Source organism: Chlorocebus sabaeus, chromosome 24, assembly GCF_047675955.1.
Source record: "Chlorocebus sabaeus isolate Y175 chromosome 24, mChlSab1.0.hap1, whole genome shotgun sequence".
Lineage (NCBI taxonomy): Eukaryota > Metazoa > Chordata > Mammalia > Primates > Cercopithecidae > Chlorocebus > Chlorocebus sabaeus.
In genome coordinates, this window is record NC_132927.1 from 82,441,731 (window position 1) to 82,513,819 (window position 72,089).

The 72,089-nt window shown below is 40.4% G+C and overlaps 1 pseudogene and 3 gene segments (V, D, J or C); all 4 read right to left on the minus strand.

Annotated features, from left to right (window-relative positions):
- Positions 1 to 9,109: 9,109 nt before the first annotated feature.
- LOC119622920 (immunoglobulin heavy variable 5-10-1-like) lies at positions 9,110 to 9,827 on the minus strand. The segment is given in 2 exon segments: positions 9,110 to 9,577; positions 9,657 to 9,827. Coding segments are annotated over 2 exon segments (514 nt in total).
- A 6,913-nt stretch (positions 9,828 to 16,740) lies between these two features.
- Positions 16,741 to 17,400, minus strand: LOC140710011 (immunoglobulin heavy variable 3-7-like). The segment is given in 2 exon segments: positions 16,741 to 17,153; positions 17,252 to 17,400. Coding segments are annotated over 2 exon segments (459 nt in total).
- Positions 17,401 to 26,369: 8,969 nt separating this feature from the next.
- Positions 26,370 to 30,604, minus strand: LOC140710012 (immunoglobulin heavy variable 3-23-like; annotated as a pseudogene).
- Positions 30,605 to 59,782: 29,178 nt separating this feature from the next.
- On the minus strand, positions 59,783 to 60,930 carry LOC119622810 (immunoglobulin heavy variable 3-23-like). The segment is given in 3 exon segments: positions 59,783 to 59,882; positions 60,300 to 60,722; positions 60,826 to 60,930. Coding segments are annotated over 3 exon segments (569 nt in total).
- Positions 60,931 to 72,089: the final 11,159 nt, after the last annotated feature.

Here is a 72,089-nt window from a genome sequence, read left to right on the forward strand (position 1 = left end):
ATATAATGACTTTATTTCCTTTGGGTAGATATCCAGTAGTGAGATTACTGGATAAAACAGTAGATCTGGTCGGGCACAGGCACTTTGGGAGGCCGAGGCGGGAGGGTCAGCTGAGGTCAGGAGTTCAAGACCAGCCTGGCCAACATGGTGAAACCCCATTTCTACAAAAATTCAAAAAACATTAGCCTAGCATGATGGTGGGCGCCTGTAATCCCAGCTACTCCGGAGGCTGAGGCGGGAGAATCGCTTGAATATGGGAGGTGGAGGTTGCAGTGAGACAAGATTGTGCCACTGCACTCCAGCCTGGGCGACTGAGTGAGACTCCATCTCAAAAAAGAAAAAAAAATAGTAGATCTACTTTTTGGCTTTTCAAGAAATCTCAATAGTGTATTCCATAGTGGTTATAACAAATTACATTTTCACCAGTAGTGTATAAGCATTCCCTTTTGTTTTTTGACTTTTTGTGATAGCTATTCTTGCAGGATTAGGTGTTACTTGATTGTGGTTTTAGTTTGTATTTTCCTGATAATTAGTGATGTTACACAGTTTTTTGTATGCTTGTTGGCCATTTGTATATCTTCTTCTGAGACCTATCTATTTATGTCCCTTGTCCACTTTTAAATGGGATTATTTGTTTCTTTCTTAGTGACCTGTTTTAATATTTTGTAGATTCTAGATACTAATCTTTTTTCAGATGTGACGGTTGTACATAATTTCTCCCATTCTGTGAGTTGTCTTTTTACTCTGTTGACTATTATTTCTGCTGTGCAGAAACACTTTTGTTTGACTAGGCTCCATACATTTATTTTTGTTTTTGTTGCATTTGCTTTTGGGGTTTTAGTTATAAATTCTTTGCCTACCCTGACGTCTAAAAGTGTTTTTCCAATATTGTTTTCTAGAATTTTTGAATTTATTGTCTCATATTTAAGTATCTGATTCATCTTGAGTTGATCTTTTATATGGTGACAGATAGAAATCCAGTTTTATTCTTTTACATGTGGCTTGCTAGGTTTCCTTGTGTCATTTATTAAATTCGATGTCTGTTTTCCAATTTATATTTTGGTACATTTTGCAAAACATCAGTTGGCTTTACATATGTGGTTTTATTTCTGGGTTCTCTATTTTGTTGCAATGATCTATGAGCCTACATTATATCAGTACCATGTTGTTTTGGTAACTACAGCCTTATGGTATAATTTGAAGTTCAGTAATGTATGGCTCCAACTTTTATTATCTTACTAGTATTTATTTGGCTATTTGGGCTTTTTTTGGTTTCATATAAATTTTAGCTTTATTATTTTTTAATTCTGTAGAAAATAATGTGGGTATTTTCATAAGAATTGCATTGATTCTGTAGATTGCTTTGGGCAGTATGGTCATTTTCACAACACTGATTCTTCCAATCCATGATCAGGGGATACATTTCCATTTGTTTGTGTCATCTATGATTTCTTTCAGCAATGTTTTGTAGTTCTCCTTGTAGAGATCTTTTACCCTTTCTGTTAAGTATATTGGTAAATATACTATCTTTTTTGCAGCTTCTGTAAAAGGGATGGAGTTCTTGATTTAATTCTCAGCTTTGTTGTTGTTGATGTACAGTGGTGCTACTAACTTGTGTACATTTATTTTGTAACATTTACTAAACCTAATAGTATTTTGGAGGCGTCTAGGATTTTCTAGGTATATAATCACTTGATCTGTAAACAGTGATAGTTTGACGTTCTCTTTTTAAATTTGGATACCCTTATTTTTTTTTCTCCTGACTAACTGCTCTGGCTAGAACTTCCAGAACTATGTTGAATAGAATTGGTGAACATTGGCATTCTTGTATTGTTTGTGTTCTCAGGGGGGAATGCTTTTAACTTTTTCGCATTCAGCATGATGTTGGCTATGGGTTTTTCATATGTAAATTGTATTAGTTTGAGGCAGGTTTCTTCCATGTTTCATTTATTTACAGTTTTTATCATTAAAAAATGTTGAATTTTGTTGCTTTTTCTGCATCTATTGAGACAGTCATAAGGTTTTTGTTTGTAATGCTGTTTATGTGATGTATTACATTTATTAACTTGTGTATGTTCAAATAATCCCTGCAATTCTGAGATGAAACCTGCTCGATCATGAGGAATTATCTTTTTGATGTGCTGTTGAACTCAGTTAGCTATTACTTTGTGTATTTTTGCATCTATATTTATCAGGGAAATTCATCTGTAGAGTGTGTGTGTGTGTGTTTCCCTGGTTTTGGTATCTTGGTTATACTAGCTTCATAGAATAATTTAGGGAGGATTATTTTTTATCTAAATTAAAAAAATAGTTGCAGCAAAATTGGTAGCAATTCTTCTTTAAATTTTTGATAGAATTCAGCTGTGAATTCACCCGGCCCTATTTCATTGTTGTTGTTGTTGGCAATTCTTGAATTACTGATTCAATCTCACTGTTTGTTATTTGTCTATTCAAAGTAACTGTTTCTTTTTTATTTAATCTAGGAGAGTTGTATGTTTCTAGAAATTTTTCCATTTCCTCTAGGTCTTCTACATTGTGCACATGAAGGTATACTTGGTAGTCTCAAATTATTTTTTATATCAGTGGTGTAGATTGTAATGTCTCCGTTTATTTCTAATTGAGCTTATTTGGATCTTTGCTCTTCTTAACTTGGTTAATCTAGATAATGACCCATGAATTTGTTTATTTTTTCAAATAACCAGCTTTGTGTTTCATTGACTTTTTTCTGTATTTTTTTTTTTTTCGGTTTGAATTTCATTTAGTTCTGCTCTGATCTTTGTTATTTCTTTTCTTCTTCTGGGTCTTGGTTTAGTTCTTATTTCTCCAGTTTCTTGAGGTGTGACATTAGGTTGTCAATATGTGCTATTTCAGACTTTTTGATGTAGGCAGTTGGCACTATAAACTTCCCTCTTGTCACTGCTTTCGCCTTATTTTTGAGGTTTCAATAACTTGTCTCATTGTTATCATTTAAGATAATTTTAAATTTTCATCTTGATATCATTGTAAACCCAGATAGTATTCAGAAGCAGATGACTTTTTTTTTTTTTTTTTTTTTTTTTTTTGAGACAGCGTCTCACTCTGCACCCAGGCTGGAGTGCAGTGTCGCGATCTCGGCTCACCGCAAGCTCCGCCTCCTGGGTTCATGCCATTCTCCTGCCTCAGCCTCCAGAGTAGCAGGGACTACAGGTGCCCACCACCATGTCCGGCTAATATTTTTATATTTTTAGTAGAGACTCAGAAGCAGATTTCTTAATTTCTATGTATTTGTTCATACTCGACAGTTCTTTAGCGAGTTGATTTTTAGTTTTATTCTGCTGTGGTCTAAGAAGATACTTGATATGATTTCATTGTTTTAAAATTTTATTGAGACTTCTTTTGTGGCCTAGTACATTGCTCTACCTTAGAGAATGTTGCATGTGCTGATTAGAAGAATGTATGTTCCGCAGATCTTGGATAGAATGTTCTGTAAATATCTGCTGCATCCATTTGTTCCAGTGAGTCATTTAAGTGCATTATCAGTTGACTTTGTCTCAAAGATCTGTTTAGTGCTGTCATTATTGTATTAAAGTCTCCCACTATGATTGTTTTGCTAACTCTGTTTTTTAGATCTAGCAGTACTTGTTTTATGAATCTAGTTCCTCCAGTGTTTGCTGCATATAAATGTATAATTGTAATTTTTTGTTGAATTTATCCTTTTATCATTGTATAGTGATCATCTATGTCTTTTTAAATTGTTTTTGCTTTGAATTCCATTTTGTCTGATATCAGAATAGCCAGTCCTGCTCCCTCTTGGTTTCTATTTTTGTGAAATTCCTTTTTCCATGCTTTTGTCTTGAGTTTACATAAATCTTTGTGTGTTAGGTGAGTCTCTTAAAGACATCAGATTTTACATTGTGATTTTTTATCTATCATGCCATTGCTTTGTTTTACCATTTACATTCAACGTGAATATTTAGATATGAGTTACTATTCTCTTTGTCATGTTGTTACCTAGTTTTGTTTATTCTTTGATATTGTATTATTGTTTTATAGACCTTGTGAGTTTTTAATTTTTAAAAGGTTCCATTTTTGTCCATATTGGCCTTTTGTTTCAAGTTTTAGAACTTCTTTTAGCATTTCTCGTAGTGCTGGTTTGGTAGTGATGAATTCCCTCAGCATTTGTTTTTCTGAAAATGACTTTATTTATTTTATGTTTATGAAACAGTTTGTCGGGATAAAAAAATTCTTGGTTGAAAGTGGTTTTGTTTAAGGAGTTTATAGATGGAACCTTAATCTGTCTGGCTTGTGAAGTTTCTGCTTAGAAGTCTTCCATTAATCTGATGGGTTTCTTTGTTTTGTTTTGTTTTGTTTTACTGCTCTTAGAATTATTTCCTTCATGTAGACTTTAGGTAGCCTGATGACTGTATGCTTGGTGAAGGTATTTTTGCAATGAATTTCCCTGGAGTTCCTTGAACTTTTTGGATTTGGGTATCTAGGTCTTTAGTCAGGCCAGAGAAGTAGTTTTCAATTATTCCTTTATAGAAGTTTTCCAAACTTTTTTTTTTTTTTCTTCTTCGGGAACACCAATTATTCTTAAGTTTATTCATTTTACATAATCCCATATTTCCTGGACATTTTGTTCACTTCTTTTGACTCTTTTTAAATTTATTTTTGTCTGATTGGGTTATTTCAAAAATAGTCTAGTCTTCCTACTTTTGGATTCTTTTTTTCTTCTACTGTTTCCTTTTCTCCCCTGAATATTTTTACTTCTAGTTTTATTTTGTACTGTTTCTAGTCTATTGTTGTTTCTTCTACTTTTTGCTAGTCTATTTTCCAAATGTTCCATGGCAGTTTGTAATTCCCTTTCCAATTCCCTGCATTTTTTTTAATTTTCAAAAGTTCTGATTGGTTTCTCTTTAGGATAGATATCTCTCTATAAAAATGTGTATTTATATTCTGAACTATTTTATAAATTTATGATGATTTTCACCTTTTTTCTGTTATCTTCTTGAGTAGCTTATTAATCAATATTCAGATTTTCTTTTCTAGTATTTTAAAGACTACATTTTGGTTAAGGGTTATTGCTGGAGAGGTAGTGTGATCTTTTTGCACTGTCATAGCACCCTGTTTGCTCATATTTCCTGAGTTATTTTTCTCACTTTCTCTCATTTTGGTAGGTGTTCTAATTGTTATTGAATTTATGTTTGATTTGACTGTTTCTTGTGTTTGTTTTTAAATGTATTTTTTCCTGTAAGAATTAGACTTTAATGCTTATATTTAATTAAAATCTGATTTGGTTTCCAGTGCTCAGAGGGGTGAAGACTCTGTCCCATGGTTATACAGAGTCTTTGCATGATGGCTTTCCTGTGTGTTGGTTGTAGTAGAAATCTGCTTAGTGTGTGAGCAAGTTCACTATCTTCTATGGGGTTAGAATGGGAAAGGTCTCTTAATCCATGTCTCATTCCTCTGTGGCATGCACATATTTATTTTATTTTCCCCCAGTGATTTATTTACTTGTTTGGTGGTTCAGGCTTCAGATCAGTGGGGGACTTGTCCCTGGGTAGAAACCAGTTGTGGCTAAAGCATGTGGGAAAATTAAGTCCCAGCCTTTACAGAGTTGGCTGGAAGAGTTTTTAGTGAGTCACACTGAGGTCTTATCAGGGGGAAGATTTGGAGCCTCCTCAGCTCTCTTGTCAGGTCAGTAGGAAATTTGTCCACCTCTCAGACACACTGCTGTCCCAGTATTCCAGTGATTCAGATAAGACAGGCATGTTTTTTCATCTGTACAAATGTTGATGTGCCAGAGAGGAATTGTGACTCCGTGTCTCATGCAAGCCTGAACCTAGAAAGTGCTCTTTCTGGGGAATGCAGTCACCATGATGTGTTCCAGAAAGGCTGTCTATAGTTGCGCCCATGCTGAGGTCTTGTGGGAGAGGCCCCAAGTGTGCCTACAGTGGTGTACAAGGGGGAAAGACTTCCTCTTCTTCAAGATTCTTCATAAGCAATAGGACTGTCTGACTGTTGAGACAGAACTGAAGACTTTCCCAGCTGAGCCCAGCGCTGCAACTGTACTTCTGCTAGAAGAAGTTTCCCACCAGTGGAGGGATCTGGTGTTCAAGGCCTGCCATCCAGATTCTCGTGTCCCATGGGGTGTTCCCTCGATGTGGTGCACTCCCTTCCCCTAAGAGGAGGAGAACCTGGGAGCCATAGTACTGTGAGCGTTGTTTCTCCTCTAAGTCTAGCTGCCCAGCAAAGTTGACACAATTCAGGCTGGTGTTGGCAAATGTCTGTAAGTGATCCGGTGATGTGAACTGTCCTCACATTTTTCACCAGTGAGCAGCAGAACCAGGTCTGATGGGAGTGGCAGGCAGGACAGTGATGGAGACTCTGTGATATTCCTTGGATATTGATGGCCTTCTTGTGCTGGCTTTCTTGAATGCTGGTTATGGTAGTAATGAACTGGTCACATGGAGAGACTCATGACCTCCTGGTCATCAGAGTGGTGCAGGTCATGGTGATAACTGAGATCACACAGTCATTTTCTCCTTCCGGGATGCAGTGTTAGTCTACCAGGAGATACTGTAATGCACTGTTTGTTGGCCTCTAGCTAAGAGGTGGTGCTTGCAAAATAGCACCAGCTGCATTGTTAGCAGTGGGATTTTTGCACACCTTTTGTCGCCCAGGAACAGGGGCTACTACGGATTCTCAGGCAGTGGGTGTGGCTATATAGTTCCCAAAAGATGCTGTCCTTTGTGTTAACCTGCCAGGGCAGGTGGCTGCACAAAGCAATGTGAGGGCTTGGCCAGATGGGTTTCTGCTCTAAGCCCCTGTGGGTGTGGGGCACAGGGGTGATTCTCAGGTCACTGGGATGATGTTCCAGAGAAGAGCATGGCTGCCTCTGCTACATGGAAGTTTGGGCAGCGGGTGGGGAATGGCAGGTGGTGGTAGCCCCCACACAGTTTCCACATCCTTGATGAGGCGGAGCCACTCCCATGGTGTTCCACTGGCAGCAGTGAGATGAGTTCCAGTCAGCCTGTAATCAACACCTGCAAATGCCAGGAGTCATAACTGTCCCCGTGGAGACTGCAGCCATGAGTTTCACGTCATGCCCCTTCCTGTCTGCTGCAAAGCTGGGCACCAGCGCCTGCACCCATGGCTCCTGACCTTGCAGCCCACTTTTAATACTTCCCTGCCCAGGCCCTGGCCAAGGGAGTTCGTCCTTATCCTAGGTTATATTACACACCCCTGTTGAGAGCTACGTTGAGAGCTACTTTCAACCTGCGACCACTGCCTGAAATTTTTGGCTATTCTCCCTCAAACGCTGGAGACTCCCAGCCCTGCACCTGACTCACAGTGTACGCTGCAGCTTCCTGCTTTTCCAGAAAGTCTGCAGATCATTTCAGTCTTTCTGTTCAGTTCCTGCATTGCTTCTTGAAAATAAGTCCACCATGTTCACTCTCCACGTTAGTTTGTCCTTCCAGCTGGAAGAGGGATGCTCGCAGTGCCTCTAACCTGCCGTCTTGGAATATGAGTTTGATTTTGGATTCTGCAACTGTATTGAATTTCTTCATTAGTTTCAATCTGTTTTGGTGGAGTCTTTAAGGCTTTTATAAATAAGAGCATATAATATGTAAAAATATATTTCAAATGTATTCATTACTATGTGGATGACTTCTGTTTTTTTCTTCATGCCTATTTTGTCTAGATCGCCCAGTGTGTTGGTTGGTGTTTAATAATATTGGTGATAGGGAGCAGCTTGTCTAGTTTCTAGTCTTAGAGGAAAATAAAATTTTCATCACTGAGTATAATGTTAGATGTGGGCTTGTGATATGTGGTCTCTAAGATGTTGAGGTATATATCTTTTATGCATAATTTGTTCAGATCTTTTAAAATGAGAGTGTAGTGGATTCTGACAGAGACTTTTTCTGCATCTGTTGACATGGACATATGGTACATATGGTTTTAGTCCCTCAATATTTTCATTTATCACATTTATTTCTGCAGGTTGAAACTTCATTGCATCCTGGAGATAAACCGTACCTGACCATGGTGAATTCTATTGTTAATGTGCTGTTGAATTTTGCTTGTCATCACCCTTGAGAGTTTTTGAAGTTATGATAATCAGGGATATTAGCCTGTAGTTTTATTTATTGTAGTGTCTTTTCCTTGCTTTGGAAATAGGGACTTCCAAAATAAGCTTGGATATGTTTTTTCCTCTTTATTTGTTGGAAATTTGAATAGAGATTCTAGGTTTTGTTTTAATGTTTGATAAAATTCAGTAGTGAAGTCATGAAGTTCTTGACTTTGATTTGAGATGTTTGAAAAATCACTGACTCAATCTCTTTACTCATGGGTCTGTTCAGATTTTTTTTTTTCGAAATGGATTCTCACTCTATTGCCCAGTCTGGAGTGCAGTGACTTGATTTCAACTTACTGGAACATCTGCCTCCCAGTTCAATCCATTCTCTGGCCTCAGGCTCCTGAGTATTTGGAACTACAGGCAAGCATCACCATGTCCAGCTAATTTTTGTTTTTTTTAGTGGAGACGAGGTTTCACCATGTTTGCCAGACTGATGTCAAACCCTTCCTTGATCTCAGGTGATCCACCGGCCATGGCCTGTCAAAGTGCTGGGATTACAGGAATGAACAACCACGTCCAGCCCAGATTTTTTATTTCTAAATGGTTCAGTTTTGATAGATAAATTTTAAAAAACATACCACCTATTTTAATTTATCCAATTTTTATGAAAGTCTTTATTATACAAAAATACTTATGAATTGGCACAAAGATGAATTATTCAGTATATATTGAAAGGAAAACAACAACCAACCAAAGAGAATCTATTAATAGTTCAAAAAGGGATTAAATGATTTTGGAAAATTAAATAGAAAATAAAAGGAGGGAGTGAGAGTGGATCGGTGGGAGGAAAGCAAGCCAGGATGAACTGTGTAAAACTTTCACTAATTAAAAGACTGTCATATTGAAGAGGTGCCTGTTAGGCAGGCTTTTGATGTTAACCATGTAGTATTCACCATGAACAACCTTGTAGAACACACAAGAGCCCCGTCAGAGAATCCACCTCCCATGTTCAAGTCCCCTATCCAGTTGCATTAGGGACTGGGAACCCTCCTATGTTGTTCTCTGGCTCTGGCTGCTGAGGACACAGACAGCCAGTGTTTCCTCCCCGGATGAATAGAGAGGTCCCTGGGGAGGGAGTCTCTGGCAGCTCACTCTGCACCTGCACTGTGGAGGGTTTTTGGTGCTCTCAGTGCTGGTTTCTCTCACTGTGTCTTTCGCACAGTAATACGTGGCAGTGTCCGAGGCCTTCAGGCTGCTCCACTGCAGGTAGGCGGTGCTGATGGAGCTGTCGGCTGAGATGGTGACCTGGCCTTGGAAGGACGGGCTGTATCTGGTATAAGAATCACTAGGATCAATCACTCCCATCCACTCCAGGCCTTTCCCAGGCATCTGGCGCACCCAGCTGATCCAGTAGCTGGTAAAGCTGTATCCAGAAGTCTTACAGGAGATCTTCAGAGACTCCCCGGGCCTTTTTCACCTCTGCTCCAGACTGCACCAGCTGCACCTCGGCAGAGACTCCTGTGGGGGAGATACAAAATTTGAATTGGGGCTTTCTCCCCATTCTTTTCTGTGACCTCAACCCCTGGGCAGAACTGACCTTGGAGAACAGCCAGGAGGAGGGCGAGGATGGCAGTTGACCCCATCGTGGTGGAGGACAGAAAAGGAAGCACTGAGATCCCCAGCTGGATGGTGAGGGAGGCTGACTGTGGAGGGGAGCCCTGGGTTTAAGTGGGGAGGCCGCCAGTTGAATTTGCATAGTTGTCACCCTGCCCTGAAGGGAAGAGTCTACAGGATTTATAACCCAGAACCTCAAATGCAGAAAAAGGTTGGCCTGAGCCTCCTGGGAGGGACAGAATAAGGTCTCAATAATTCCTTACACCCTGCTGTTGTCCCTCTCCACAATTTTCCATGTTTCTTCGAGACCCATCCCAGGGCCTCCCTTCTTCCACCCTTCTGTGACCCTGTGAAGGTGACAAATCTAGATGAAACTAGGTATGTTAAAAAATGAGAAACAGAGCCAGGAAAGGCCATGAAGAGAAAATTCAAATGCATGTATATCTGATAACAATACCAAGATAACTACTCTCTATTCCCTGGCAATTTCGCATGAGTTGGACTATGGCCTGGGCACCAAGCAAGGGCAGGACCACCTCAGGCCTTCTCCAGTCCTCAAGTTGATTAACTTGCCAGACCTTCACCCATGCAAAATCACACATTTTTCCTGGCCATTTTGTCTTCTAGATTTCACACTCTGCCATTTCAACATGAATAGGGAATATTTGTTTAGGTCTCTGAATTGCTGATGGACCTGAAGGGATCCCCATTGCTGCACCCAACTCCTGGTAGTGCTGCTTTAAGTCCTTTGTGTCAACCCCAGCACTTTCTTGTTTCTTTCATTCTTTAACTTTTATTTTATGACATCCACATTGCTTGGAGGAGGCCCTTAACTATCCCCTTTGTCTGCCCCATTTTCTTGTGAACCACTCTCACTTCATTAGCACCTAAAAGATCCAAAGGAAAAGCAGAGGCGACACAAACTACACAGGTTCTAAAGCTATATGGGATCTGGGATCCAGTGCATCAGGAACATCCTACTTGAGGTTGGGATCAGAGACAGCCGTCTGTCATCTGTCTGTTGTGAGCTGTGGGTCCAGCATCCTCCCAAACATTCTCCTCTCATCTGCAGCACAGGAAGCCAGAGAGGCTGCTATGTCAGTCATTCTCAGTCCATTGGCTAACTTTGTTCACAATCCGATGATATTAATGATATCAATCATATCACCAAATGATGCCACTTTCCATACTGTCCTCCTTGTTCTAGTTGTCTAGTGGATTCCCCCCACCAGCCCAACCCCTGGGCTACCTTCTGTGTGGCTCTTGTGTGTTGTGTGTTGTTTCTGGACAACTGTCCCCTTTGGTGGTGAATGGGAGTCTAGCAGCCTCAGCTCACAGAGCACAGTGCAGGGCTGGATGTGCATCTTTTTACTTTTATTTTTAGCTATCACAGATATGAATTGCATATTTGGATTGTTCATTATTTTTACTTTTCCTTATTCAGGGAACAACTTTTAGGAAGCTGTGTCTGTCATTTCTAAATTCCATGGATCACTTTCACTTCCTGCTCCTTATTGGAGCACACATGCCATCTCATGCCATATGATTCTGTAGCCAGTCTGGCATTGAATGTCTTTTATCCCACACTTTCTCATCCTTTGATGTTATAAACTATCCTCTAGCCATGTTTCAGAAGTCAGGAACTTTCTAGCATTCTCCACCTCTGATGTAATTGTGTTGAGTGTCCCAGGGTCATCGTCAGGCCCCATAATCAATAGAAATAAAGGACTCAAGACAAGCTGTTATTCTCATGGGTGCAGCTTTATTATAGCAAATGAATATGAATTACAATGAGCAAAGGCACCAGGGAGAAGGTCCTGAGAATCCAGGCACAAACTCCCAGATGTTCTTTCCCTGAGGAGTCTCTTGTCCCCATTTTCCCCCGCAGTGATGAATTACACCACATGTGAAGTGTTGTCCACCAAGGAAGCTCACCTGAATGCTGGGGCCCATCACAGATGTGTGTGGCACCTGCACGACTGACCTCCAGTGCTCAGATGCCGGCCCCTTGAGCAATAACAGGCATTCACCATAAGTCATTATGGAATCAGCTAGTATAGTGTGCACCCAGGCTACACACACAGATACACAGACAGACACAAACAAAAATACATTTTAACTAATAAAATAATCATAATATTAAGAGAGATAAGAGGAATGTTTTAGAAGTGATTTCTATGGTTATGACCTTGATGGCGGGGACAACTTTGCAGACGTACACTGACTCCAAACTCAATGAGTTAAGTATGTTAATTCATGTGTAGTTTTACAGATGTGAACCTTACCTTAATCAAGTGCTTTAATAACACTACCAGGAGGAGTTTGCCAGAAAGTCAGATATCATCTCCCAGGAGCTGAATATGGGCCTGGCTTGATAAAGCACTTTTTCAGGAACGTTCAGGGTTTGCACAACCCAAACCTGCTTCATAAACCATTTCCTGTACACAAGTCCAGCTGAGATGGAAACAGGCTCTTGGAGTAAAAGGCAAGGCTCAGAAGAAAAGAGAGAAGTGGTGAACAAGGTATGACCCCATGTAGGGTCAGTGTGGATGGGAGGCGTGGCTGAGAGCCTGTGGGTGGAGAAGAATGTGGACCAGCGGTGCAAGGAAAAAAGGCAGGGGGGTTCTTCCTGAGCCAAAGCAGATATTTCATGGAGGGCATGGGCAGGGGCATGCACAGGCACAGGTGAGTGCCATGGAGTAGGGGAGCCATTAGGGTATAGACCCAGGACACAGCATAAGAAATACAGACACTCCCAAGGCAGCAGGCACAGAAACAATGACAAGCCTCTACCTTGGGCTTCCATCCATGTATCTAAGATAAAGTTAACTGGTTTTTCAACTTGATAGAAATGACTGAATCTCACAGTCATTTCTGAAACACACAGTTATTGGTACTCACAGGTTCTGGACAAAATATTGACATCCCAAAATACACTAGTATAGAAAAAAATAAGAATCTGCTTCTATCCAGTTTGCAAGGATTCAAGAGCAATTCAAGAGCTTCTGACATTTATGCAAATATATGGTAACAATTTGTCTCTTCAAACTTATACTCCAACAGTAATAAGAAACAACAGACAACAATTGGCCTTGTATTATTATTTCTATCTACAATGATGGTAATATTTGAGGCGTGATAACCTAAGTGTCCTAATTCTGAACCCACATTTAGAACTGAGCAGCAATCACTGGCAGCAGGGTCCCCCATATGGAGACACACCTGACTCAATAAATCTGCACTTGGGGGTCTCTGCAAGCTCCAAGGTGTGGAGAGGCAGCTCCCATCTCAGACACAGTTGGATCAATCTCTGCTCCTTCTCTGAGGAAGGTGAGGCTTAGTGTGTGGAAAGGACCAAATTTGCTTGACTCAAGATCTCTGCACCTGAACGAAACCAAAGAATGTGAACGAAACCAAACCATGTGGTTTCAGGCTGGAGTTGAAGACTTTCTTAGGAGAAAGGCAATGCTGTCAAATCCCCTCTCAGAATTAAGAAATAATGCATGTATTCAGGAGAAATGCGGACATTACAGTTGTTTACAGGCTTGTTTTCTTGATCCCCTAGGTCATCTGAGAGAAGAAAAAATCATGGTTTCTATATAAAAATGCATAAACAGTGTGTTTCCCCTGAGAACGCAGCTCCCATTTCTCCAACATCTGGGAACCCACAGACCAGGCACCCAGCTGCTGTTCTCTGACATCCATCATCCGGTTAATGCAAAGACACGTGTCCCGGGAGCTCCTCCCAGACAGTGATTATACACAGTGGAGATTGTAAGTCGTGTCTGCTGCTGGGACACAGGAGAGATCCCTGATGGGTGGGTTTGGCCCAGGGAGGCATCAATGGCTTTACTAGACTTAGAGTGGACCATGGCGTAATTAGGAGGTTTGACCAGAGTTCCCTGATTTCTCATGTCTTATCATCACATCTGCATCCACGTCCGACAGTTTCCACAGCCTCCCTGGCCTCCTGTGACATCTTTTCCCTCAATTAGTGATTCATTCCTTAGGGGCATATGAGAATCTTTTTTCTAGTAGTAACCTTTTCCAATCCAGAGGCCTCAGTGGTAGGCAGAGAACCATAAATACAGAGAGGCTCCCAGGAGAACGCATTTGGTGCAGAAGAAGCCACAGGGCCTGACAGGAAAGCAGCCCTTGAACTCCACCTGCCCCTGCCCTGGGCTGTTCCTGTCTCCTGTGGGTGCAGAGTGCCCCCTGCAGCCAAGCCACCCCCATATGTCCTGCAGGGCGGTCTGTCTCTGAGCCCATGTGGACTTCCCATCACAGTGTCTCCTGCACAGTTTTATGCTGCCGTGTTCTGGGTTCTCAGGCTGTTCATTTGCATGTACAGCATGTACTTGGTGTTGTCTCTGGAAATGGTGAGTCTACTCCTAACATAGTCTGCATCGTATTGATGAGTTTCACCACACCATGTAACTGCAGCCCATTCCAGCCCCTTCCCTGAGGCCGGCAAACCCAGTGAATCCCATAGCTACCGAACGTGAATCAAGAGGCTGCACAGGAGAGCCTCAGGGACCCCTCTAAGCTGTACCAAGTCTCCCCCAGACTCTGTGAGCTGCGCCTCACACTGGACACCTGCAAACACAGAGACATTCTGGTCAGAAACTGTCACATAGCCACTATTTCTTTCACAAGCATCCACTTGACCTCCCAAGATGTGCTGGAACTCAAGGTCCAACGTCACCTTTGAGGGCCTTGGTCTACTGTGAGGTGATTACACCTGCTCTGCCTTCAGGAATCTGCGGCTGCGGGGAAGGGTCAGGAGACTGACTTCTTACTTACTGCTCACCGGTCCTGAGTCACAGAAATTTAAGTGGAGAGTTTCACTTGTTCAATTCCATGAAGGCAGCAGATAACCTGAGAGAATACAATAGTACACATATGAGGATTGATGAAAACAAAAGTTAACAATTTAAATTTTAAAAATCACATAAAAATCACTGGCAGTTGGATTTAATTTACTTTGAAAAATTAAAGGCACATATTGTAAAACTGCTGTTTTTAAAGGATATGGGAATGTATTCTTAGTCTATATAATGCCAACCACTGTGTTTATATATTTGTGTGTGAGAGAGACATAGAAAGAGATAGAGAGAGAGGCAGAGAGAGAGAAAGAGAGAGAATACAGACAGAAGGAGAAACACAAAAAAGGAGATAAATGTTAAATAAAAGTATTATACTTTATAAGGTCATTGAATAAGGTGAGATATGTGGTCTTTAATGGTCACATAAGGCAGAAGCAACAAATTCTTACACTAGATATGATTATACACATATATAAATACCATTTTATAATTATATTATACACACACCTCAGCATAGGCATAGCGTAGAGTATCTAGTGGTGAAATGTGAGGGTTACGGGCAAACCATTCTCTAACTTGGGCCATGTTTTCATGGAGCCGGAGTGCCCTTTGTTGGTCTTGGGCCCCTCTCCAGGGAAGTTTGTGTCTGGGATCACACTGACGTCTTCTCTGTACCTTTCACAAGAATACAAGTTTGTGGCAGTTGGTCACAGAACTCAGCTGCAAAGAAAATTTGACACTTGGACATGGATCTGGAGATGGTGACTGAGCTCGTGAGGAGTGGGTTAGAATTTGTGCTCCCTCGTGACCTATGCCCCTGATCCACTCCCTTGACTGAGGGCTGGCGGATCCAGCTCCAGCAGGAAGTGCTGGCTCTGATGGAGAATCCAGAGACAGCACAGGTGAGGGAGGGGGTCAGTGAGGGCCTCACCAGGCCAATAAATGACCATGAAACACAGTGGTTTGTGTTCATGGGTTCTGGAAAACACACTGAAATTCCTACATACACACATTTTGGTAGGAATGAAGAATTCACTTTTGTTCAATTTGTGAGATTTCTAGACAATTCAGCAGATTCTGAGAATAAATTCAGGCACATATGTGGTAAACTTGCAACCAAATTAAAAAGAAACTCCTTTTAGGGGAATGGACATTGAATTGTTTTCTTTTACTATAAAGAGGATGATTTTCAGAAGAGAAGTGAGGCATGATAGCCTAATGGCATCCTAATTCTGCAATCAGTTATATCTCGCAGAAATCGGAGGCCGTGGATGTCACCCCTCCTGAATGAGAAAACACCCAAGTATATAACACTGCACGTGGCTTCTCCGCAGGCTCTGAGGTGTGCAGGGCCAGCCCCTACCCCACACGCAAGAATACTCAAAGTCTTTGCTCTTTCTGTGGGGGAGGCGAGGCTTAGTGTGTGGAAAGGTCCAAACTTACTCTACTCTACATCTCTGAACACGGACAGAAGCCAAAATATGAAATACATATGGACTCACTCTAGATTCAACCATTCCTCATGAGATAGGCGACTCTATGGTGGGACCCTACACAGAATTAAGGAATAACCCACTGGGGGTAATGTAGAGATTATAATTATTTGCAGACTGCATGCTTGATTCTCTGTGTCTCCTGAGAGAAGCAAGCAAAATTATGGTTTCTATATAAAAATCCATCAACAGTGCCTTGTCCCTGAGAACGCACCTCCCATTCCTCCAGCATTAGGGAGCCCATGGTCCGGGCACCAGCTGCTGCTCTCTGAGGTCCATCATCCGGTTGGTGCTAAACACACACGTCCTGGAAGCCCGTCCCAGACAGTGAGTGGGCGCAGCGGAGATGAAAAGACAGGGCAGCTGCCGGGCACATGGCAGACCCCTGATGGGCACCTAGAGCTCAGGGAGGCCTGATGGCCTTGCTGGACTTAGTTTGGACCACATGGTACTTAGGGAGCTCCATCAGAATCCCCATTTCTCCCCCACTGCTTGTGAAACTTGAATCCTGGGCAGACAGTGTCCACAGCCTCACCTGGCCTTCTGTGAACTTTTCTTTCTCCATCAGTGACAACTGCCATAGGGACGTTTTGTAATGGTCCTTCCTGTAGTAATAAACTACAAACTTAGAAACCTCAGTAGTAGGCACCTAACTGTAAATACACAGAGGCTCCCTGGGGAACTGTTAGATGAGAGGAAGCCAAAGACCCTGAAGGAGAGCAGCCCTTGACCTCCACCTGCACCTGCCCTAGGGCTGCACCTGCCCTCCGTGTATCCTGAGCACCCCCTGGTGGTTCCATACGCCCCTGCAGGGAGGTTTGTGTCTGGGCTCACACTGACCTCCCCTCACTGTGTCTCTCACACAGTAATACACGGCTGTGTCCTCAGCTCTCAGGCTGTTCATTTGCAGATAGAGGGAGTTCTTGGCGTTGTCTCTGGAGATGGTGAATTGGCCCTTCACAGAGTCTACATAGTATTTCTCACTTCCGTCATACTTTATGTCGGCCACCCACTCCAGCCTCTTCCCTGGAGACTGTCGGATCCAGTTCATCCTGGTGCTACTGAAGGTGAATCCAGAGGCTGCACAGGAGAGTCTCAGGGACGCCCCAGGCTGTACCAAGCCTCCCCCAGACTCCACCGGCTGCACCTCACACTGGACACCTGCAAACACAGAGACATCCTGGTCAGAAACTGCCACACATATTCCCAGTTTCTCTCACTCATATTCACGTACATTCAACTCATTCCCCATGAATCACCTTTGAAAATAGCAACAAGGAAAACCCAGCTCAGCCCAAACGCCATGGTGAGTCCTCTGTGTTCTGTGCTGATCACCGAATAGAAACACCTGGGAATTCTAGGGCTGGAGCTCCCAGAACTGCAGGGTCAGGGCTGGGCTGCTTTTCATCAGCAGAGGGAGGGACCTATTTGCATGTCTCCTACTGTATAGCAAGCTCTGGGGTGGGGCGCCTGAGGAGAGGGCAGGGCCCAGAGCAGATGAGTGTTCTGCAGGAGTTTAGAGATATCGATACGATTTTGGAAAATGTAGTTTTATTATAAATTTGTTTTGTGATAAACTCTTTAAACCTACAATTGTATTTGTAACTTATTTTAAAATAGTTTTACTGAAGTACAATGGACCTGTGAAAACTGCATATATTTAAACTTATCAGCAATCATCTTATTTAATTTTTACATATGTGGAGAAATCATGGTATGTAGTATCAATGTTATTTCCGTGTTACAGATGGAAAATTACCAGCAGAAGCACAGATGGGTGGTACAATGTTCCCAGAGCTCACATTTGGTCAGAGTGAGCCCAGATACCTGGGTCTGTGCTTCTCACCACTGGGCCTGGCTGCTCCCTGAACCAAGCCCAGCACAGTGTGGGTCACCCCAGTGACATTTTCAGAATTTCTTTCCTGTAATGAAAGCATGGTGTGATGTGTATGCACTATTGTGTTTACCTAATGAATATAAAGAGAACACATTTTTTGCAGTTGTATTTTCACGAATGTCAGACATTCATCATGTTAGTGTCTATTTTTCCATGAATCTGTACTGAACAAATTATCCATTCATTTGTAATACTCTTGAGACATAACTCTACATTAAATATTGCATAAAGTGTGTGGTTTAACAAGTGCTCAAGCTGATCCTGGTGGCACACAACGGTAGTTTCAGCTACTTAGATGGCAGATGCAGCAGGATTGTTGGAGACCAGAAGTTGGAGGCTACATTGAACTATGATCCCACCACTGCACTCCAGCCTGGGTCACAGAGTAGGACCACATCTCTTCAGAAACAAACAAAGCAAAATGTAATTCCACTCATGCTCACCTGTGCATCCACAAGAAACATTCAGATAATGAACAAATAAATGACACTTAAACATTTCCTTCTGTTCCTCTGCAATTCCTTCTTCCCTCGCCATATTCTGAGTCTGTCCTTCATATTGAATACTTTGGTTTTGAGTTTCAAGAATTTACTATACAGGAATTGTATAGTATGTGTTTTATTTGTGTGGCTTCTCACTCATCATAACTACTTGTGATGCAACCAAGTTGAGCATCAACAATGTATTGATTCTAAGGATGGATGTTATTACAGTAAATTAGCATGTCATTAGTGTTTATCTATATATCTTGATATTTGTATCATTTCTAGTTTCTGAGTATTACACACAGAGGTGCTACTCAGCTTGGAGATGTAGGCATCCCATAAAAAATGTGTTATTATTCTTACAACAACAACTAAACTTACTGATCTGCAAATTGGCACATTTTCTTAAATACATCAGATTTTCGATGTTATAGGACAAACAATATATCTGAAATCTGAAGAGAGATAAGGACTTGCAGGGAAATAAACAGGAGCAGAAGATAATCTTTTCTGGGGCAGAGGCTGCCAAATGTCATTTAAGCTAGCACAAGATTAAAGTAGACATATTCATTGGATGGTTTCAATTCTGTGTGATAGAGAAGTTGTTGTTTAAATTCTCAGAGTGTATACAGTTGAGGAATTCCTCCTGCTCTTGAACGTTTTTCTTCAGTCCTGGGGACACATCACAAAATGCTCCAGCCTCTAACCCCTTGGGACGGTGCAGTCTGGGAAAGCAAAACAGCAACTACAGCTGAAATGCATCCAGACACACCTCCCCATCACCACTACTGTGCAAGAGAAATTATCTGCAGAGGTAAAGCCACCAAAACTGCTCTTCTACAGACGCTGGAGAAACCAATAAGAACTGGGAGGGGGACAGAGGAATGCACCAAATCCCTGTCCAGGCCCCCATCTTCCCTCAGGAGTAACAACCTTATTCAAAAGGAAAAGGCAGTAAAGAGGAAAGCGAAGAAATCAGTGGGAAGACATAGTGGCTGCTGAATGAACATATGAATAAAAATGAAGAGGCCAGGTGCAGTGCCTCATGCCTATAATCTTGTCACTTTGGGAGGCCAAGGTGGACGGATCACCTGAGGTAGGGAGTTCAAGACCAGCCTGACCAACATGGAGAAACTCTGTCTCTACTAAAAATACAAAATTAGCTGGGCATGGTGGCACATGCCTGTGATCCCAGCTACTTGGGGGGCTGAGGTAGGAGAATCGCTTGAACCTGGGAGGCGGAGATTGCAGTGAGCTGAGATCACGCCACTGCACTCCAGCAAGAAGAGGGAAACTCCATCTCAAAAAAAAAAGAAGAAGAAGAAAAAAGAAAAAAGAAAAATGAAAAGACTTGGCTGAGTGTATATGAAGGCCCTGGAAATCTAGCTACTTGCTACTCAGGAGGCTGAGGTGGGAGGATTCTATGAGCCAGGAATTTAAAATCACAGTGAGCTATGGTCACACCACTGCAGTCCAACCTGCACAGCAGAGTGAGAACCCTTCTCAAAAAAAAAATTATTTTACACAATTGTAAAGCTACTCAAATAGAAGAAGTTAAACTGCACATCCTCACATATCTTCTGGCACTTCTGATATTGTGAAGAAGACAGGTGACCTAAGACATTGAGAATAAGCTGAGGATCTCAAATCGTGAAAAGCTTCCACCCAAGGCATTGGACCAGAGTCCTCCATATCCTCCTCATTATTCTTTGCTTATAAATAGTCTTCTCATTTTCTGCAGACCTGGTTTTTGTCCACCCATACTGGACTCTTGTCTCATTTCTTACTCATCAGTTGTATACTTGCTATATAGAGTAAGTCATCAGACTATCTATGTTTAGGCCTGACTGCTGACCACTTACGGCTCTTTCCTTCATCATCTTTTTTTCAAGCATACAAGGTAAAACTAGTTAGAAATCACAGAAGCTCCCTCATTTGATGCCAATTTGACCTTGAAACCCCACAAAACCCTTCCTGCAAGTAGGATGGTCTCCCCAGCCCCCCCCAAAACCATGATAAAAATACTGAGCCAGTCTCTTTCTCTGCTCTACCAAGACACTTTGGACCTTCATAAGAGGCCTGCCCTGCTCTCAGCAGACACCTCAAGGATGCAGGTAACTAACCTTTCCATACTCACTTGGTGTGAGTGTGTGGCATAATCATGCTCAACATCCACAGAAAATTTTAGTTGAGATCTCTTGGCATTTGCATGGTGTCAGCTACAATGGATGCTGGGAGGTTGGTGTCATGGCTCCTTCCAAAGGACATGCCTGTTAACTCCAAGATACATTTGGACATGCCTCCTGGGGTTTGAGAAGCTCCCTTCATGTACTGAAATCCTGTCATTATGTTTTTGTATTCTAGTGTTTCCCTAAAAGTATAGCGAGACCCAGGATTCATTCATGTGTATATTCAGGACTCTGATTTTTATGTATTTTATTCATCTCTACCACCTTTTCTACCAAATTATACATTTTAAAATTTGTATTTTAATGAGGTGAAATTAGCAAATAAGAATCTTTACATAAATTGTGCAATTTTACAAATATTGACATAATCCTTACTTTTAGTAACAGAGGAAAAATAAATTATCCTAGCAATTTCCTTTTGCTCTCCTATAGTCTATCCTTTCCACACCTTCTTTCCTTGTACCATGTCCACGGTCAACTACAGATCTTTTTGATGTAACTTTAAGTTCATTTTTACTTTATAGAAATTATAGAAGTGGAATTATATGTATGCACTTGTATTTGTTTGCCTTATTTTTCTTATTCAGGTACTTGTTACTTTAAGCATGGTGTTGAGTGTATCCGGCAGTACTTGATTGTAACAGTGGGTATTATTCCAGTAAATGAATTTTCCACAATTTGTTTACCAGTTAAGCTGCTAACACTTGGATTGCTTTTGGTCTCTGGGTATAATAAACAAAGATGCTACTTAGCTTAGAGAAGTACCAGCTAAGAAACACATGGTTCTTATTTTTACATAACATGAATAGCAGGCAAAGCAGAAAAGCTGCACACTAATCAGTTTGCTTCGATACATCAGATACTTAAAGTTGGGGAGCTCTGTGTGTGTGTCAGTTCATGTGTTTGTGTGTGACAGAGAGAAAGGAGGAGAGACCAAGAAAAAAGAGACCCCAACTGTTTGGACCATAATGTATGAGGTACTCAAGTAAATACAGGGACTTAGTGCCTGATGGACAAGGTCCACATAAGATGGAGAGGACAACTTGATGCACCTCCATATGGGTATATATTAGTGTTTACATAAACACAATTTTCTAATCATAGAAACACTCAGGCACATTAGAAAAGATGTAGTGGAGGGGTCTGGTGGTGAAATATGATGGTGAAAACAATTCACATCTACAGCCCCTTTTCTGCCCTGATGCTGAGCGTTGATCCTGCTCATCCTGACCCCTGACAATCATCCTAAGCCCCCGTACTGCCCCGAGTGCCCCCTGCTGGTCCTATGTACCCCTGCAGGGAGGTTTGTGTCTAGGCTCACAATGAAGTCCCCGCATTGTGTCTTTTGCTTAAAAATGCATAGTTGTGTGTTCACTGGACACCGCCCAGCCGTAAGAACTGTTTCTTGGATGTGGATATGGACTCTTGAGAAGTGGGTTGTAATCTGTGCTCCCTTCACAACCCATGAACCTGATCCACTCCTGTCCATTTTCTAGGGGCAGATACTATTCTAGCAGGAAGCACTGGTTGTGATGGGGAATCCAGAGACAGTGCAGGTGAGGGAGAGGGTCTGTGAGGATGTTGCAAGCCGCAGATGCACTGAGAAACCCAGTTGTTGAAGTTAACGGGTTCTGGACAACACGGTGAAATTCCCAAATACACACATTTTTATGAGACTAAAGAGCTCACTTTTGTCCAATTTGTGAGTCTCCTAGAAAAATTCAGTAGATTTTGAGGTTAGATTAAAAAATACTATCACATGTTTCTTCTCAAACTTGCAATCAAACAAGAAAGAGAAACTGCTGATAGAAAAACGAACATTGAATTATTACCACTGTATGTGACGATGATTGTTAGAATAGGATTGACCTGTGATAACTGAAGAGTGTCCTAATTCTGAGCCCACAATTAGACCTGAACAGTAATCACAGGGAGTGAAACACCTGACTCAGTGATGCTGTACCTGGGGGTCTCTGCAGGCCCTGAGTGGTACAGGAACAGTTCTCCTCCCTCAAACTCAGATTAAGGACAATTTCTGCTCTTTATCTGGGGAGGTGAAGGTGAGTATGTGGAAAAGTACCAAACTTCCTCTAATCAAGATCTCTGCACATGGAAAGAAACAAAAGAATAGGAGAAACAACTGGTTTTGGTTTAGATCAGACAATTTCTCATGAGAAGGGCAATACCATCTCTGGATCCTGCACAGAATTAAGAAACAATGAATTTGGCCTAAAGTAGAAAATTACAAATGAATTTGGGGTAAAGTAGAAAATTACAAATGTTTGCAGATTGTGTTATTAATTATCTATGTGAGAAAATGAAGTAAAATCATGGTTTTTATATAAAAATCCACAAACAGTCTGCTGGCCCTGAGAATGCACCTCCAATCCCTGCAACATCAGGGAACCCACTAGACCAGGCCGCCAGCTACTGGACTGCACTCTAACACCCGTCACCTGGTGTGCGCCAAAGACACCCGTCCTGGGAGCCCCTCCCAGACAATGATGGTGCTCAGTGGAGACACTAAGGCATGGCTGCTGCTGGGACACGTGGGAGATCCCTGATGGAAAACTGTCTTCAGCGAGGTACCAATGGCCTTCGTGGTCTTAGCTTGGACCACAGGGTCATTATTCAAGCTCCATCAAACTCCCACCCCTCTCCAGCACTACTTGTGAGTCTTGCATTGTGGGGTGACAGTGTCTACAGACTCAACCGACTGCCTGTGCATTTTTCTGCCTCCAATACTTACACCTGTTTTTGGGACATATGAGAATGTTTCCTCTTTTAAATTAGTTTTCTAATCCAGGGACCTCACAGTGGGCACAAAACAGAAATGTACAGAGGCTCAGATGGGAAATGTCAAAGCAGAGGAAACCACAGACCCTGAAGGAAAGCAGCCCTTGCCCTCCTTCCATCTGCACCTGCCCTGGGGCTGCACCTGTTTTGTGAGTGCTGAGTGTCCCCTTCAGCCCAGACTCCTTTTTGCAGGAAATTTTGTGTCTGGACTCACATGGATGTTTCCTCACTTGGGACCTTATGTACAGCCTTACATGGCCATGTCCTCAGCTATCTGACTGTTCATTTGCAGATACAGCGAGTTCTTAGCGTTGTCTTTGGAGATGGAGAATCTGCCCTTCACAGAGTCTGCATCGTATATCTGACTTCCATCATATTTTATACCTATTACTCACTCCAGCCCCTTCCCTGGAGAATGGTGAACTCGGCTAATTCAGAAGCTACTGCAGGCGAATCTGGAGGCTACACAGGAGAGTCTCAGGAACTTCCCAGGTTGTCTCAGGTCCTCTATGGACTCAATCAGCTGCACCTCACACTGAACCCCTGAAAATACATACACATCCTGGTCAGAAACTGCCAAACATATCCACTGTTTCTCTCACTCATATCCACTCACTGTAGTTCTCTATGAGTATCCTTTTAAAATACCATCAAGAAAAAATCAGCTTGGTTCAAACCCCATAGGGAGTCCTCTGTGTTCAGTGCTGGTTACCAAATGGAAACCCCTGGGAATCCCAGGGCTGTGGCTCTTCTCCCAGAGCTACAGGACCAGGTCTGGGCTTGTTTTCACCAGGAGAGGGAGGGCCTAGTTTTTATGCCTCCTCCTCCAATTGCAAGATCTGATGTGGGATGCCTGAGGAGAAGGCAGTGCCCAGAGCAGACGTGAGGCTCCTGGAGGAGTTTAGTGACAACGGGAGCATTTGGGAAAATAGGATGACTTATAATGTGACTGTGCCATGAAACTCACTTAGCAATTATTATTTTTTATACCTGTGAATAAAAATATGACTAAGCAAACTTTAAGAGACATAAAGGGAGAAATAGAAAAATGATACAAAAATGAGAGAGGACCTTAATACCTCATCACAATCATGTGTAGCAAATACAGAAAGAAAATTCTTAAGCCTCTGAACTTGAACAACACTATTGAACAAATTTACCTGAAAGGCATTTATAGAACCTTCCAACCAAAACCATGTAATACACACATACTTCTCAAGCACACATTGAACATTCTCTGTGATAGGTTATATGTTACATAATAAAATGAACCTTAACATTCAAAGAAGTAATGCCAACCCTTCTCTCTTTCAAGAATTGGTGAGGAGTCACCCTTCCAAACTTTTTTTGAGGCTACCATTACAGTATTACCAGTAATAGTCAAAGGCACCAGAAAAAAAAGAAAACTATTAGATCCATATCATCAGTAAACATAAATTAACCAACCCCAAAATAGTAAACAAATTCTAAAGTTTTTTTAGAAGACCATACACCATGACCAACTCAAATTTATTCTAAGATGCACAGATGATTCAACATCTTCAAATCAATTTGGTACACCACATTAAAACACAAAAAAAAAATCTCACTAACATTTCATCAGATATAGAAAAACATTTTGAAAAAATTCAGGGTTTCATTATAAAAACTCTGGACAAATTAGACAAGAAAACAACTTGAACATAAGAAAAGTCATTAAGAAAAGTCACAGCTATTATACTCAATAGTAAAAGGTTAGAATATTTGGGTCTATTATCTGTAACAAGGTAATAATAAAGCTTTAGGCATTTCACTTCCAGGCCTCATCATTTATTACAAACAGAGTAATAAATCAGAATGGCAGTGGCATAAATGCATACAGAAAGCTTAGATATAAACCACATGTTGATGGCCACCTGATATTCAGTGTGAGAACCATCGATATACAATGGCTAAATTATATTTTCTTCCAAAGAGCGAGCTATGAAAACTGGATTTTCATAGAAAGAGCTAAGAATTTTAGGTTAGAATAAACACAAAAATTAATTCTAAATGCTTTAAATGTTTAAATGCAAAACCTGTAATTGTTAGATTCTGACAATATTCAAAAGCTCTTCTGGTTTGCACAACACAGAATCAATTCCGCATCCACATCTCATTCTGACCAAACAAGCTTATGCCCTTCAGTCCCCCTGGGCCACCTAAACTTCCAGATGACTCTTCCAGCAACACAGTGGAGGGTCCCAAGCACTAGGGAAAGAAGAAAGTCCCATCATCCTCTCCTGTGCGGCTGCAGGAGCCACAGCCTGAGTCCACCTGAGCTCCAGCAAAAAAACTTGAGCCCTGGAATATAGACCATATTGACCACATCTTTTTCATGAAGCAGAAAAAAACTGAAAAAGTGAGAACTAAAAAGAAAGAAAATGGATTGATAGCAAAAGGTGCAAGAGATGAGTGTTGATACAGCTTTGCATACTTTAATATCAGGAGAAGAGTCAGACGTGAAACCTGGAAGGATCTATATAACACTAACTCTGGCCCAGCCTCTCTCTTGGCTGGAATCAGAATCTCCAAAGCCTTTTCTAATCAGGGAATTAAACTTAGTTTCCTGTCCTGAGTCTGACTGGAGAAGACCCACCAGGCACCACTGAGCTTCCTCATGTCTCTGATCCTGGCGACTATGGTTGAAGACGTCTCATGCCTGGAAGTGGTGATTTGCATTTTGTGCCTGTGAGACGAGGCCTTTATATTACAACTTTTTACAAGGTGTATATTTGGAGATTTGTTTTTACAAGGTGTATATTTGGAGATTTGTTAGGTAGGCACAGGACTCTAAATTAGTGAGGTTCTCTGGGAAACCGTCAGATGGAGAAAGAAGTTCCAAACACTATAAGTAAACCAGCTCCTACTCTCTATCTGCATCTGCCTCTGGGGTTGAATCTGATCAGTGGGACCTGAGCGCCCCCTGTAGCCGATTTCCTCCATGTGTTTCAGCACAGAGGTTTGTGTCTGGGCTCACCCTGACTTCCCCTCACTGTCTGGCACAGTAATACATGGTCGTGTCCTCAGCTCTCAGACTGTTCATTTCCAGATAGAGGGTGTTCTTGGCATTGTTTCTGGGGATGGTGAATCAGAACTTCACAGAATGTGTGTAGCGTGTGCTACTCCAATCACTACTAACACATGAGACCCACTCAAGTCCTTTCCCTGGAGCCTGGCAGACCGAGTACATCCAGTTGCTACCGAAAGTGAATCCAGATACTGCACAGGAGAGTCTCAGGGACCCCCCAGGCTGTTCCAAGTCTCCCGCAGACTCCAGCAACTGCACCTCACACTAGACAACTGAAAACACAGAGGCATCCTGGTCCTAAACTGGCACATATTTTCACTTTAACTTTTATCCAGTCACACTCAAAATCTCTAGTTCACCCTGAATTCACTTTTAAAATAGTAACAAGTAACTCCCAGCTCAGCTCCAACCCCATGGTGAGTCCTCTGTGTTCAGTGCTAATCACCAAGTGGAAAAACCTTAGAATTCCAGTGCTGAGGCTCCTCTCTCAGAACTGCAGGGTGAGGCCTGCACTGGTTTTCACTTGAGAAGGAGGGTCCTTTGCATACCTCCTACTAAATAAAACAGTCTGGGGTGGGACACCAGAGAAGGCATTGCCCAGAGAAGCTGATGGTGTCCTGCAGGAGTTTGGTGACTGATGGTATTTGGAAAATATGCTCTCGTATTAGGAAATTGTGCAGTGATAAACACTTAGCACTAAATGTGTGTGTAAATTATGTCTGTGACACTCAAGGTTTTTTCCGTTCACAGATGTGAAAGTAAACCAGCTCACAGAGTGCCTATGTCTGTGTCTAAGTGCTCATGTCTGAGATGAGTGAGTTCCGGTATCTGAGCCTGTGCTCATCACTGTGCTCCCTGAACCAGGACAGAGCTGGACATGTCTAGTGTGGTTTGCAAAACTCACTGACTGTAATGAGAACATTGTGATTCGGTTACACTCTAGCATTCACCTTAAATTATGGAGAGAACTAAGGTTCATGCAGATAAATTTTCAGGTATCACTGGCATTTAACATACTGTTATGCATTTTCTATGAGTTCTTCTTTGTCTAATTTTTTAATTTGTTTACTTTTAATAAATTTTATCAGATTTGAGAGATATTAACTTCACATATTTAAATTATCCAATTGATGAATATCACATAACTTTCACCACTATTAATAAGGTAGACAAGTGAGTCCCCTCAATTTTTTGTCCTGTTTGACATTTCCTCCTCCTTTCCCTTTCCCTTCTTCTACCACTTCCTCAGGCAACAACTGACCTTCATTAGATTATTGTAGATGAGTTTTTATTTTCCAGAATTTATAGAAATGGAAGAATTTTGTAAATAGTTATTTGCCTTATTTTACTCAGCATAAGTGCTTATTTACCTTGTTGTTATGTATATGAGATATTTATTGTTAAAAATGAAGTGTAGTATTCCAGTGAATGAATTCAATGTAATCATTTTTCCTATTAAGCAGCTAATTAATATGTGGAATCTTCTATTACTCTGGGTTTTATCAAAAATATCTGCTACTCAGCTTGGAGTTGTACATAGATAAGAATTTTTTTTTTTGTATTTTACAACAACATCAACAATAACAGATAAAAATATAAAATTTGGAAAATTGTCTTTAACACTTCAGATAATAGAAGTTTTAACACAAACAACAAATCTGAAATTTAGGGAGAGACAAGTTCTTGCAGAGAGTAACAAAGTCAGGGTATGAGATTACCTGAGGCAGAGCCTGCCATATGAAATATAGTCTACTACAACATAAGGCTTCAAATTTATTTTGGATTGCTTGAAGTCAAGAGTGGTGAATGTGCTCCAGAGTAAAATTCTCAGGGACCAAATACTGAAGAGCCTTCCTATTCTCTTGAATATCTGTCCCCTAGAAAATGGACAGTCACATAAATCGTCCTGCACCCACGTGTCTATCTGGGAGAGAATGAGAGCCCCCACTTCTAAACACATCGAGACCGACCTCCCTTATCATCACTACAGAAGTAAGCAATTAAACTTCAGGGGCAAGCCTCTAAAACCAATATCCAAATGGCTGAAATAGATCCTCTAGAGGATGGAACAAGGCAACAATACAAAGCCAAGCAGAAATGAAAACCCCATTGTTGCTATTAAGGCTGTAATCAGTTGGCTCTAGCTTAGGTAGCTTGGCATTGATATTCTGGTTGGGTCTGATTCCAATCAGCGCAGAATAGGAGAAGGTAAAATGCCATGGTGTTTCAGCAGGTTCAGCTGAGTCTTCCAGCCTGCATTTGCTTACAGTCGGTCTTATGAATAATGAACATCCCTAGACACCTCTCATAATTATTATCCCCTATATCTCAGAGAAATTGGCATGTCCGTCTGCAGATTGTTAAGCCTGAATATCAGTCAGAAAAAAACTCTAAAATAAAATTATATTTACTTGAGAATAAGCATGGCAATGGGAATGTGCAAGGGCACATTTGGGTGGGTAAATGAGGCAAGTGTTTTAAAGGAAAAACGAGGAGGGTTACATATGCGGTTTTGAGAAAATTAACCTGTGAGAATATGACCAATAACAGGGGTGGCATCAGCCTAATATTGGACAGGCAGTGCTGGGCAGATGTACTTGGAGAAGTAATTATTTTAAGGTTGTGCTGGCCTTTGTGCAAGGTTGTGGTTTTGCAGAATCTATGACAGTTCTTGTTAGGGAAGACATGTGTGCGAGAACCCTCCCTCATGGCCTTCCCAGCTCCATTTCCCAGCGTTTTAACACAAATTGTTCCATTTGGATTCTCACAACTTTCACAGTCTAACACTATGGTGAGAAAAGTGACTATGACAGTTTGCACAGCACAGGATCAAGTCCACATCCACATTTCATCACCTTCATCACTAATGGCCACATTCATCTCAGATGTGTCTCCACACAACACTGTGCAGGACCCTGAGTTATGAGAAGGAAAGAAAGTCCCATCAGCCTCTCTTCATGTGGCAATAGGAGCCATAGCCTGAGACCCACCCCAGCTCCCAGGAAAGGACTTGAGCACTGGAATTTAGACAACAAGGATTACATCTTCATCAGGAAGCAGAAAAAGGAAATGGAAAAGTGAAAGTCACATCTAAAAGAAAATGGACATAGCAAAAGAAACAACACCACCACCTAAAAATAATGTGGAAAGCAAAAAAAAAAAAAAAAAAAAAAAAAATTAAGCCAGTGCTGATGCCGAATTTTGTATTTCATTGTCAAGAGAAGGTTCACATACAGAAGCTGTGACTTTTTTTTATGTGACATTGACTCTGGTGCAGTCTCTCCCTTGGCTATGATCACAATCTATAAATAGGATTCAAATCAGGGAATCTCACTGAGGGTCCTCTTCTGAGTCTGATTGGAGAAGGCTCGCCAGAACCCGTAAGATTTTTCAGGACTCTGATCTTGTTGACAATGGTTGATAATTTTTCTTCTCTGTAAGTGTCAATCTACATGTTGTGCATGGAAAAATATGTCCGTATATATATACACACACACATACACACACACACACCGAGAGAGAGAGAAATGACAGTGGTAGGCACATAATTCTAAAGTTAGATTCTTTAGTGAAAGTGCCAGAAGAAGATGAAGTCTCACATCCTGAAAGGAAACCAGCCCCTAACTTCCATGTGCACTTGCCTCTGGGGTTGACTCTGATCAGTGGGTCCTGAGTGTCCCCTGCAGCTGATTTCCTGGCAGCGTTCCTATGAGGAGGTTTGTGTCTGGGCTCACACCGACTTTTCCTCATTGGATCTCTCGCACTGTAATAGACAGCTGTGTCGTTAGCTTTCAAACTGTTTATTTGCAGATACAGTGAGTTCTTGGTGTTTTCTCTGGAGATGGTGAATCGGCCTTTCACGGAGTCTGGGTAGTATGTGCCTCCACCAGTAGGATTAATGTGAGACCCATTCCAATCCCTTCCCTGGAACTTGGCGCACCTAGTGCATGCCATAGCTACTGAAGGTGAATCCAGAAGCTGCACAGGAGAGTATTGAGGACCCCCAGGATGTGCCAAGCCTCCCCCAGACTACACCAGCTGCACTTCACATTGAACACCAGCGGACACAGACATTCTGTTAGAAACTGCCACACATCTGCACTGTTCTTTCAGTCGCCTCCACTCACACTCAATATTTCTAGTTCTTCTTGAGTCACCTTTTAGAACAGCAAAACCCAGTGCAGCCCCAACTCCATGGCATGTTTTCAAAGTTCAGTGCTGATCACTGAGTGGAAGCACCTTGGTATTCCAGGGCTGGGGCATCCCTCCCAGAGCTGCAGAGTCAGGGCTGGGCTGGTTTTCATCAGCTAAGTGAGGGTCCTATTTTCATGTCTCCTACTGTACAGCAAGCTCTGGGTTGGCATGCCTGTGGAGAGAGGAGGACCAAGAGCACAGAAAAGATTTCCTGGGGGAGATTTACACAGAAAATAATATTGATCGATAAGATTGCATTTTTTTTCCTTCGGTTTGTGATGAATCACAATCACTGATGTTGGGGTGATCAGGCCCAACACCAGGTCGTGGGGGTGACAAAGTCCAGCGGAGTCAAAGGAATGAGAAAAAGACAATTTGAGAAAGTTTGACCGGGGGCAATCGCGAGGGTGGAGGCTGTGAAGGCCCCGAGCTCTGGAAGCCCAGACTATTTCTTGGTGATCAAACAAAGAAACAGGTGGTGAGAATGTAGGGGTCAAAAGGGCAAGCACACGATCTACAGCTGTGATGTTTAGCATTTATATGGAACATGTTCTGCTACTTGAGATAATGGGAATACAATTGATCTAGGAGCCTGGGAGGACTGGAAGCAAGGAGTCAGCAAGTCTAGACACCTTCCAAAGGCTACAAGGGTTTTTAATGCCCTGAGCCCTGGACATTATGTCAGATACGCAACTGCTGCCTCAAGCTTTTCCCAACACAGCTTTTTCCCAAAATGCCCACTTCTCTTTTTTGTAAAACCGCCACAGCTATCATTATTACTAGCATAAAAGGTGGCCTCTTTTAACTGAGCGAGGCAATTGCAGGCTGTGCAGCCCTTAATTGCCGGTTGGTGATCCAGCTTCATTTTTCGTATCCCTTATTCAAAATGGAGTCGCTCTGGTTTGAATGCTTCCCACATATCTCCCCTTTCCCTTTTATAAGAGGACCCTTCATCCTAGGGGTTGCAGAAGGATGAAGGACCGTCTTCTGTAACTTCATGCTGAATACGGACAATGATATTCCTGGCAATTAGGATTTCTTGTATTCAGTGTAGTGAGGAGCTCAGTCAGAAAGCATTGGTCTGTTAAGTATCTACTGTATCTCTGAATCCCAGCAAAGGTAAAACCCTGGCGCTCCAGCAGTTTCTCAGTTTCCTGTGTGGTTTTCTTGATCTGTGCCCATGTTATGGGGGTTGATGTCAGTGTGACTCCAGTTGGTCCTCGTTCCATCTTCACATTCAAATTCAACTGGCTCATGGCTCTTACTGGGGGAACCTGTAAAAGCTCTTACTGGGGGAACTGATCCGTGGTTGGAGGGACCCATAGATCCCAGTCTCCCATTCCATGGTTGTACACATTTGAGGGCACCCAAACTGCTCATTCATCTCCCGCAAAAACACAAGCATACCCTCAACCCCACATTAGTAAATCTAGGAAAACAGATGCAAAAACTTCTGTGGCTATAGCCAGGAAGCCATTGATAATGAGAAACAGGCCCTTTCTAAAAGAAGGCACAGAGAAAGCAAATTGAAGCTTCTCAAACCTTCAATTTGCACTATACAGGTGGGTCCACTAGATGCTGTGGTTCATAATAGATCTTCAGATATTTGGTGGGCACCCACAAAGGCACCTGATGGTCACCTGGAGAGATACAAGCAAATCCTCTTCCCCATATAATTATCTTCCCTTTCTCCCAGCTCTTGGTATGTGACCATACCTTTTTCTAAGGCCTGCAGCATTAAGATTAAAGAATGGAATGTTTGTGCATCAGCCAAGACTGCAGACACCAATGTATCCACCCTTTGATTAAGTTTAATTAAAAGACCAAAAGGTCCTGTTGGAGAGAAAAGACCATTTTTATCCTTACCTCCCTTCCCCTCTATTCCTTTTATATTTGCCTTCTCAGATTTTGATTGGACTTTGAGAGCCATAGCTAATTTCCATAATTCAGAATGTTCTTGTCTGTCCCTACAAATCTCTGCTAGTCTTTGCTAGTCTCTTGTACCTCTTTAGGGCACTGACCTTATATTGCTAGTCTTTACTTTTGTACCTTAAGGTCACTGACCTTATATTGCTAGTCTTCTATCCCTATCTGTCCCTGTGGTACCTGTTAGTTCCTGCAAGTTCCTGTCTTTCCTTACTTATCTCTACATCTTCCTGGAAACCTTACTGATAACCCTGGTTAGAGCTCATAAATCCACCCTTTAAGCTTCAGCAAAAGACAAAACAGGGACCCCGGACCCGGCACCAGATTGAAGGGAACGGGAAGTGCTCTCCCCTCCCCAAATCAGGAAAACCAGACCCCGGCCCCTGCAAACTTCAACTCCCCATCAGCATTATCCTCAATGTCCTGGAATGAACTATTGATCATGGCAATTAACATATTTAGCAAAACAAAGGCCATTGTAACATTATTGACTTCATAAAGAACATAACCAATGTTTTCAAATGAACTTGTGGCTATAGTTGATGACTACTGATTTCACTTCAGAAAGCCCAAAGATAGCCCAGAACAGTGCCTTAAAACTCTCAAACTACTGTGAAGGCTTCATTTGGTTTTCCACCAATGCAGTAGGAGTAGAGGTTGAACATTCCAATCATAAAAGCCACAAACACCACAATGAACACATTCAGCCCTGTAGGGGCCAGCCCTACAGGGTCTGTTTTTCTCCCTGTGTGCGGAGATGAGAGATCATAGAAATAAAGACACAAGACAAAGAGATAAAAGACAAGACAGCTGGGCCTGGGGGCCACTACCACCAAGACACAGACCAGTAGTGGCCCCTATGGCAGGCTACACTGCTATTTATTGGATACAAGACAAGGGGGCAGGGTAAGGAGTGTGAGCCATCTCCAATTATAGGTAAGGTCATGTGGGTCATGTGTCCACTGGACAGGGGGCCCCTTCCCTGTTTGGAAGCCGAGGAGGGGAGAGGGGAGAGAGAGAGAGAGAGAGAGAGAGAGAGAGAGAGAGAGAGAGAGAGAGAGAGAGAGAGAGAGAGACAGCTTATGCTATATTTCTGCATATCAGAGGCTTTTAGTACTTTCACTAATTTTGCTACTGCTATCTAGAAGGCAGAGCCAGGTGTACAGGGTGGAACATGAAAGCGGACCAGGAGCGTGACCGCTGAAGCACAGCATCACAGGGAGACAGGCCTCTGGATAACTGTGGGCGGGCTTGAGTGATGATAGGCCCTCCACAAGAGGTGGTGGAGTAGAATCTTCTCTAAACTTCCCCGAGGTAAGGGAGACTCCCTTTCCCAGTCTAAGTAGCGGGTGCTTTTCCTTGGCACTGATGCTACCACTAGATCATCGTCTACTTAAGTAATGGGCATCTTCCCAGACACTGGGGTTACCACTAGACCAGGGAGCCCTCTGGTGGCCCTGTCTGGGCATAACAGAAGGATTACACCCTTGTCTTCTGGTCACTTCTCACCATGTCCCTTCAGTTCCTATCTCTGTATGGCCTGGTTTTGCCTAGGTTATGATTGTAGAGTGAAGACTATTATAATATTGGAATAAAGAGTAATTACGACAAACTAATGATTAATGATACTTATATATAATCATATCTGTGATCTATATCTAGTATAACTCTTGTTATTTGATATATTTTATTATACTGGGACAGCTCATGGGCTTGGGCTCTTGCCTCGGCACCTGGGTGGCTTGCCACCCACACAGCCCATGTCATGCCTGTGTGCTCATTAAATCTGTTTTTCTCTAGGAGAGGCAGGTTAATCATGAAACTGAAACTTCAAGATGACTTTATTTGCCGTATGCAAGGCAGCCCATAATTTATTTTTTCCAGGGACTACAACCAACCAGGCCTGTGTGTCAATCTGTAAGCATCCAACAGCAGGTCTACTGTAAAAATAGGTCTTTTGTCAGACACTTGATTTACTCAATATACAGCCTTTCCTGTTGGATTAGTACTACCAAAGCCTCCTTTTCTTTTCACTGTGCTGCTTCACAGTTTTATGTAAGGTAACAGCAACAACTGAGGAATTGTTTCTTCTGGGGAGGAAGATCAGAGCTGAGGAACTAATAACTAATTGAATTTTTCCAATGTAATCATAAAAAATTACTCCCATATGCACAGTGACCCCTCTAGATCTTTCAAGTAATAGATCAACTGTTCTGGAGGGTAAGGGGTCCCCTAACTCCCATAGAGACCTTTTTTGGTGGTTCTCCAGGAAACAAGGAGATGGGAATTGTGCTGCAAAGGTCTATGATAGCACTGTCTGCTGTGGTGGGGGACAGTTGTTGTACATTTGTAAGGGCTCTGGCTGTGCCAGGTACGCCTCGGTTTGTTGAGGGGCTCCAGGTGGGCCCCTCCTTCCCATTTCCTGAAAGAGGTTGTCCATCCTTGCTAAATTTAGAATGACACTGACTTGCCCAAGATGGCCTTTTCACAACGGGAGCGTACACTGGGGCTTTTCAGTTGTTTGATGGTAGTAGTTCTTGCCTTTTGACTTCCTTTTCTACATTCCTTGTGTGTCCAAATTTCCCACAATTAAAGTAAGAGCCTGAGAAAAGGGGCATATTTTTTCTGACTCTTAATCCAGCTATAGCCCGAGCAAAAGAGTAGTCTCATGTAAGTTACCTCCAATGCCATTGCAAGCCTTAATATATTCAGCAAAATGAACCTTCCCTCTCAGGGTTCTAATAGCAGTTTGACACTCCGTATTAGCATTATCATATGCAAGCAGCTGTATTACAACATCTTGAGCTGTTTTATCAGTTATGGCTTTTTTTTTTTTTTTTTTTGAGATGGAGTCTCGCTCTGTCCCCCAGGCTGGACTGCAGTGGCCGGATCGCAGCTCACTGCAAGCTCCGCCTCCCGGGTTTACACCATTCTCCTGCCTCAGCCTCCTGAGTAGCTGGAACTACAGGTGCCCGCCACCTCGCCCGGCTAGTTTTTTGGATTTTTTAGTAGAGACGGGGTTTCACCGTGTTTGCCAGGATGGTCTCGATCTCCTGACCTCGTGATCCACCCGTCTCGGCCTCCCAAAGTGCTGAGATTACAGGCTTGAGCCACCGCGCCCGGCCTGTTCTTGCCTTTTGACTTCCTTTTCTACATTCCTTGTGTGTCCAAATTGCCCACAAAGTAAGAGCCTGAGAAATGGGGCATATTTTTTCTCTTAATCCAGTTATAGCCTGAGCTAAAAGAGTAGCCTTATGTAAGTTACCTCCAATGCCATTGCAAGCCTTAATATATTCAGCAATATGAGCCTTTCCTCTGAGGTGTCTAATAGCAGTTTGACATTCTGCATTAGCATTATGGTATGCAAGAAGCTGTGTTACAACATCTTGAGATGTTTTATCAGTTACGACTTTATACACAGCATCTTGGAGCTGAGCAATAAAAATCAATATATGGTACTTTAGGTCCTTGTTGGACAGACTTGAAAGAATATTTTTCCCCTGTAAAATTTGTCCTTTCCCATGCCCATAAGCACACAGAGTGCAGCTGAACAATGACAATATTCTCCATTACTGCTTGATTTTCTAATCGACCCCTATTAGGGCCGATTCCCATTAACTGTTCAAAGGAAACCAGCACAGGTGGCTGTGTTTGTGTATTTTCCCTTGCCTGAGTTTGAGCTTCATCAGCACAACAGGTTTTAAACTGGATGAGATGGAGTGAGAACAGATTTTGTCAAAGTATCGCAATCATGTGGTATTAACCTATTATCAAGAGCCACATCTTTTTTAACAAAGTTTGCACAAAAGGAGAGTTCGGTCCATATTGACTAATGACCTGCTTGAATACCTTTAACAGCTTGAATGGAAAGGTGGTTCAATTAGAGTAATTAGAATTGCCAAACTTCAAGGTCTCTGTTGGCTCTAGCCTTTTGAATGGAATTTTGTACAACACCACCAATTGCTCCAGGTTTTCATGTTGTAACTACAGGAGAAGTTTTGTAGCTGATACATTTTCTCACCCATTAAAGGGAGAGAGAGGGGTGGCCATTCACTTAATTCAGCAGGTGGAGCCGATGGGCTAGTAAAACATGTATTTTTTTTAAATACAAGTTTTTTAAAACATGTATCTTCATTTTCCTCTGGTTTCTATTCTTCACATTCAGAGTCTGAAGTTAGTTTTGCACACTCGTCCTTTTCCTCATCTTAATCTGCCTCATTTGTTTGAAATGGCTCAAGAGTTGCCTTTATTAGCGCCCACCTTGACCAAACAGTAGAATTTTGCTCTATCTTTACATGCTTTTTAAAAATCTCTGCCAATTCTCTCCCATTCATCCAACTCCATAATCCCTTGTTCCAGGAACCATGGACAAAAACTGCTTTTCTAAAGAGTGATAACATATTCTGAGTACTAACTTTCACTTCCCCTCTTCATAATAACTGTTTTAAGAAATTTAAATAAGCAGAATGTTTGCTTTCACTCTGTCCCATTGTTACCCTGGTTCTGCTGAGCTCTCAGCTTTCCCTCCAAGATTCTTCTAATCATGATCGGGTTTCCTCTGACAATGCATCCTCCACTTTTACATGTTCTGGCGTTTCTTCACCAGGGTCTTTGACGCCCCACATTTGGCACCAGGAATGTTGGGGTAATCAGACCCAACACAAGGTCACGGGGGTGACAAAGTCCGGCGGAGTCAAAGGAATAGAGAAAAAGACAGTTTGAGAGAAAGTTTGACGAGGGAGCCATTTCAAGTGTGGAGCCTGTGAAGGCCCCAAGCTCTGGAAGCCCAGACTATTTATTGTTGATCAAACAGAGAAACAGGTGGTGAGAATGTAGGTGTCGAAAGGGCAAGAACACGATCTACAGCTGTGATGGTTTAGCATTTATATGAAACATGTTCTGCTAGTTGAGATAATGGGAATACAATTGACCTAGGAGCCTGGGAGGGCTGGAAGCAAGGAGCCAGCAAGACTAGACACATTCCAAAGGCCACGAGGGGTTTTGTGCCCTGGGCCCTGGACATTATGGCAGATATGCAAGCCCTGCCTCAGCTTCTTTCCCAACACTTGGCTTTTTCCCAACACATTGATTTCTGTGTGTTTGAGCATGAAATACAACACAGTCATAACAAGAATAAGAACATGACCTTTGCAGCAGCGTAGATGGATCTGAAGGTCATTATCCTAAGCAAACTAACACAGTAACAGAAAACTACCACTTGTTCTCACTTATAAGTGGGATGTAATCATATTGACTTAAAGAAGAAAACAACACAGACTGGGGCCTACTCGATTGTGGGGGGTGGGAAAAGGGTGAGAACTGAAAAACTACCCATTAGGCACTACAATTATTACCTTAGTGGCAAAACAATCTGTATATCAAGCCCACATAACTCACAATTTAACTGTATACCAAACCCTGCACATGTATCCCTGAACCAAAAACAAAGGTTTAAAAACATTTTAGCTAGATGATGATGATGATGATGATGATGACGATTACTAGGACACCTGAATACACCACAGGCGTTTCAAATGCTCTCCAGAATATATATTTTTTTTAAACAGCATTTTGTTCTTGTTGCCCAGACTGAAGTGCAGCGGCACGATCTTGGCTCACTGAAAACTCTGCCTCCAGGTTCAAGCAATTCTCCTGCCTCAGCCTCCCCAGTAGCTAGGATTACAGGCAGCTGCCACCACAACTGGCTAATTTTTATATTTTCACTAGAGATGGGGTTTCACCATGTTGGCCAGGCTGGTCTCGAACTCCTGACCTCAGGTGATACACTCACTTCACCCTCCCAAAGTGCTGAAAGTACAGGCCTGAGCCACTGCACCTGGCATAGGATTTTTTTTATTTGTGAATTTTCTGTTAATTTTTAATGAACGTGAAAAGAGGAAAAACTTAGATTTCTATGACTATATAAGTTAATGTATTTTAAAAGTTTATAGTCACACACAAATACAAACACACACAGTGATGAAATATATGTGCAGGGGCAAAAGTGAACACATTTCTGAACACCAAAGCAAGCAACATACGTTTGTTTCTAAATTATTCTAATTAATTAATTGATTTGAATTTGTTTGTATTTATAGTTTGTGGTTTTAGTCCAAAATAGTATTCTTCTATGAATGTCTGTTTATTCCAATATAAATTAAGAAATATATGTAAGTGTACGTTTTAGTAAAACTTACTGTCACTGCCATTATTGGAAAAGGCATCACTAAAATATACAATGGTATACCTTATATATTATGGCTTGTTTCTCATTTTTGCTAGCAGCATACTTTTTAAATACATGTAATAATACATTATACATTATAAATAAATGTAGTAATCAATAAGGCAAACATCTCTATTAAAATTTTATTACACAATTTGTTGAAATAACATTGCATTTTTAAAAAATTGTCAGCTTTTTCCAATTTAAATTACATTTAAATATTAAATTAAATTAAAATATTAAGTATTAAATTTAAAAGAAAACTTTTTCAAATTTAAATAATGTTTTTTTATTCTGCAATTGTTTTACATGAATTTTTAACATAAACTCTATATGTTGTTTATTTGACAATATTCCTGGATGCTAGAGAATATCCACAAATATAGAACTAAAGTCAGCCCAGGGTTCCCAGGATTCACTCACAATGGCAGCTTGCTAAAGGGTGGTCAGAAAGTGTGCAAACACAATAGGGATTTGGGCTTTATCATCCAAGCCCTAGTGAGCCCCAGGGTTGAGCACACAAGGGGCAGCAGGAGCTGCAGAGCCCACTGTTTGATACGTAGGGAAGGGGGGATGGAATGGGGTGCTGTCTGCAGGACCCTGGAAAATGGTGAGGAGAGCAGGGAGTCTGTAGGTAGATGAGCATATTCTAAGAACTGTTACCTACCCATACTTGGTTGGCTTCAGTGATCATGAAGAGAAGTGAACTGATTCACCAGACATGGATGTGACAAAGTAAATGACCTTGCCGATTCCTTGAGCGGAAACTGAGGAATATAAAAGGTGTGAACAGAAGAAGGGAAGGTGGAGAAATAGACTGAGGGTCAGAACCCCAGAAGCCACCAAAGTGGAGGACAGAAGCCCTTAAAGTGATGTTTCATCTCCATAAACAACAGAAGAAAGGAAAATAAACTCAACACATTCATATGCTGAGTTATTGGTAGAAAAGCATTCAAAATAGTGTGACTGACACAGTGCAGAAAACAGAAATCTGTTTGTGGAAATAGCTTAAAGTAAACATACACAATTTCTCCATTTATAATTTACTTAGATATTATTGCTCTTATTATTACAAAAATATAAAGAATTACAAGTTTAATTGAATTCTAGTTCTAAGTTAAGATTTTGTAGATGAGAGAAACATACATTCCAAGGAAGAAATGGCAAGAGATCCTGGGAAGACTTTTGCTTCACCAGGTAAGAAATCACAAGGTCTTAAAAAAGAAACACACCATCCCCAAGCACTTGATAGGGAGCTGCTTCCCAAGAAAACTCTTGTGTCCTGAGCGTCCCCTGGTGGTTGTGAGAGCCTCCTGGTGTCCTGGGTGCCCCCTGGTGTCCTGAGCACCCCTGGTGGTTCTGATTCCCCTGGTGTCCTGAGCGCCCCCTCGTGGTTCTGAGTATCCCCTGGTGTCCTGAGCACCCCCTGCTGGTTGTCAGCACCTCCTGGTGTCCTGGGCGCCCCCTGGTGGTTCTGAATATCCCCTGGTGTCCTGAGCGCCCCCTGGTGGTTATGACCATCCCCTTCTGTATTAAGCGCCCTCTGGTGGTTCTGAGCGTCCCCTGGTATTCTGAGCCTTCCCTGGTGTCCTGAGTGCCCTCTGGTGGTTCTGAATATCCCCTCGTGTCCTGAGCGCCCCCTGGTGGTTATGACCATCCCCTTCTGTATTAAGCGCCCTCTGGTGGTTCAGAGCGTCCACTGGTATCCTGAGCCTTCCCTGGTGTCCTGAGTGCCCTCTGGTGGTTCTGAGTGGCCCCTCGTATCCTGAGCACCCCCTTGTGGTTATGAGAACCCCCTCGTGGTTCCTGAGCGCCCCCTGGTGTCTCCTAAGCCCTCCCTGGCATCTGCATCACCCCCTTGTGGTTCTGAGCAGTGCTTACCTCACAGATCCCTTCTGTCTCTCTGCAGGGAGTTTTTTTGTCTGGGTTCACACAGATGTCCCCTGTCTCTCTAACAGTAATACACGGCCTTGTCCTCAGATCTCAGGTTCGTCATTTTGAGGGACACTGTGCTCAGAAGGGTGTCCCTGTAGAAGATGAACCTTCTTTGTATCAATGGAGGATACCACTAACAAATTTCTCTTGAAACACTCACTGTTGCCGCCCACCCCAACCTTTGTACTGAAGCCTGCTGGGCTGAGCTCATGCTAGAGTCAATGAATTTGAATCCAGAGGCTTTGTAAGGAAAGCTCTGAGAATTATTGGGCTGTGCCATTTCTCTCCCAGATTCCACCAGTGAACTTCATGTAGGACTCTTACAAACAGAGGGAATGGGCTGAGAAACAGCCACAGCTGCATTGATCCACAGGGAGCTTACCTCTGAGATTGATTAAAAGGGAAGCCCAGATCACCACAGACCCTAAGGTGTGGACACTGAGGAAGGGCACAGACATCAGGTGGCTTCCCACCAGGACCTTTGAGGAGAGGGAATTAGCTTCATTTTATGAACATGGGGTGGCACGTTTACACCTCTTTCTCCTCTTTCTCCCCGTGGATAACTGCACTGCTCAGCAGGGCACATCCCTCTGCCTCTAGATTTCAGGGAGTGCAGGGTCAAAGAATCACTGGAATTGGGTGCTGTAGCTTAATTTTCCCCTCACTCTTTTCTTTTTCTCTAATGTGAACCTGGCTTAGATATTTTTATGGTATCAACCTTCCTCAACAAGTAAGTCAAGGAAGTACATGAAAAGGAAGTGTTAGGAAGTGTTAGCACATGAACAGGAACCAATTTGCATGTCTCCTGCTGTAGAGTCAGTTCTGGGGTGAAATTCTTGAGGAGAGAGCAATGCCCACAGTAGATAAGAGTGTCATTTGTAGCATTTGGAAATACATAATTTTCCACTCTGTCCTTAAGGAACTATGGATCTTTTTTGTTACTTTAAATTCGTTTTAATTTTTTATAAATTGCAGAAATAGAATCATACTTTATGCACTTGTATGTGTTGGCTTACTTTAGTTAGCATAATTTCTGTGAATAAAACAATGTTGTTTTGTGTATCAAAGTTGTGTTAATGTTCTCCAGAAAAATAGAACATATATATACATATATAAATTATGTATATATAAAAATAGTTTATTAGAAATAATTTTCTCACACAATTACAGACAAAAATTCCATGATAGGCTTTCTACTAGCTTGGGAAGAGAGAAACTGGTAGTGGCTCAGTCTGAGTCCAAAGGTGTCAGAACCAAAAAAGCCAACAGGGCAGCCTTTAGTCTCTGGCCAAGGGCCTAAGAGACCTCAGCAAGCCCGTGGTTCAAGCTCCAGGGTCCAACCACCAAAGAGCCTGAAGTCTTATGTCCAAAGGCAGGAGGAGGGGAAAAAAGCATCCAGTATGGAAAACAAAACAAAAACATAAGGTGAAGCAAGCAATGTTATCTTATCTTCTTCCACCTGCTTTATCCTAGCTGTGCTGGCAGCTGATCAGATGATGCCCAACCACATTGAGGCTGGGTCTTCTTGTTGCAGTCCACTAACTCAAATGTCAGCCACCTCTGGCAACACCCCAAGAGACATACTCAGAATCAATACTTTTTCAGCCTTCTGGGCACCTTTTAATCCAATCAAGATGACAACTAATATTAACTATCACTAGCCTACCCCTTGTCAACTTAGCACCTTACACATCACGTAAAATCATGCTTGATCTTCAAACAAAGACAATAATAAGGTCATAATTATGCTTACCGTAATACAGCTATCCTTCATACAACTGAAAATGCACTAATCCTTAACCTAGATGTCACTACATAAAGTTAACAACATTTAAATACTGATATTAAGTGAACAAATCTTACGTTACATGATAAAGAAAACAATAATACAGTCAAGCTATTTTCTTAGTATAGTTATATACTTGCACAAATATATTCTTAACAAAATAAGGAGGAAATGCTCATGACAATTACAGTCCTCATTTCTGCAACTGGTCACATGGCCATACCTGTTACTGATAACTACCTTCTTCTCCTGCCAATTCTGCATTTTATTTGCCTTCACTAAGTAACTTGGCTGGTCACATTTTGTTTTTACCTGGTAAAGTGACCCAAACTTTTATTCCTAAAGAATCTGGCCCATTTGTAGTCCAGCCTTCAATGGGTTGTTGTAGTTTCCCATTGACCTTAATCACATGGCAAATACTAAGAGATGCCCTAAGGAATCTCCTGTATTCCAGACATTACGTTTCTTACCTGCATTGGGGAGTAGTAGTCTGATTTCATCTTAATAGTCTGGGTCAATCAACCCAGCCGTATACATTATAGAGATGTTTTTTCCAATTTATGTAAATGCCTGTCTTTGGAATTTTGTATGGGATTTTATTGAATCTGTAAATTAGTGTGAATATATTCATGATATAAGTTCCTCTAACACATGAACATATGGTAGCCTTCCATTTATTTGTTTCTTTTTCAGTTTTAATCAACAAATTGTAACTTCCATTGTGTGGATTTTTTATCCTGTTAAATTTGTTTCTGTAACGTTTATTTTATAAATTATAAGCTGTCCTAATTATAATTGTTTTCTTGATTTTAATTTTGAATAAAAATTTCTTAGTGTATACAAAAGATATTATTGTAGGTTGATTTTTTAAAATTTCAATAGCTTTTGGGTTAAAGGTGTTTTTTTGTTAGATGGATAAATTACATAGTAGTAAATTCTGAGAGTTTAATAGACTCATCACCTGAATAGTGCACATTGTATCTAAAACGTAGGTATTTTCTCTGTAGTCTCTCACCTATTCTTGCCCTTCTGAGTCTTTAAAGTCCACTAAATTACTCTTTGCAAACTCATAGCCTAGCTCCCACTTGTAAGTGAGAACACACGGTTTTTGGTTTTCTACTCCTGTGTAACTTCACTTACAATAATTGTCTCCAGCCTCATCCAAGGTGCTGCAAAAGACATTATGTCATTCCCTTTAATGGTTAGTAATATTCCATGGTGTCTATATGCCATATTTTCCTTATGAACTCATTAGTGAATGGACACTTAAATTGGTTCTACATCTTTTCAATTTTGAATTGTACTGCTATAAACATACATATACACATGTCTTTTGCATATAACGACTTAGTTTTTTTCATATAACAACTTTGTTTTTTGGGGATAGATAGCCAGTGGTAAGATTATTGGATCAAATAGTAGACCTACTTTTTTGCTTTTTAAGTTACCTCAATACTGTTTTCCATAGAGGTTGTACTAAATTACATTTTCAGCAGCAGTGTACAAGCATTCCCTTTTGTTTTTTGACTTCTTATAATAGTCATTCCTGGAGGATAAGGTGGTATTTGATTGTGGTTTTAATTTGTATTTTCCTGATGATTATGATGTTACACAGTTTTTCATATGCTTGTTGGCCATTTGTATATATTCTTATGAGAAATATCTATGTATTTCCCTTGTCCACTTTTAAATGGAATTATTTGTCTCTTTCTCAGCAACTTAAGTCTTGTGTAGATTCTGGATATGAATCTTTTGCCAGATGTATAGTTTGCACATATTTTCTCCCATTCTGTGGGTTATCTTTTCACTCTGTTGACTATTAATTGTGCTGTGCAAAAGCATTTTAGTTTAAATACATTCCATAAATTTATTTTTGTTTTTGTTGCATTTGCTTTTGGGGTCTTAGCTATAAATTCTTTGTCTACCCTGATGTCTAAAAGTGTTTTTACAATATTGCTTTCTTAGATTTTTAGAGTTTAATGTCTTATAATTAAGTATCTGACTCATCTTGAGTTGATGTTTTATACGGTGACATATAGAAAGACAGTTTTATTGTTTTACGTGTGGCTTGCTAATTTTCCCAGTACCAGATGTTAAATAAAGTGCCTATTTTCCTATTTATATTTTTATATGCTTTGCAAAACATCAGTTGGCTTTAAATATTTGGCTTTATTTCTAGCTTCTCTATTTTGTTACAATGATCTATGTGCCTACTTTTATTTCAGTAACATGTTATTTTGGTAACTTTAGCCTTGTGGTATAATTTGAGGTTAAGTAATGTGATGCCTCAATTTTTAAACTAGGATTTCTATGGCTATTTGGCATCTTTTTTGTTTCATATAAATTTTAGCATTTTTAAAAATTCTGTAAAAAATAATGCGGGTATTTTCATAAGAATTGCATTGAATCTGCAGATTGTTTTGTGCACTATGGTCGTTTTCATAATATTCATTCTTTTGATCATTGAGCGTGGGGTGCATTTACATTGTTCATGTCATCTGTGATTTCTTTCAGCAGTGTTTTGTAGTTCTCCTTGAAGAGATCCTTCAACTCTTAGGTTAAATATATTCCTAAGAATTCTATCTTCTTGTAGCTGCTGTAAAAGGGATGAAGTTATTGATTTGATTCTCAGCTTTTAATTTGTGTACTAATTTGTGTACATTTATTTTTTACACTGACAATTCATTTATTAAAACTAAGAGTATTTTGGAACACTCTTTAGGGTTTTCTAGGTATATAAACACTTCATCTGTAAACAGTGATAGTTTGACTCTCTCTTTCCAATTTAGATGCCCTTGTTTTTTTTTTTTCTCCTGACTAATTGCTCTGGCTAGAACTTCCAGAACTATGTTTAACAGAAGTGGTGAACATGTGCATTCTTGTATTGTTTGTGTTCACGCAGGGAATGCTTTTAACTTTTCCCATTCAGTATGATGCTAGCTGTGGGGTTTTCATGTATAACTTTTATTATTTTGAGGTAGGCTCCTTCTATGCCTAGTTTGTTTAGAGTTTTTATCTTTAAAGTATGCTGAATTTTGTTAAATGCTTTTTCTGCATCTGTTGAGTTAATAATATGGTTTCTGTTTTTAATTCTGTTTATGTGATTTATCACCTTTATTGACCTGTGTATGTTCAAATAATCCCTGCATTTCTGAGATGAAATCCATTTGATCATGGTGATTTATCTTTTTGACCTGCTTTCAGAGCCAGTTAGCTATTTTTATTAGTATTTTGAAATATGTATTTATCAGCAAAATTCATCTGTAGAGTGTGTGTGTGTGTGTGTGTGTGTGTGTGTGTGTGTGTGTGTATTCTTTGCTGGTTTTGGTATCTGGATTATACTATCTTCATTGGATAATTTAGGAAGGATTTTTTTTTTTCTAAATTAAAAAAAAGTTTCCATAGAATTGGTAGCAATTCTTCTTTGAATTTTTGATAGAATTCAGCTTTGAATTCACCTGACCCTATTTCGTTGCCGTTATTGTTTGCAATTTTTATATTACTGATTCAGTCTCACTGTTTGTTATTTGTCTATGCAAAGTTACTCTTTTTTCTTGATTTAATCTAGGAGTATTGTAGGTTTCTAGAAATTTGTCCATTTTCTTTAAGTCTTCTAGATTGTGCACATGAAGGTGTACATGGTAGTCTCAACTTATTTTTATATTAGTGATGTAGATTTTAGTGTCTCATTTTCACTTCTAATTGAGCTTGTTTGGTTCTTTGCTCTTTTTTTCTTGGTTACTGTAACTAATGAATTTGCTTATTTTTCAAATAACCAACTTTTTGTTTCATTTTTTTTTTTTTTTGTATTTTTTGTTTGAATTTTATTTAGGTCTACTCTGATATTTGTTATTTCTTTTCTCTTTCTGGTTTTAGGTTTAGTTTGTTCTTGTTTGTCCTGTTTCTTTAGGCATGATATTAGGTTGTCAATTTGTGCTTTCAGACTTTTTGACGTAGGCAGCTGGCACTATAAACTTTCCTCTTACCACTGATTTCACTGTATTTTTTGAGGTTTCCATAACCTGTCTCATTATTATCATTTAATTAAGATAATTTTTAAATTTTCATCTTGATGTCATTGTTAATCCAGATATTATTCAGGAACAGATGTCTTAATTTCTATGTATTTGTTCAGTTTCGAGGGTTCTTTAGAGAGTTGATTTTTAGTGTTACTCTGCTGTGGTCTGAGAAGATACTTGATATAATTTAATTGTTTCAAAAATATATTGAGATTTATTTTGTGGCCTATTGTATGTTCTATCCTGAAAATGTTGCATATGCTGATTAGAAGGATGTTTATTCTGCAGATTCTGGACAGACTGTTTTGTAAATATCTGCTGCATCTATTTGTTCCAGTGAGTCATTTAAGTTCATTGTTTCTCTGTTGACTTTCTGTCTCAAAGATATGTCTAGTGCTGGGAGTAGTGTATTAAAGTCTCCCACTATTATTGTTTTGCTATCTATCTCATTTCTTAGCTCTAGCAGCACTTGTTTCATGAATCTAGTTCCTCCAGTGTTTGGTGCATATCAATTTAGAATTGTGATGTTGTCTTGTTGAATTGATCCCTTCATCATTAGATAATGATCATCTATGCCATTTGCAATTTTTAATATTATTAATTATACTTTAAGTTTTGGGATACATGTGCAAAACGTGTAGGTTTGTTACGTAGGTACACACATGCCATAGTGGTTTGCTGCACCCATCAATCCATAACCTATATTAGGTATTTCTCCAAATGCTATCACTTCCCTATCCCCCACCCCCTGACAGGCCCGGTTGTGTGATGTTCTCCTCCTTGTGTCCATGTGTTCACATTGTTAAACTCCCACTTATGAGTGAGAACATGCAGTGCTTGGTTTTCTGTTCCTGTGTTAGGTTGCTGAGAATGATGGTTTCCAGCTTCCTCCATGTCCCTGCAAAGGACATGAACTCATCTTTTTTTATGGCTGCATAGTATACCATGGTGTATATGTGCCACATTTTCTTTATCCAGTCTATCATTGATGGGGATTTCGATTGGTTCCAAGTCTTTACTATTGTGATTAGTGCTGCCATAAACATACATCTGCGTATGTCTTTATAGTAGAATGATTTATAATCCTTTGTATATATACCCCGTAATGGGATTGTTGGATCAAATGGATATTTCTGGTTGTAGAGCCTTGAGGAATCGCCACACTGTTTTCCACAATGGTTGAATTAATTTACACTTCCACCAACAGTGTAAAAGCGTTCCTATTTCTCCACATCCTCTCCACCATCTGTAATTTTCTGACTTTAATGATTCCCATTCTAACTGGCGTGAGATGGTATCTTGTTGTGATTTCGATTTGCATTTCTCTAATGACCAGTGATGATGAGCCTTTTTTCATATATTTGTTGGCTACATAAATGTCTTCTTTTGAGAAGTGTCGGTTCATATCCTTCATCCACTTTCTGATGGGGTTGTTAGTTTCTTTCTTGTAAGTTTCCTTAAGTTCCTTGTAGATTCTGGATATTAGCCCTTTGTCAGATGGAGAGATTCCAAAATTTTCTCCCATTTTATAGGTTGTCTGTTCAATCCGATAATAGTTTCTTTTGCTGTGCAGAAGCTCTTTAGTTTAATTAGACCCCATTTGTCAATTTTGGCTTTTGATGCCATAGCTTTTGGTGTTTTAGTCATGAAGTCATTGCCCATGCCTGTGTATTGAATGATATTGCCTAGGTTTTCTTCTAGGGTTTTTATGGTTTTAGACCTTATGTTTAAGTCTGTAATCCAACTTGAGTTAATTTTTGTATCAGGTGTAAGGAAGGGGTCCAGTTTCAGTTTTCTGCGTATGACTAACCAGTTTTCCCAACACTATTTATTGAATAGAGAATCTTTTCTCTATTGTTTGCTTTTGTTAGGTTTGTCAAATATCAGATGATTGTAGATGTGTGGTGTTATTTCTGAGGACTCTGTTCTGTTCCATTAGTCTATATATCTGCTTTGGTACCAGTACCACGCTGTTTCAAATACTGCAGCCTTGTATAGTTTGAAGTCAGATAGGGTGATGCCTCCAGCTGTGTTCTTTTTGCTTAGGATTGTATTGGCTATCAGGGGTCTTTTTTGGTTTCATATGACATTTAAAGTAGTTTTTTCTAATTCTGTGAGGCTAGTCAATGATAGCTTGATGGGAATGGGCAGTATGGCCATTTTCATGATTATTTATTCTTACTATCCATGAACATCGAATGTTTTTCCATTTGTTGTTTTCTTCAAAAAAGGCAAAAAAAGCCAAAATGTAATTCTACTTGTGCTCACCTGTGCATCTACAAAAACAATATTCGGAGTCTATCTTTCATATCCATTACTTTAGTTTTGAGTTTCATGAATTTATTATACAGGAATAATATAGTATGTGTTTTATTTGTGTTGCTTCTCACTCATCATAACTACTGGTGACTAACCATGTTGAGCATCAACAATGTATTTATTCTAATTATGGATATTACAGTAAATTATATAACAGTATATTATTACTGTTCATCTATAAATCTTGATATTTCTATTGTTTCTCATTGTTTCTCATTTCTAATTATTACAAATAAAGGCACTACTCAGATTGAAGATGTAGGTATTCCATGAAAATATGTTATTATTCTTACAATAACTACTAGCCTTACTGAGTGACAAATTAGTATAGGAGAAACTGGCCTAGCCTCCCAGGCTACATATTTCTCCTGTGTGGATGCTCAAATATCAGATTCCAAGTTCTTCTGTTTGGAGATTCGGACTGGCGCTCCTTACTCCTCAGCTTGCAGACAGCCTATTGTGGAACCTTGCAATTGTGTAAATTAATACTTAATAAACCCATATGTATATATGGGTTTATAAGCACCACACATCTACATATATATGGGTTTATTAAGTATATATAAGATATATATATTAGTTCTGTATATATATAATAAATATATGAGATATAGATATATATTTATTAGTTCTGTCCCCCTAAGAGAACCCTTTTTTATTATATATACTTAATACACCCATACCTATATATGTAGATGTGTGGTGTTTATATACCTATATATATGTATGAGTTTATTAAGTATATGTAAGATATATATATTAGTTCTGTGTGTGTGTGTATATATAAAGTAAATATATATATATGTATTAATCTGTTCCCCTAAGAGAACCCTGATTAATACAGTCACATTCAGACTCAGGGTCACAATGCCTTCCTAGGAATACAGACCCAGGAGGGGTCAGAGACTCTTCCTTTAGTCTAATGCATCCCACAAATTTAGCAAATGTCAGATAAATGTAACAATGGAATGCACCCGATGAAGCTGAAAGAAATTCTCTGGAGGGCAGAACAAGGTGAAGAGACTAAGTCAAGCAGAAAAGAAAAACAAGGTATCACAGGCAGATGTGGTGGACATGAAAGAACATAATTCAATTAAATTTTGAAACCTTTATATCAGTCTTTAGTAATTTATATGATAAAATTGTTGGCCTCATCAATGGAGTCTTATTATCCCCATCAGGGATGGCTGTCCACGTGGGCACGTGGTGCAGTTCTAGTCATGGAGGCAGGGGAGATGATCTGTTGGGGCTTTCCTGGTCCTTCAGAGGAGAGTTTCAGTATCGTCTATTCCCCACTTCCAGACAACATGTGACCCTTGGGGATGTTGTCCCTATGTCTCTGCATGACTGGAGTCACTGCGGGAGTGAAGCTGACTTTCTGGATGCATCAGTGTGGAAAACTGAGACAAGACATTACCTTGATACATGAGCTGTCAAATTAGCCAAGCCTGGAGCCTCTCATATCCAGGCTTCTTGTTTCATTAGATTGTGATTTTTCTATTTAGTCAGTGTAGGTTGTCTTTGTTCACTCTCTGCTAAAATAGCCACATATAATAATCTAGAGGCATTAAGCTAAATAAATAACTAATTTGAAAATTAGAACAAGTCCCAAATGAAGTCAAAGTTACTGTGTAGTTCATAATGTGATAGAAGACATAGCTGGATACTTTGGGCTCACATCTCTATTATATAAATATTTTTAAAAATTATATATCCCTTAGGTAAGATTTCTGTTAAGATCCTTGATTTAAGATCATATATTGATGGATCATAGTTCAAAAATAAAACTGAAGGTTATTATCCAGTAATTCATGTTGGTAGTACAAACTTATTTTAGGATGTATTTCTTTACACGATATAAAATCAGTCCAGAAGGCAGAAGTTATTGTATTTAGTAGAGCTTTTCAGCAAGTCACATACCAGAATTAAATACATATGTTTTAGAGTACTGCATGATTTTGGAATATTTTGCAAGCAAAGTGGATTCTTACATCTTCTAGAAACCCCTCAAAATATACAGCAGAGGAAGAAACATTTGGATGAATTATTACATTATAGAGATCAGTTTAATATAACTTTGAAAGTAAATGCAAACAAACAAACAAACAATAACCTAGCATGGAAGCTAAAATAACGTTGTAGTCAGTGGATCAGTACGTCAAACCCAGAATCTTACCGTACCTTATAATGTTATCTAAGCATGGGAGGCATTGCCATTGTGCATCTAATACAGAATCAATCCTGCTTACAGTTTTCTGGAAAGGTTGAAAAAAAAATAACATTTTTAATAGAAATTATAAAAACTGTAATAAAATGTTGAACTTCCTTGGCCAAGTCTTCTCCTGCTAGCACGTGTGGCATCATGGTTCACTCCTCAGGGAATGCCAGTTATTACCCTATGAGTTGGTAGCTAGGAGACTCATACATGCAGAGATTTGACCCTCATCACTCACCTTTTTCCTGCTGCTTGCATGTGTTACAAATTATTAAAAGTCATTCCTGTACCATACACACTGCAATCACCAACAGTTTAAGGCTGCCTTTTTACTATAACTTTTTAACTGTTTCTTGTGACCTTCAACCAGGAAATCACGTCTATTGGAAGAAACATTCAGGAAAAATACTGTTCTTCAACCACATTGGAAGGAGTCTGTTAAGGTATTTTTAACCAAAACACTGCAGAAAAAATCCAGGGAATCAATTATTGGGTTCACATTTTACAACAAAAAATCAATTCAGGCTGGATGAGGTGGCTCACACTTGTAGTCCCCACACTTTGAGGGGCCAAGCCTGCAGAATTGCATGAGACAAGGTGTTCAAAAGCAGCTTGTGCAACACAGACAGACCTAGTTTCTATGAAGAAATGAATAAAAATAATCAGCTGGGTGTAGATGAAGGGCCCTCTAAATCTAGCAACATGCTACCCAGCAAGCTGAGGTGGGAGGATTCTACGAGCCAGAAATTTAAAATCACAGTGTACTATGATCACACCACTGCAGTTCAACCTGTGCAACAGAGTGAGATCCTATCTCAAAAACAAACAAACAAACAAAAAGAATTAATTAAAAATTTTACACAATTGTAAAGCTACGCAAATAGAGAAAGTTAAACTCTACATCCTCACATATCCTCTGGCATTTCTGATATTTTGAAGAAGACAGTTGACCTAAGACCTTCAGAATAAGCTGATGATCTCGAATTGCGAAAAGCTTCCACACAAGACATTGGACCAGAATCCTTCTTCTCCACATACTCCTCCTACTCATTATTCTTTGCTTATAAACAGTCTTTGCATTTTCTGCAGACCTGTTTGTTCACCCATATTGGCTCTTGTCTCTTTCCTTACTCATCATTTTTATACTTGCTATTTAGAGTACGTCATCAGACTCTATTTTTGTGCCTGACTGCTGATAAATTCAAATCTCTTTCCTCCATCATTTGCTTTTTTTTAAGCACACAAGGTAAATCTAGTTAGAAATCACAGGAGCTCCCTCATGTGATGCCATTTGAACTTTGAAACCCCACAAAACCCTTCCTGCAAGTAGGATGCTCTCCCCAGCCCCCCAGCAAACCACGATAAAAACCCTGAGCCAGTCTCCTTCCCTGCTCTACCAAGTCATTTGGGAGCTTCATGAGAGGCCTGCCCTGCTCTCAGCAGACACCTCAAGGATGTAGGTAATTAACCTTTCCATACTCACTTGGTGTGAATGTGTTCTATAATCAGACTCAACATCCACGTAAATTTTAGTCAAGATCTCTTGGCATTTGCATGGTGTCATCTACAACGGATGCTGGGATCTTGGTGTCATGGCTCCTTCCAAAGGACATGCCTGCTTCCTGGTTAACTCCAGGACACAGTTGGACATGCCTCCTGGGGTTTGAGAAGCTCCCTTCATGTACTGAAATCCTGTCATTACGTTTTTGTATTCTAGTGTTTCCCTAAAAGTATAGTGAGATCCAGGGTTCGTTCATGTGTATATTCAGGAGTCTCTGGTTTTTTACGTATTTTATTCATCTCTACCACCTTTTCTACCAAATTATACAGTATAAAATTTGCAATATTTTAATGAGGTGAAATTAGCAGATAAGAATCTTTACATAAATTGTACAATTTTACAAATATTGACATAATACTCCCTTTTATTAACACAGAAAAAATCAATTACTCTAGAAATTTCCTTGTGTTCTCCTTCAGTTTCTCCTTTCTATACCTTCTCTTCTTGTACCACATTCACAGTCAACTATGGATCCTTTTATGCAACTTTAAATTCATTTTTGCTTTATAGAAATTACCGAACTGGAATTATATGTATGAACTTGTATTTTTTTTTTTTTTTTTTGCCTTATTAAGGTATTTGTTATTTTAAGCATGGTGTTGAGTGATTCCCACAGTACTTGATTGTAACAGTGGCTATTATTCCAGTAAATGAATTTTCCACAATTTGTTTACCAGTTAAGCTGCTGACTAACACTTGGATCACTTTTTGTCTCTGGTTATAATAAATAAAGCTGCTACTTAATTTAGAGAAGTGTCCAGCTGAGAAACGCATGGTTCTTATTTTTACAACATAAATGGGAGCCAAAGTGGAAAAGCTGCACATTAATCAATTTGCTTCAATACATCAGATAATTAAAGTTGTGTCAGTTCATGTGTTTTTGTGTGACAGAGAGAGAGAATGGAGAAGGAGAGATGAAAAACAAAGAAAGTTTACATGTTTGGACCATAATGTATGAGGCACTGTAGTAAATACAGGGACTTAGTGTTTGATGGACAAGGTCCACATAAGATGGAGAGGACAACTTGATGCACCTCCATATGGGTATATATTAGAGTTTACATAAATGCCATTTTCTAATCATAGAAACACTCAGACACATTAGAAGAGATGTAGTGGAGGGTGACTGGTGGTGAAATATGATGGTGAAAACAACTGATATCTACAGCCCCTTTTCTGCCCTGTTTCACCCGCCCTGATGTTGAGCCTTGATCCTGCTCATCTTCAGCCGCAGCAATCATCCTAAGTCCCAAGGTGCCCGGAGTGCCCCCTGCTGGTCCTATCCGCCCCTGCAGGGAGGTTTGTGTCTATGCTCACAATGAAGTCCCCTCATTGTTTCTTTTGCTTAAAAATGCATAATTGTGTATTCACTAGACAAGTGCTCAGCTGTAAGAATTTTTCTTGGATGGGGATATGGACTCTTGAGAAATGGGTTGTAATTTGTGCTCCCTTCACAACCCATGCACCTGACCCACTCCTGTCTATCTTCAAGGGGTAAGCAGATACATTCTAGCAGGAAGCACTGGTAGTGATGGGGAATTCAGAGACAATGCAGGTGAGGGAGAGGGTCTGCGAGGATGTCTCAAGCCAAAAGTGCTCTGAGAAACATAGTTGTTGATGTTAACAGGTTCTGGAAAACGCAGTGAAATTCCCCAATACACACACTTTTATGAGAATAAAGAGCTCTCTTTTGTCCAATTTGTGAGTGTCCTAGAACAATTCAGATTTTGAGGTTAAATTCAAAAAATATTATCACATTTCTTTTCTCAAACTTGCAACCAAATATAAAAGACAAACTGCTATTAGAAAAAATGAACACTGAATTATTACCACGATGTGTGATAATGATTTTTAGAATAGGATTGACCTATGATAACCTAAAGCGTGTCCTAATTCTGTGCCCACAATTAGACCTCAGCAGCAATCACAGGGAGTGAAATACCTGACTCAATGAAGCTGCCCCTGGGGGTCTCTGTAGGCCCTGAGTGGTACACGAACAGCTCCTCCCTTAGACTTATTTAAGGACAATTTCTGCTCTTTGCTTGGGGAGGTGAGGGTGAGTGTGTGGGAAGTCTCAAACTTCCTCTAATCAAGATCTCTGCACATGGAGAGATACCAAAGAATATGAGAAACAACTGGTTTTAGCTTAGATCGAACAATTTCTCATGAGAAGGGCAATACCATGTCTGGATCCTGCACAGAATTAAGAAACAATAAATTTGGGTTAAAATTGAAAATTACAATTGTTTGCAGATTGTGTTATTAATTATCTATGTTACCTGAGAAAACAAAGTAAAATCATGGTTTTTATATGAAAATCCACAAGCAGGGTGCTGGCCCTGAGAATGCACCTCCCATCCCTCCAACATCAGGAAGACCAATAGACCAGGCCACCAGCTGCCTCACTGCACTCTAACACCCATCCCCTGGTGTGTGCCGAAGACACCCATCCTGGGAGCCCCTCCCAGACAATGGCTGTGCACAGTGGAGATACTGAGGCATGGCTGCTGCTGGGACACATGGAAGATCCCTGATGGACCACTGTGCTCAGGAGGCACCAATGGCCTTGCTGGATTTAGCTTGGACCACAGGGTCATTAGGGAAGCTCCATCAAACTCTCACCTTTCCCCACCACTAGTTGTGACTCTGGCAATGTGAGGTGGCAGTGTCTACAGCCTTACCCGGCCGCCTGTGCATTTTTATGCCTTCAATACTTACATCTGTTTTGGGGACATATGAGAATATTTCTCTTTTAAATTAGTTTTCTAATCCAGGGCCTCATGGTGGGCACAAAGCATAAATGTACAGGGGCTCAAATGGGAAATGGTAGAAGCAGAGGAAACCACAGACCCTGAAGGAAAGCAGCCCTTGCCTTCCCTCCATCTGCACCTGCCCTGGAGCTGCACCTGTTTCGTGAGTGTTGAGTGTCCCCTTCAGCCCAGACTCCTTTCTTCTTTTTGCAGGAAATTTTGTGTCTGGACTCACACTGATGTTTCCTCATTTGGGACCTTATGTACAGCCATACATGGCCATGTCCTCAGCTCTCAGACTGTTCATTTGCAGATACAGCGAGTTCTTAGCATTGTTTTGGAGATCGAGAATTTGCCCTTCACAAAGTCTGCATGGTATATCTGACTTCCATCATATTTTATATCTATTACTTACTCCAGCCCCTTCCCTGGAGACTGGTGAACTTGGCTAATTCAGAAGCTACTGCAGGTGAATCTGGAGGCTACACAGGAGAGTCTCAGGAACTTCCCAGGTTGTCTCAGGTCCTCTATGGACTCAATCACCTGCACCTCATACTGAACACCTGCAAATGCATGGACATCTCGGTCAGAAACTGCCAAACATATCCACTGTTTTTCTCGCTCATATCCACTCACTCTCACTCACTCTATTTCTCTATGAGTCACCTTTTAAAATAGCAACAAGAAGAATTCAGCTTAGTTCAAACCCCATAGTAGGTCCTCTGTGTTCAGTCCTGATTACCAAATGGAAAATCTTGGGAATCCCATGGTTGTGGCTCTTCTCCCAGAGCTGGAGAGCCAGGTCTGGGCTTGTTTTCACCAGGAGAGGGAGGGCCCTGTTTTCATGCCTCCTCCTGTATAGTAAGCTCCAGCGTGGGACGCTTGAGAAGAAGGCAGTGTCCAGAGCAGATGGCAGACTCCAGGAAGAGTTTAGTGGCAATGGTAGCATTTGGAAATATATTACTTATAATGTGACTGTGCCATAAAACTCACTTAACAATTATGATTTTATTTTTTACACATGTGTACAGATACAAATATAACACATTAAGGAAACTGTAAGAGATGTAAAGAGAGAAATAAAAAACAACATAAAAATAAGAGAAGACCTTAATACCTCATGAACAATGTATAGCAAATCCAGAAAGAAAATTCTTAATATGCCTCTGAGTTTGAACAACACTATTGAACAATTTTACCTGAAAGACATTTACAGAACCTTCCGACCAAGAGCCATGTAATACACATCCTTCTCAAGCACACATTGAACATTCTCTGTGATACATTATATGTTACATCATAAAATGAGTCTGAACATTTAAAGAAGGAATGCCAGCCCTTCTCTATTTCAAAAATTGGTGAGGAGTCACCCTTCCAAACTCTTTTTTTATATATAGTAAAGAAATGTTTCTGTTTCTCGGAGATAACCTGCAGTCACAGATTTGCATACAATACAATTATGTGTTGGCTATTTACAATTTACAGTAGTGATTTTTCCTCTGAAAAATATAAGTACAAAAGCTAAGTAAACAATGAGGTACTGCCATTTGCTATTTATTATGTGTCATGGCTTAAAGAACTGGCCTTTAGCAAATATTCAACAAATCAACCTGAATAAAATAGTCAATTAAATGATTTATTCTTTCTAATTTATTAGAAAAAAGTCCACTAAGTTTCACCTCAAAATGTGTTGCACAAGTCTAAAAATAAACCTAAAAATAAATAGGAAAGTTAAGCAGTTCTTCAAAAAGAATGGAAGAAAGGAATATAATGTAAGCCCATAAACCATGTTAAGTCATTCTAAATATCTTTTAAGCAACATAAAATTCTTCCCAAGAGAAAACTGAGGAAAAAACTATCACCATCTCTCCACTGATAAAATGTATTTTAAAGGCAGTCTGCAATATACCTTCTAAACCCTTTCTATGAGGATACCATTATAGTTTTACCAGTAACAGACAAAGGCATCACAATAAAATAAAACTACAGACCAATATCATTAGTAGACATAACTTAATCCCCAACGATAGTAAACTAAATTCTAAAGTCTTTTAAAAGACCATACACCATGAGCAACTCAAATTCACTCCTGAGATGCACAGTTGATTCAACATCCTCAAATCAATCAATTTGGTATACCACATTAAAAAACTAAGGAAAAAATATCTCAGTAACATATCATCAGACACAGGAAAAAAAATGAAAAAATCAGGGTTTCATTATAAAAACTCTGTACAAAGTAGGAAGACAAGAAAACAACATTTACACAATAAAAACCATTAAGAAAAGTCACGGCTATTATTGTACTCAATAGTAAAAAGTTAGATATTTTGGTCTAATATCTGTAACAAGGCAAGAATAAAGCTTGAGCGTTTCACTTCTAGGCCTCAATATTTATTACAAACATAGAAAGGTATTGGCATAAATGCATATAGAGAGCTTAGATATAAACCAATATATTGATGATGAACTGATTTTCAGCATGAGAACCATCAATATAAAATGGCTAAATTATAGTGTCTTCCAAAGAGGGTGTTATGAAAACTGGATTTTCACACAAAAAGAATTAAGAATTTTAGGTTAGAATAAACACAAAAATTCACTCTAAATGCTTTAAATATTTAAATGTAATACCTGCAATTGTAAAACTCCCAACCCTTAAAAATTAGCAATCTTTTTCTGGATTTTACATTCGAAGCACCTACAAAATAAAGCAGAATTGAACAAGTGGGAATAGATTATAAAAAAGACGCTGCAAAGCAACAAAATAATTACAACTTACAGAATTGGATAATATGCCATATATCTGAAAAGTTTTACTGTCCAAATGTAAAAGAAACTTTTGCAACTCAATAGCAACAAGAAAAATAGCCTCATTTTAAAATAATCAGTTTTACACCTTGAACTATGTGACAACCTAGATCTCATGTTAAATGTTTTTCTCCATGGGTAGCAGTCCGTCTTATGGTGTATTTGGCTGGGCAATACTTTGTAGTTATTTGATCAAACACTAATCCAGGTGGTGTTGTAAATTTTTTAATAGACATCATTAAAGGTGTAAGTTATTAGTTGACTCTATGTTAGGTAGATTATCATTGCTAACCTGCTTGGCCCTGATTCCATCAGAGCAGAACTGGAGAAGGTAAAACTCCATGGTGATTACGCCGTTTCAGCTCTTTCTGAGACTTCCAGCCTGTACTTACTGATGGCTGGCCCTGAGGATATTGGATGTTTTCAGCCATTCCCCCAAAATTGTCATCCCCTACATCTCACAGGAAAGTGGTGTGTCCATCTGCAGCTTTTCAAACCTAAATATCAGACAGAAAGAGACTCCCCAAAATCAAATAATATTTATTTGAAAATGAGCATTGCAATGGGAATATGCGTGGGCATATTTGAGTAGGTAAATGAAGACAAGTGTTTTAAAAGATAACTGAGGAGGCTTCCATGAGCTATTTTGAGACAATTATTGTAGTTCTTGTTATCAGGGATGTGTGCATGAGAAATCTCTATTCATGACCTTCTCCAGCTTCACCTGTAAAGATTATAACACAAGTGGCTCCATTTTGATTCTGACGACTTTCACACCCTCTTCCTCACACCACTAGCAAAGAACATTACTCTGTGAAAGTTTATCAGAACAGGATTAGAAACACATCCATATCCTGTGTTAACCAAACAAGCTTGTCCCCTTCAGTTCCCACTGGCACCTTGTATTTACAGATGAGTCTCCATGCAACACAGTGAAGGGTCCTGAGTGACGAGGAGTGAAGAAAGTCCCACCAGCCTCTCCTGCGTGACTGCAGCAGCCACAGCCTGAGACCCACCTGAGCTCCAGGGAAAGGGCTTGATGCCTGGAATTTTAACCACAGGGAAAATATCTTCCTTTTCCAGAAAGCAGGAAAAGCAAATGGAAAAATGAGAACAACAACTAAAAAAGACAGTACATGACTTAGGAAAAGAAGCTCCAGATCAGTATCGGTGCTGATTTGCATACTTCAGTGTCAGGAGAAGGGTCCATTGAGAAACCTGTGAGGTTCTACATGACACTGACCCTGGCCCACCTTCCCTTTTTGCTGTAATCAGAATCCCTAAAGACTGTTCCTGTTGGGATTCACTCAGGGTGGTGGCAGAAATATTAAAGGGACATATTAGGTAAAGTTATAGGGAATAGTCACAAACCTTTTGGAAGGCTGAAAGGTTACATAGCTTGTAATAATTGAACAGGCTGAAGGCGGCCGGTTCTAACCTTAGGGCATTAGGCATAGGGTAAATACTAGGGTTGATGAACCTCTAGGGGGAGGTCGACCAAGGATACTGCCCCCTAATGGTATTTACTTTAGACCGCAGTCCCTGAGCTTTACTCCTTCATAGAATTACTCTCTTAACCATGTTAATTATCCACAAGTGTGTTGACTCAGAGCTTCTGTTGTGAATTCTATACTAAATAAACGCCTGGAGCGCGAGCTGCTCAGGGCCGCTGCTGACATTCTTTACAGGCCTCTCCTTGGAGTCAGTCAGCGGCCTCGGACCCTCAGCTGAACTGGCAAAGCGGAATACCCGTGTCAGTGTACGTTTTATTCACCCGCCGCCGAACCAGGGGTCTGCAGGAACAGCCCCCCGCAGCTAGCGCCCTCTTGTGAGGAGCCATACTCAGTTCTAGTCAGGAATCTTCCTCAGGTTCCTGTCCTGAGTCTGACCGGAGAAGACCCACCAGGAAGCCTGAGCTTCCTCAGGACTCTGATCCTGGGGACCATGGCTGGGAACTTCTCATCTCCTCGGTAAGGATCGTCTGCATTTTGTACATAGGAGAATAGGTTTTCATATTAAAACAATCATTTAAAAATTATGTAGAGATGACATTAGTAATCAGATAATTCTGAACTCAGAGAGGTTCACTAGAGGAACTGTAAAAAGACAACGTGCCACATCCTGACAGGAAATCAGCCTCCGTGTGCACCGGCCTCCGGGTTGACTCTGATCAGTGGGTCCCGAGCGCCCCCTGCCGCTGATTTCCCCCCAGCGTCCCTGCAGGGAGGTTTGTGTCTGGGCTCACACTGACTTCCCCTCACTGTGTCTTTCGCACAGTAATACACGGCCGTGTCCTTAGCTCTCAGGCTGTTCATTTGCAGGGAGAGCGTGTTCTTTGAGTTGTCTCTGGAGATGGTGAATCGGCCCTTCACGGAGTCTGCATAGTATGTGCTACCACCACCACTATTAATAGCTGAGATCCACTCCAGCCCCTTCCCTGGTGCCTGGCGAACCCAGTGCATCCAGTAGCTACTGAAGGTGAATCCAGAGGCTGCACAGGAGAGTCTCAGGGACCCCCCAGGCTTTGCCAAGCCGCCCCCAGACTCCACCAGCTGCACCTCACCCTGGACACCTGCAAACAAAAAGACACCAAGGTCAGAAACTGCCACAAATATCCACTGTTCCTCTCACTCATGTCCACTCACACTCAATATCTCTATTTCCTCATGAATCACCTTTTAAAATAGCAACAAGGAAAACCCAGGTCAGGCCAAACTCCATGATGAGTCTTCTGTGTTCAGTGCTGATCACAAATGAAAACACCTGGGAATCCCAGGGCTGGGCTCCTCTCCTAGAGCTGCAGAGTCAGAGCTGGGCTGGTTTTCATCAGGAGAGGGAGGGACCTATTTGCATGTCTCCTACTATATAGCAAGCTCTGGGTTGGGACGCCTGAGGAGAGGGCAGGGCCCAGGGCAGATGAGAGTGTCCCTGGGGATTTGATGACAATGATTGCGTTTGGGAAAATGCTGTCTTACTGTGAAATTGTTCTGTTGATTAACATTTAATAACTATCACATTTTTAATTATGTTTACCTGTGTGTATAAATTATGGTGTTTAGGAGTCGATGGTTTCTTCATTTATAGATGTAAAAGTGAACTCACACATGGAAGGTTTCTGTATGTGTCTGAGGGCTTATATCTGGCATGAGTGAGTGCTAGAATCTGGGCCTGTGCTCCTCATAGCAGACCTCCATTGCTCTTTTAACTACCTCTGGGACAGAGCTAAACGTGCCTAGTGTGGTTTGTAAAATCCACTTCCTGTCATGAAAACCTGTCTTATTTTGCTGCATTTACCTAAAAATATGGAGACAAGGTTCAGACATATAAATATTTAGGTATACCTGACATTTAACATATTTATTTGTTCCTTGCTATATTTCTTTTTTTGTCGAAAATGTCAGTTGTTTACTTGTAATAAATTTTATAAGTTTTAATTGACAGAAAACAAAATACAAATATTTAACCTGTACAATAGAAAACATTGAAAAAAACCCCTATTTTCAAGAAAGTGACAAGTCAACTCCCCTCAACATTCCTCTTGTTCTCTTACGTTTTTTTGTTTTTCCTCCTTCCCTTATTCTACCATTTCTTTATAAAACTACTGATGTTTTCATATTTCTTTAGACCAGCATTTATTTTCTAGAATTTATAAGAATGAAATAATATAGTATGTACTCTTATCTATTTGGTTTATTTTTCTCAGTAGAAATACTGAGAATTAAACCTTTTTATTGTGTGTGTTTATTTCTTATAAATATTGGGTAGCATTTCAGCAAACAGATGTAGCATAATTTGTTTTTCTATTAAGCTGCTAATTGATACTTGAATTTTTTATTACTTTAGGTCTTATTAATAATTCTGCTACTCAGCTTCATAATGTACACAAATTATTAATTATACATAACTTATATAAATATGTTTCCCTTTACAAATACAATAACAGATTAAACAAGAGAATGATTAGTTTGGCAAATTTTCTTTAATATTTCAGATCATTGAAGTTATGAGATAAAAAAAGAAACCTGTAAACCAAAGAGTATCGTTGACTAATCTCAATAGATTTAGGAAGTTCATTTTTCCAAGATTAAGGACATGCCAGCGACACAGCCTCAGGGAGTCCTGAGGATATGTGCCCCAGATTGTGGGGCACAGCTTGGTTATATACAGTTTAGGGGGACATGAGACATTAATCAATATATGTAAGAAGTACATTGGTTTGGTTCAGAAAGGCAGGACAACTTGAAGTGTGGAGAGAGCTTACAGATCATAGTTAGATGTGAGAAAAATGGTTGCATTCTTTTGAGTTTTTGATTAGCCTTTAACCAAATGCACAATTTGCCGGAATAGTCACATAGGCCTACTATTCATGCCGAGAAACAATAGAGCAAAGGTAACAATCAGAGTTGCATTTGACTGACGTGAGCAGAGAAATTATTCTGCCTGTTGTTGGTTCACAAGGGTTTTCCTTGTGGTGAAATTCTGAAGGAGGCATGCAGCTTTTTAAAACCTTAGTAGCTGTCATTTGAGAGAAGGAACGAAGGCATGTTTGCCCAGCTGTTTCCAGCTGCACTTTGCCCTTGGGCTTGTGATTTTGGGTCCCAAAATTTATTTTCCTTTCACGCACATGGAAATCTTGGGGGAAATGAGTTCTTGTAGAGAGAACCAAGCAGGAAAGCAGCTGTTAACCTTTTTGTGCACCTCCCTCTGGGGTTGACTGTGATCAGTGGGTCCTGAGCATGCCCTGCAGCTGATTTCCCCCATGTGTCCCTGGAGGTTTGAATCTGGGCTCACACCGGCTTTTCCTCAGGTGCTTCTCTTGCACAGTAATGTAGTCATGTGTTCTTGGTTTGCAGATTGCCCATTTACTGATACAGCATCTTCTTTAAATTGTCTCTGGAGATGATAAATCTAAGACAAATAAATATTCTGTCAGACCAATAGATCTTGAAAAAAACTATTTCCAGCACATTATTTCTTCAGTAGACATGTTAGCAGAGTTTCCAGGTGAGTAGCCATATGAAATACATCCAATACCTGAATCTATAAAAAAAAATACAGATTGTCAAAAATGGAAAAACTACGCTGAAATTCAGTTTTTACATTTTTATTTTCTTTATAATGTGTGTAAAGCAATTATAAAAATGCCAATATTACATTTTTATAGCATATGTAAGTAGAAACTGAGAAAAAATGAGAAAATAATACAGATCAGAGCATAACATGCAACCTATCAAGACTGAATTATAAATTTAAAAAATGAGCAGACTAATAAGTAAAGAGATTGAATCAACTGTCACAAAGCTCCCCAAAAAGGAAAGACCAAGATTAGATGGCTTCATTTGAGAATTTTATTACATATTTAAAAGTTATCATCAATTCCTTTGAAGCTTGTATGAGACATTGAAGAGCAAGTAGCAGTACTGACCCCGTTTTATGCAACTAGCATTACCACGATGCCAAGTTAGTGACATAAGTTATAAAAAATGAAAATTAGGAGCCAAGGATATAATAAACAAAGATGTGAAAATACTGAAAAAAAATGTTAGTAAACCAATTTTGACAGTGTATGATAAGAAATAAAACTGGGCTTAATACATAAGTAATGGATTGATAGGTGTATCCAACCACCATGGCGCATATTTACCTATGGAACAAACCTGCACATACTGCGCATGTACCCCAGAACTTAAAATTAAAATTTGAAAAGGAAGAAAAACATAATGAAGTTAGATTTATTTCTGGATGTGATTCAACAAGTACAAATCAGCCAATGTGCACTTGCTGAATCACCTCCAGAAATAAATACACCACATTAAGAAAATGTAGACTAAAACGGTGTGGTCATATCAATAGATACACAAAAGCATCTAAGATAATTCAAGCCTTTTATGATAAAATCTCTCAGGTATGAAAAGAGCACACCTCAACATAATAAAAGTCCTGTATGAAAGCCCACTGATCACAACATATGCAAAGGCAAAAAAAAAAAAAAAAAAGATAAGACATATATAAGGTCAGAAAATAGAAAAGTATGCCCACTCTCAAAATTTCTATTCCTCATAGAACTTCTAGTCAAAACTGGAGTAATTAAGCAATAGAAGAACAAAAAATTCATTTAATTAAGAAACAAAATTATTTCCGCAAATAGCATGATTTTTTGTTTGAAAGGATAATTTCTTACCTTCATTATCTTTTTAATGATTTTGCATATGCAGAACCTTAAGGGCTCCAACAAAGACATTAGAATTATAAATAAGTAAATTTGGATGATACATAAACAGCATACAAAAATAAATTGCATTTTTTTACATTAACCACAAGTCATCTAACAGGAAATTTAATAAAGCAAGCTAATTCTCAATAGTAATAAAAATAATAACATACATGTGAACAAATTTAAGCACAGGGTTAAGATATTTTTATCCTGAAAATAAGAAAATGCTGAAGAAGAAAATTAAAGAGCACATAAATGGAAAGGAACCTATGTTAATGAATAAGAACAATTAATAGTGTTAAAATGTCAATAGAACCAAAGTAATCTACAGATTCAAAGCAATTTGTATCAAAATCCCAATGGCATGCTTTACAAATACAGAGGAAACATTCTAAAATTTATATGGAATCACAAAGACCCCAGCTAGCCTAAGCAATCCTGACTAAGAACATGGTGGAAGTATCACACTTTGCTCATATTCTAGTACAAATGTATAATAATCAGATAAGTAATGATATGGTTTGGCTGTGGCCCATCCGAATCTCATCTTGAATTTCCAGGTGTTGTGGTAGGTAAATGAATCACTGGGGCAAGTCTATCTCGTGCTATTCTTGTGATAGTAAATAAGTCTCAGGAGAGCTTATGGTTTAAAAAGGAGAGTTCCGCTGGACAAGTTCTCTCTGTTTGCCTGCTGCCATCCATGTAAGATGTGACTTGCTCCTCCTTGCCTTCCACCCTGATTGTGGGGCTTCCCTAGCCACGTGGAACTGTAAGTCCAAATGAGCCTCTTTGTTTTGTACCTTGCCCAGTCTAGGGTATGTCTTTATCAGCAGTGTGAAAACAGACTAATACAAGTATTTCACTGAAAAAAAGGACAAATACTTCAATCAATGGAACAGAATACAGAACTTAAAATAAATTCAAAAATAGATGCTCAACTATTCCTCAATAAGCAAGCAAAATATGCAAAGGAGAAAAGGTGATCTATTCATTTTTTTTGAAAAACTGGATATTCATATGCAGTGGAATGAAACAGTCCCTATCATACATCATATACAAAACTGCACATGTATTAAAGGCAAACATAAGACCAGAAATCATGATACTTACAGAAAAAAAGTAAGAACAATATCTTTGATATTTGTCTTGGATACAATTTTTCAGATAAAACACTGACAATTCAGGTAATAAAATCAAGAATAAATCAGTGGGATATTATCCAGCTATAATCCTTCTGCACAACAAAGAAAATAAGTACCAAAATGAGAGGGTTCAGTATGATGTGGGAAACATATTGACAAACAACATATCTGATAAGGGTTAACATACAAACTATGTAGAAGAATCTCATTATTCAGTAACAGAGAGCTAACACATACATACACACATACATATAAACATACATAACTTGATTAAACACGGGAAAGAACCTGAACATACATTTTAAAATTAACATACAAATGATGAAAATGTATATAAAAATGTTCTCAACATCACTAATTAATAAAATGCAAGTCCAAGTCACAATGAGATATCTCATCATACCTGTTAGAATGACTATTATGAAAACCACAAATGATAACACATTTTAGTGAGAAAACAGAAAATAAAGAACCTATGTACACTTCCTATGAAATGTAAATCTTTGTGAAAAACGGTATGGAGGCTCCTCAGAAAATTCGAAATAGAACCACCATATGACCAAGGAATTCTACTTTGGGCGATGCAACCAAAATAATTGAAATCAGAATCTTAAAGAGATATCTGCACTGTTATGTTCATTCAATAATTTTTCACAGTGAAATGGTCAGTTGATGGTAAAAGGGCATGCATTTTCAGTTGTGAAAGTTAAATACGTTTTGGAGATCTACAAGTTAAATAAGTTCTGGAGATCTACTGTATTGCACCAGGCTTATGACCAACAATACATGCTGTATACTTAAAATTGGTAAGGATTTAGATCTTATGTTTAGTATTCTTACACATATGCACACACAAATAATAAAGAGGCTAAAAAATATTTTGAGATGTTGAATGTGTTTGTGGCCTTTATGGTGGTGGTTGTTTTATGGGTATATGCTTATCCTCAAATTTACTGAGTTGCGTACATCAAATATGTATATCTTTTTAATATATCACTTATGTTTGAATAAAGGTACTAAAATAATTTTAAGAAAAATATTAATAATATTCATATTTTGTTTTAATACAAAGTGTAAAGTAAATATCCATGAGTACATATTGATATTAACAGGTGATTTAATAACTAAGACAAATGTGGGAAAATAGAAAAGTATCCCTTAAACAATAACTTGAAACACTTGCAGTGATTCCCCCTTTTTCAAATCAGTGAACCTTAAATCTCCTCACTTGAGAGTGGCCTTCGCTTAGAATATGGAAAACTTAGGTTATGGCTTTGGATTGAGCAATGACTTTTTAGATGTAATACCAAAAACACCACTCAAATATGAAAAAAAATCACTGCATCCAAAATTTAAGTTTTTATGTGAAAAAAAAAAGAAATGCTGTTAAGCGAATTTTTAAAAAGGCACAGATTTGGAGAGAATATTTGAAAATTGTATGTTTGTTAAAGAACTTGTACAGAGAATATACCAGGATTTTCAAGACAGAACAGTGATAAAACAAACACATGAATGAAATAATGAGATTGTCCTTCTAGACCTCTATTGACTAAAATAGGGGCGGCACCATGTCTGAGAGGCAGGAGACACACAGGAAAACCACTACCATTTCTAAAAACATGCAGTTTATAGAGCAATTTTTACTTACCACCGTCTCCCTGAAAATCTCCATTTTACATAAGAAAAAGAGCCTGAATTCCCTGTATGTCCTGCATGTCAACATTTCAGAAGATAAAACTGGGTTTCCGATGACCTCAGACCTCGTTTCTCTCTTTTTTTTTTTTTTTTTTTTTTTTGACAGGGTCTGTCTATGTTGACACCAACAGAGCTTACTGCAGTTTCGACCTCCCAGCCCTGGCTCAGGTGAGCCTCCCACATCAGCCTCCCACGTAGCTGGGACTACAGACACATGACCACCATGACTGGCTGATTCTTTGTATTTTCTATTGAGATGGGGTTTTGTGATTTTGCCCAGGTTGCTGTCAAACTGCTGAGCTCAAGTGACCCACCTACCATGACCTCTCTTGGGTGTCCTTCACAGATAAGGAGCTCATCCCCAGGTTGGCCATTCCTGGGTTCCTTAGGTCTGAACTCCAGACAGGCATTCTTCTTAGACCATTGGATTGACTTCAGGATATGGTTGAGTTATTTCTGTTAGGTCCACCTGCTGTAGATTCCACCCCGGCATACCGTTGAATGTCCATCACTTTCTTATCAGGCCCTTCTTCCCTGATTTCCTTGGGGCCAGGTATGTGGAGGGGCATTGCTACTACATGCTACAGCCGCAATCCAGACCACAACAAAAGAGAATAAGGAGCACAACAGCAGTCACGCCCTATGGAAAGCTTTCCCAAGCACTTGGGAGTTGGTTCAACCACACGGTATAGGGTCATAAGACAGAGATTCTGTAGCTGAAATATGGGTACCCAGAGCCACTATGGCTGGGGTTATCTTCCGAGTGTTATCAGGGATACGTACACAGCATTCTGTTTTAATGTGCAGCTTTTGTTGTGAGCAGCAGTGAAGATATCTAGGCCACGAGATTTTTGGAAACTAATGTGTCTGATTTGGGTGGTGTCTTCAGAGAGAAGAGGAATAGCATTGTAGGTATCACTGAAGGCCATGACCATGTGTTTAGCCAGGGAATTAACTGGCAACTGTTCATCAGTTGTTGCCAGTCATCTGGGAGGCAAATGCAAACAATGGGTAAATCCACCAGGCTTCATGCTTGTGGTGGTGTCTGACATTTACATTCTCCCAGTTAGTAGAGCTGGTGTCTGAATGGAACACAATGATCCTGGCAACAATCTACCAGTCCAATTAGAGGGTAGATAAGGCCAGCCATGGGTGTTGTGTGCCCATAGGCATCCCCGAAGTGAGGAGTGGGCTGACATCTGCAGAAAGTCACACTGCCACTCCAGTCACATATCTGTGGTTATTTGGAGAGGTGGGTTACATTGCTGTGGGGGGAGCCATCCCATATTATGGGGTTTAGCATGAGGCATGCTATTATCACTTCTTTAAATACATAAGGGTGCACAAACTACTGCCTGCATCTGCACTGCCCTCATCAACTGTAGCCCATCACGTACAGCCCACTTCACAGTGGGGTAACATTAACCTGATCCTGTACTACATGGAAAATATGTCACCTCATCTCCTTGATGATGGGAAACTCACTGTATGAACTGCAGTTGTTTCTGATGGGAATAGGTGAAGATCGTTACGCCGAGTACAGAAAAGGTTCCAGGGTCTCAGTTTAGCTGTAGCTACTTGAATGCACCATGGCAGGTCCACAGTGGAGAAGAAAGGCTGCCCTCCACGTATCTAATTGTTCACTTTGTTCTTAAGAAAGGCTACCGTCTGCCACCACTCAGTCAGTGAAGAAGTTTGCTGCACTCCTTCTGTGGGTGGAAGGTAAGATGTGTAGTGGGCACAAGAAAGGGCAAGTCATGTCACGGCCACTTAACAAGGCACAGGAAATTGTATTGTTCTGAGAGAGCACCACCCCTGGCGGGGCCCAGTGCCTGGTTTACAACACTGAATGGACTGTCCCCCATTGTGAGTCCATAATGAAAAGATGATCCCTTCCATAAGGGAAGACAAGGACTCCTTATTTAGAAGCATAAGGAGGAGTAGGGTGTAAAATAATGTGACCTGTATCTCCTGTTATAGGCCCTTCCTCCATGGAGTAGAAAAACTGAACCACCAGGGGCTGGTTTGCCATGTCCAGGGCCATGTAATAATCTACTCACCTGAACACAGGAAGATCCTGCGTCAAGGGCAAGAGCATGTTACGTTGACTCCCACATGAGGGCATAATATACTGTCCCTTATATTGTCAACCTGGATCCCGATGGTGGCATCATGTCCTTGCATCAGAAAAGTATATGCATTGGAGCAATGGGAATGCCCATGTTCATTCAGGGTGTGAATGGCTGCTGGTGAGCGGTGACAGAGCTAGAGAGCGTGTCTCCTTCTGGAGTTGTTGCTGGAGGTTTCTCTACTTCTTCAATCAGCCCTGTTGCTGTGGGTTGTTTGGCAGGTGGAAATGGCTGTCGATATCCAGGGCCTCCATCCATTCCTGAACTTTGTGTCTAGTGAAGTATAAGTCCCAGTCACTGTTGATTTTGGTGGAGATGCAGTAGGCTCACTTCACTGCTCCAGTATTTTTATGGTGGTCTTTTGGGTGGCAGCCTTGCTGGGATATGCCTGCATGAGCCTGTTCAGCTGTCTGCACAAGTCCAAGCACAGCAGGAGCCCTCAGATAGAGGCAAAGGCCCTATGTAGTCTACCTTCCACCACTGTCCTGGGTTCCAGCCCTGGGTGATCTGTCCTGTGTCATGCAGCAAGGGTCTGGGGCATTCCTGCACATAGATAGGGCACTGCTGACACATGAGTACTGTGCCATTTTATTGTAGGGGTAGGCCCCAATCCTGCATTATGTTTCAAAGGATATCCTGTCCCCAATGTCCTATCCTCTTATGTAGCCAGTGGGCCACATTTTCTGTGGGGAGACATCCTGGAGGAGCTGAATGCAGGCTAGCTTCTCTGCCTGGTGACTTTATGGTAGCATAGATGTGGAGGCATCCACACCCACATACCATTATATGCATTCCCCAGATGTGATGGAGAATGTCCTTCCAGATGTCAGTCACTGCCAAAGAGGGCAACCAACCTCCATCCAGTCCTGTGCTTCTCATGTTGTAGCTCTGCATCCTAGCTGCTCCAGCTGTGACTCAATGAGGCCAAGGTACAGCTCAGGCCACGGCTTCAGAGCATTCCAGCCCGAAGCCTAGGCAACTGCCACTTTGTGTTGAGCTTGTGGGTGTACAGAAGTCAACAATCCCGGTGTGGGAGCCTCCACCTACATTTTAGCAGATGCATTAAAATGTCTGGATATCCAGGCAGAAGTTTGCTGCAGGGTCAGGCACTCATGGAGAACATCTGCTAAGGGAGTGCAGAAGGGAAATGTGGGGTTGAAGCCCCCATACAGATTTCCACCTGGGGCTCTGCCTAGTGGCACTGTGAGAAGATGGCCACCATTCCCCAGACCCTAGAATGGTAGGTTCACTTACAGATTGCACCATGCACCTGGAAAAACCACAGATTTTCAATGGCAGCCTGTGAAAACAGCCAGGAGGAAGGCTATACCCTGCAAAGTCACAGGGGTGGAGCTGCCCAAGACCATGGTAACCCACCTCATGCATCAGTATGACCTAGATGTGAAACAAAGCATCAAGGGAGATTATTTTGGAGCTTTCAGATTTTACTGCCTTGCTGAAATTTGGAGTTGCATGTTTGCCTTTAGCCCCTTCATTTTGGACAATTTCTCTTAATTGGAATAGTTTCATGAAATCTGATGGCTTCAAAATTATGGGACTTTGCCTGCACAAGCTCTCTTTGCCTGCTGCCATCCATGTAAAATGTGACTTTCTCCTCCTTGCCTTCCACCACGATTGTGAGGCCTCCCCAGCCAGGTGGAACTGTTAATCAATTAAAACTTTTACTTTTGTAAATTGCAGAGTCTCGATTATTTCTTTATCAGACACGTGAAAATGGACTAATACACTTGGTGAATTCAAAAAATAATCCATGTTCAGATTGTGTGGATGTTTCTTGTAAAAATGGGGGCAGTGACTTTCAAGATTTTTACATGGTTGAGCAAAGTCCCAAAGTTTTCTCAATGGTAATCTTTGACCTGTTACTGGAAGCAGAACTCTAATCTGTCTACATATAAGTGGAATCTGGATAGACATAACTGAACATGCAAGGACAATGAAGAATGACACAGCAGAACCCTTATGAGAAATTCTCAACAATTTTAATTTTCTTATGAGAAAATGGCCATTCAGAAAGTACACCGGTTGAGAGCCAGTTACATCTAATAGAGGTCATGTTCTGGGAGGTTATTCTTTCCCCTGGGCTGGATCCATTAGGTTCATCTGGGCCCTGACACCAGGAACTGGAACTTTTATTCCTTAAACAGAAGACACTCCAATAAGGAAGTCATTCCCAGGGGAAGTGCAGAACAAGGAATCGGAGACAGATGTGTTCCTGTTTTCCCAGGACATGGTGGAACTCCAGGACAAGGTTACCTCTGAGAGGCTGTGGTCCCTGTGAGGACATCACATCAACTTGTTTTCTGGAACCTTTGTCTGTTCAGGAAAGCTCAGAAGTGTGACTAAGACTCTTCTTCTGCCCCTACCTGTATTTCAGTAAATTCATGAAAAATTAGTGGTCTCTCACCAGGGAGCATTGCAACCTTAACATCGTGAACTTACAGAATAACATCCCTACACCGAATCTCAAGGAAATGCCTGACTCCACTCAATCACCAATTGCTAAATAATTTGTTCTTGTACATTTAGTTAATAAATTTGCTCAGTGCCCATTTCAACAGCCTCTCAGCTGCGTCTTAGCAGTGTTTTACAAAATGAACACATCTCCTTCAGCAAGCAGAACATATAAAATCACCATGAATTGGTTGAAACTTATGTTGTTAATTCAGAACAAACATACTAAGAAATTAGCCATGTCACAAGTCAGAGTTTGTACTACTCTAAATAAAATCCCCTGAGCT